The following is a 72,089-nucleotide window of genomic DNA, read 5'->3' on the forward strand; positions in this document are numbered from 1 at the left end:
CACTGACATGGGTAAATTAAAATCATATAATGACAGAGATGCACCATAGTGTTTTTGCTAAAAATATTCTTTATAGACCCCTGTAACATATTTATTCCTCTCTGTTCTTTATATGTGACATTCTCCAGCTTCTCATCTTGTCATTTGGATTCAGGAATTAGCTATGCATATAAAAATAAGTTCACGTCAGAGACCGAATGCTATATTTTGTCTAGACTTTTAAAGCGTACACTGTGTAATCATTGCTTGGGGCATAGCGATCGTTGCGTGGGACATAACTTTTTTCATTATTTTTTCATGGGGTCATACAATTCAACGTCTTACAACCAGAATTCTTAGCAATTTAAAAAAAATAATAGGAGACAGAGACCCAAAATCAGGGACAGTGTTTAGGTATTGCCCTTATAAACTTAGAAAGTTGAAATAATAACATTTTTTGTTGGCATGCGTTTCCTGAAGGATATGAAGACTGAAACTGAAACTTTGGTCATTGTTTTGAGACTTCTATACTCAGAAAGCCACACATTTTATAGCAACAAACCAGACTATAAGGCAAAAATCTCAAAATTTTGGAGAGTTTCTTTCCGTACAAGCAGATGCATAACCTAGAGCCATACTAGAGCATACTGCTTCTATATACCATCAAATATCTATAGCTCTATCTCTCTCTCTCTCTCTCTATATATATATATATATATATATATATATATATATATATATATATATTTATGTATATATATATATATATATATCTATATATATATATATATATATATATATATATATATATATATATATATATATATGTGTGTGTGTGTGTGTGTGTGTGTGTATATATATATATATATATATATATATATATATATATATATGGGTCCTATTCAAATTACCGAAACGCCAGTTTGCCAACACGCGGAAGAGGAACGCGAAAGGACCGACAATGCAGTTGACCGACATGCTGAAGTCCCGACAGCTGGAAGACCGACAAGGGGAACGTGTAAGCGTGACTTGGTAAGTATGCGATAGTGAGGAATTTAAGATTAGGGAGTGGACAGGTAAGTGTGCAATAGTGAGGGATTTAGGGTTAGGGTGTGTGAAAGGTGAGTGTGCGGTAGTGTCGGAGTTAGAGTTTGGGTAATGTAAGTGTGTGTTAGTGACGGGTTTATGTTTTAGGGTGAGTTAAGTAAGTTAGGAATAGGGTGCAGGTAGGGTAAGTGTCTGGTACTGTCGGACCTTAGGGTTAGAGGTGGGTTAAGTGAGTTAGGGTTAGGGTGCAGGTAGGGTAAGTGTGCGGTAGTTTCGGACCTTAGGATTAGGGATGGGTTAAGTGAGTTAGGGTTAGGGTGCAGGTAGGGTAAGTGTGCGGTAGTGTCGGACCTTAGGGTTAGGTGTGGGTTAAGTGAGTTAGGGTTAGGGTGCAGGTAGGGTAAGTGTGCGGTAGTGTCGGATCTTAGGGTTAGGGGTGGGTTAAGTGAGTTAGGGTTAGGGTGCAGGTAGGGTAAGTGTGCGGTAGTGTTGGACCTTAGGGTTAGGGTTTGGGTTAGGGCTAGTGGATATGTAATGTAGTGTAATGTGTTGTTTACGTGTAGTGTGTCGGTGTAATGGTGTTCTGTGTTTTGCGTTGTCGGTATTGTGTGTTGTCGGTTGTTTGGTGTCGGTGGTTTGTGTGTCGGCGAACTGGCGTGTCGGTGTTCTAAAGTCCATAAATATATATATATATATATATATATATATATATATATATATATATATATATATATATATATATATATATATATATATATATATATATATATATATATATATATATATATATGGGTCTAGTTCACTTGACCTAAATTTCATTTAACCGACACCCAATTGACCTAAATTTCATTTGGCAACTCATTTGACCGACTCCCATTTCACTGACAGCTTACAATGCTGAATTGCAACATACTAAATCTTAAACCATAGATATGCACACTTAGAACACCAATAACTAACCCTTTCCAGAACTTAAAAACTACTTACTAAACATCTTAACAGAAATGGGACAATGTACATCTAAACTAGGAGGGGGCCTACACCACCCCAATGTGGGGGGCTGTGCCCCGCACCCCCCTAATTATATATACTAACTCCAGGATTGCACTACACTGGAGAAAAGGACATATACCTTTAACTTGCCTTAAAGTAATCTGCATGCTGCCACTACTGCTGGGAACACACAAAACATTTGCCAAATTACTTTAGATACTTCCCATAAAAATGTAAACAGAAAAACCCATATTTAGAAACACTACAAGACTACTTTCTACATGACTATTGGAATTGTAACAGCCAACACTATAAGTTACAGTAATTCTTTTCATCACAAACAAGTCACAGGTGAAGGAAAACCCACAACAAGTCTATGTCTTACTTGTTGGTGAAATGGGTGCCAGTCAAATGAGTTTTAGGTCAAATGAAATTTAGGTTAATTGGCTGTCAGTCAAATGGTTGTCATTCAAATGAAATTTAAGTCAAGTGAAGGAGACCCATAGATATATATATATATATATATATATATATATATATATGTGTGTGTGTGTGTGTGTGTGTGTGTGTGTGTGTGTGTGTGTGTGTGTGTGTGTGTGTGTTTGTGTCAAAGTCCTCACTCAGCTTTAAATATATTACGGACTTGAGTTTAACCTAGTATAGACCAAAAAATTCCAAACCATAAAAATAACTATACCCTGCCTTTATATTCCTTGGAGCACCACAAGCATTTTTGTCTTTATTTTAGTAAGTTGTTATGCCAAATTCCACTTGAAATCTGCCCCTATCATTTTCTATCTAGACCATAGATACATCATTGTTTTTTCCTGAAAAAAAACAGCTTGTCACTGTCTATGAAAAAGATCATTCTTCTTCGGTAAATTTATTTCAGAATGATTTAGTTTTGCTCCCTGAGTTCCTTTTACACTAAAATCTGACTGCTAATAGGAAACATATGCACGGCAGATTCATGTTATTCTTAGTGTTCAGTGAATACCACTGCAAACTGACCAAAATAAGTAAATAAATAGATAAACAAATATTGTGTCCTCATACTCCTATAGCTTTAAAACATAAAACTTCTGAGATTGCACGATATATTACCAGGTCTCCAGTCATAACCAACTTGTGTTTAAGACATATCTTCCAAGAAATTCATCTCAAGAGTAGAGCAAAGCAAAGCTGAAGATGTGCATCTTGATTTCCATGTTGAGGACACTTGATCAGAGATATGATCAGAAGGATACACTCATGTATTTATTTATGTATTTTTGTAGTGCATGTAGTTACTTGAGATCAGACTATGGAGGCATGCTGTGATGAAGAAGCCTTAATCACTGAACAGCACCACTGCATGTTATATTTAAAAAAAAAGCCCCACTTATTACAGTTAAGTCATGGTTGTTTGCCCATAAAACTGGTAGGAACTGTATCATATCTACCTTAAAAGACATGATGTTTCCTACTGCTTTATGATAATTATTTTTCACTGGATGTGGTACCATGCCGTACACCTCAATGACACAAGACTAATATACAATGGTAACATGTATCATTCCTATAGTAAGTACACCCAAGCCTGCGGTTAACTTCATGTATATTAATTCCTTGAAACAACTGCTAGAAAATCCATCTAGAGGCAAAACATTCTGAATATTATTTTGATCAACATAACTTTGGTCTGTTCAGTCTCTATCCATAGTTTCATTCACTTGTCAGAGTAACAACATAAAGAAACTTGCAGGTAATAATCTTGTCTAATAAAATGAAGATAACAGTGGTACATTGCACTCTATATAAGAAGACATCTGTGGTGTCCTAAAGAAGAACTTGGCTCCAGTTTCAAAACCCAGCAAAATAAGACTATTGTGCTGATCTTAGAGATATGGGTATACCTGCCCCAACATTATAACTCCTGATAAAATTGAAATAGCCTTGCACAAATTAAAGAACTCTTGTTCTAAAGGTCCCAGTAACATACAGCAAAGTTCCATCAGTACATTAAAATATGCACAGGAAATAATCTTCATAGTAATTAAATAAAATACTCTATACAGGCATTATTCATAATCTATTATGGCATACCATAAAGGATTAGCTGACTGAGCAAGGCAAGACCTGACAGTCTCAGCACTGTTAATTATTGTATTTATTTGTCTTTGTTTAGTGGGGTAATGAGTGACATTTTGCAAAATTTCAGGAGAGGCTTTGACAGAAATTACAATTTTGGATTCTTCACATAAACAAATTGGCAAGCATAGATTACCAATATATGTAAGAATACCTCATAACAGACTTTCTACAGTAATAAATGCGAGAGATGTGTCACAATTACAATGATTTCAAACATTATTTATAAAACAATGCTGGAAAGGAAAATCCGTGCATCAATAGATATTAAATTTGAGATGTGAGGGTGAATTTTGATACAGTAGAATGCTTTGCAATGATATGGAGAAATCCATATGGAACCTGTTCAGAGATATCCATACAATCTCTTACTTTTAGATATAAGCCAGTACAGATTTGTTGTGAGACAATCATGCCAATTAAACCTTGTTATCTGTGAGGAGGTTGCAGATGTCTTGCTTGAAGATGAAGGTTTAAACTAACTGTTATAGAAAAAGGTTTTATAGAAGCTCATTTGAGCTTAGCATTGATGCATACTTAGTCCACTGGACCTAAAACTGGACAGTGGATAAGAATAGGAAGGCAAATTTCCAAACTGAATATAATAACCAGTAGGATACCATGGGGCTCAGTTATAACTTCATTTCACTTTTGCCATCTTTTTTTTCACATGCATGGGGTAATGAAAAAAGCTTCCTGCTTTATAAGCTTTCTTGCCATTACAAATTGGGTAGCATTATCCCTAACCCCTTGGAAATTATAGGCTAATTAGTTTATAAGTTATTACTAGAAACTGGGCCTAGAAGACCAATATTAAGCCTAGTTAGTGCAACCAGTACAATATACCTTAGCTGCCCCAATCAAGGAGAGCCATAGTATTATGCCCCAGGTGGAAAGTTGCATATACCTGTGCAGTCATAAGGTTAGGTTTTATATGTGGCAACCCTAGGCCGAAATTTACAAATACCTATCCAATCATCAGGTTAAATTTTAAAGGTGGTAATGCAGATGGCAATTTTCAAACACCTACATTTGTCAGATTAGGTTTTAAAAGATGCAAATGTATTGCATTGTTGGACATGGAAAGTAGTGGTACGTAGGGAAATGTTGGCTTAGATATGTATCAGGTTACTGAGTGTTGCTTATGTGACTAAGAGAGTGACATATTTGGGTTGGGTCTTCATAGTATTATAAATATTTTGAAGGTGAAAGAGGTTAGGACTTTTAATGAAATATTTTAACTTAAGAAACATAGTATTGTGACTTTTTTGGTTAGAAACTGTATTTTCAATTTGGGCAAGCAATTTGAAGTGGTACCTGCTAGGGATTCAGTAAACACTGAATTCTATAATGTGACCAATCACAGAAGAATAGAGAGGTATATCTGTAATGTGACCAATCACAGAAGAATAAACAGGTATATCTGTAATGTGGCCAATTACAGAATAATGAGGTATAACAATTTCCTTAAATCTAGAAAATGATTTTTTATTAATTAGCTGACTGAGGTGAAATTATTTATTTATTTATTTATTAATTGACATTTGTTGACCGGGAAAGTCCACTGGATCAAAGATTGATTTTCAGTGGAGGCCCAGGGAGAAAAGCTCCAATGAATACAGTGACACATTAAACAAAGTTAATAAAAACTTAAAACAGTTAATAAATGTTTATACATAGACAGCAGATTATGGCAATTAAGGAAAAATACAGTTTATAATAAGAGACAATAAAAGCAGGGCTTCTGTCAAAATTCTATCTACTATACATTTATAAATCATACAGCATAGAAAGGTATTTGCCTTACTTAAGTTTATGAATCAATTTGTGTGAACTTGCTGGATAAAGTATATTTTAATTAGCTGACTGAGGTGAATTTATTTATTTATTTATTTATTAATTGACATGTGTTGACCGGGAAAGTCCACTGGATCAAAGATTAATTTTCAATGGACTTTTTTAAGAGACAATAAAAGCAGGGCAGTTCAAGTGATTGCAGGTACATGTAAGGTTGTTAAGGTAATGTTGTTTTGATGCAGATTTAAATGTTTTTGTACTGTCTAGCTGAGTAATTGAGGGTGGCAGAGCATTCCAGACCTTGGCTACTGTATGGGAATAAAGGCAATGCCTCTCTTGTTGGGTTTGGTCATGGTTAGGAGTAGTTTATTAAAAGACCTCAGATTTCGGATTGGGGTATATGTATGTACCATATCTTGAAGAGAAGGGCAGTAGTTTGGGTTATATAGTAGTTTGTGAGTAGGAGTGAGTTGGGTATAATATAGGTAGTGGGTGAATTCAAGCCAATTTAAACTTTTAATGGCTGGGCAGTGATGTGTACAAGTTGGCATATTGGTGGTGAATTTTGCTATTTCGTAGTAGCACAATTGTAATTTAGACATGAGGGATGTGTGTAGGTTAGTGAAAATGGGACTGCCATAGAGGAGGAAGGGGGAAGTACACTATTTACAAGTTTTGTTTTGGTAGACATATTCAGGAAGATTCTATGCCTGTAGAGCTTCCCTAGCTTGAAGTGGGTTGTTTTGATTGTGCTGAGTATGTGATTCTCAAAAAAGAGGCTGTCATCAGTTGTAATGCCCAGTAGTTTTCATGTTTTAACAAGCTCAATTTCAGTATTGCTTTGTGAGAATATCTTAAAGTCCAGTTATGGGTTTAGAATAGAACAGTAACAGTTTACTTTTTTTGGAAGTGAGTAGCAGTTGAGCATCACTTAGCCATGATTCTATAAATGTAAATGATTTTTGAGTTGAGGTGTGCAGTTCTGAAAGGTTGTTAGAGGATGTGATTATGGTCGAATGGCCTGCTTATTGGATAGGGGTACTTTGTTGGGATGCTTTATGGAGATTCTTAAAGAATATATTAAAAAACAGAGGCACAAGAATAGACCCTTGGGGAACTCCTGTGTTGTTGGTTAGGTATTCCGATTGTTTATTTTGCCATTTGACAGATTGTTTTCTATTATGAAGGTAGTTTTGAAACCAGGTAATAGTATGTGGTGAGCAGTTTAGAGACTCAAGTAGTTTATGGTGTGACACCAGATCAAAAGCTTTGGATAGGTCAAGCAGAATAACAGTGGTTAAGGGATTTGTTTACAGTATTGGTAAATGATAGTAAGGCTGTGGTAGTGCTGTGTTGTGTGGGTGACCGTAAGTTGTTGTCAGTAAGATACTTAAGCAGTTGATAGTGTATACACTTTTCTAGGATTTTTGACAGAGGGGAAAGAATAGAGATAGGTTAGAGCGGTCACTGGTATTGCCGCCTTTATGGAGGGGAGTTATAATAGAGTTTTTCCAGAGTTGAGGGATGTTGATTCAGAGATAGAGTGATTTATAAGAATGCTGACAGGGTAGGCTATAGCATTGACAGCAAGTTTTAGGTATTCTGCTGGAAGTTCATCAGGAGGGGGAAGAAGGCTTTAGTTTTTTTAGCAGTTTGTGCACTAAACTGGTAGATACTGGTTGCATACTAAAAGAGGGAGGGGTTTGACTGCTGTTAGAGGGAGTATATGTAGTGTGGAAGTTGGAGGGAGGCTGAACATGAGAATAGTAATTATTGTTTTTATACAATTTTGATTTGTGAAGGCTTTTTGGGAGAAATCATTTACAAGTTTTTGAATGGTATCAATAAAGTGAGAATTAAAGGCTTGGGCAATCTCTTGTGGGTCTTTGTCAGAAGATGGCATGGGATTGTGCTGGGATCCTGGACTGAGAAGTGAGGAGACAGAGTTCTAAAATATTTTGGGGTTGTTCCCTTGGGTAAAAAGTTGACTGGAGAAGTATTTTTTTTGTCTTGGATAACCTGTTTTTTGGCACTGTTGCAAATTTGCCTAAATACAAGTTCCTTTCTTGGCATTCTGTTTTTCTGTCATTCTGTCCAAGCTTTATCCCTAGAAGTAAGTTCATAGGTTCATAGGTTCATAGGTTCATAGGTAGGTACTGGGCTATCTGCTCGAAGGCATATATTAGCCCAGCCATGTTGTGTGGTATTCACCACCCCTTTGCTTAGTTCACTAGGCCCTTGACCTAGCAGCTAGTACCCTTGGCCCCTATCTAGTAGAGCTGTTGGTATGATCCCTGGTGTGAACTTTCTGTTACCTATCTACTCGTCAAGGTTCCTCTTGAAGAGTGATAGTGAGGGGCTCTGTCTTATGTAGATCAAGACCTTGTTCCATAGCATGGGAAGTCTTTGTGAAGGGAATCTATCCCTCCAGCATGTTCTGTTCATTGTTGTGTTGAGGTTTATATCCCTAGAGCGTGTAGCTCGAGTAGATTTGGTTTTGCTAAGATGGAGCATGTTCAACAGTTCTGGGTTGGACATGGCTCTGTATGTTAGATAGAGATCGCCTCTGAGAAGGTGGTATGCAACAGAGAAAAGCCTTAGTTTTTTCAATCATGCTGCATAAGGCAACTGTTTGAGGGCAGTAATCCTCTTAGTGAGGTACCTCTGTGGTCTCTCCAGCTGCTGGAGATGCCTAGCCTGGTACATTCCAATTGGTGCATTGTACTCAATAATGGGTCTGATGAGGGAAGAGTAGAGGGGCACCACTACATCTTTAGATCTTGATGCGAACCCTTTCGTGATCAGATGGGTCACATAGAAGGATTTTCTAACCACCTTGGCAACATGGTTATCAAAGGAAAGCTGACTATCTACTTGGGTCCCTAGATTCCTCATTACTTCTTCAGATTTCAGGGGGTTACCTCCTATGTGGTAGTTCGTGGGTACTCTGTTTTTTCCAAAGGGGATTACGATGCATTTTTTAGCATTTAGCTTGAGACCATGGCTTTGACACCACACATCAGTCTCATTAAGGCCCTTCTGGAGGATACCCATGTCAGCCAGAGACTGTATTATAGAACCCAGTTTGCAGTCGTCCACAAACTTGGTCAGCCACAGCCCTTCAGTGCTTGCCTGTACTTCTGAGAAGTATATGCCAAACAGGAGGGGCCCCAAGACAGAGCCTTGAGGCACACTGTTTGTTACTAGTCTGAATTCAGACATAGATCCCACTACTCTTACTTTGTGGGATCTGTCTGAGAGCCAGTTTGCGATCCATCTTGTGACGTAAGGGTTTATGCCCAGGTTGGTGAGTTTATCAATAATACCCGAATGGGTAATGGTGTCAAATGCTTTAGCAAGATCAAGGTAAGCCATGTGTACCTCCTTTCCCTTATCTATACCCTGAGTAACTGTCTCAAAGAAGTCCACCAGGTTCAGGAGGCATGATCTGCCCTTGATGAAGATGAACTGTGTGGGGTCAAGTGTTTGGAGGTTCCCAATCTCTCCATTTATGAGTTCCATAATGATTTGCTCCATTGCCTTACAGATCAGACTAGTCAGGCTTATTGGTCGGTAGTTCCCAGGGTCGGTTGTGGTCCCACCCTTGTGCAGCAGAACCACCGTTGCTGTGCGCCATTCTGTGGGCACATATCCTGTCGAGAGGCTAAGACTGAACAGGGTATTCAGATGCGGGGTTAATTCATTTTGGAGCTCGTTGTTTAGTTTGTTTTATTACCCAAGGGCCTGGTTATTTTTGATTCTTTTAGTACATAAGGGGGCAAGACTGTTAAGAGTGTCAAGGAAGACCTTGTTAATGTAGTTAACTGCATTTTTAACTATTTCCTAACTATGATTGATACATGTTTATCAAAGCATAGCTCATTGGTTAACAAATATGCCCAGATGTGTAATGATGATATCCGTTTCAAGTGTGTGTATATATGTGTGTGTGTGTGTGTGTGTGTGTGTGTGTGTGTGTGTGTGTGTGTGTGTGTGTGTGTGTGTGTGTGTGTGTGTGTGTATTGCACCTTGTATGTAATAGGATGATAATGTTTATCAAAGGAAACTGTGTACATTTTTTGGACTGTGTCTGAGCCCATAGTCAAGTTCTTCTTGGAAAATATGAGTTTCCATAGGGGAAATAATTATATAGAGAGTTTGCTGTCTTCAGCAAACATATTAGCTATATGTCTTTGACATCTATATAGACACTGGAGAAGTAAATGTCAGAGAAGGGGGCTCCATGTCTAAGTCATGTTGACCATCACTGATGACATTTCATAATGTGGAAGAGGTGCCCTCCCCTCACTGTGTGTGTTCTATTGGCAGGTTAGTTTAATATTCAACAGATTACTTGTGAGTTAGTGTTTAACTGTGTGGTTTTTCAATAACACTTGCAGGTAGATTTGTGTCAGAGCCCTTCGCTAGTTTGAGATATGTAGTCTGGCCAAATTGGTTTGTGTCCATAGCCTCAGTATTTGTATCTTCAAAACATGAGCTAGCTTGAATAGACAGAAGTTAAACTGATCACAGCCATGGGATTGCTGGTTTCCTGTTTCAGTGCTTATAATTTAACTATGATGTACTTCTTGACCTTGCAAACTATGTTTTTGAGACAGATGGTCTGTGGTAAGGTGGTCCTTGCGCAGTGGCACAACATTGTGATTTTTCCTGAAATTCTGAGTGTAACCAGATATATAGGTATATTCATGTGTGTGTGCACGCTCTGTAAATTATTGTTTGAAATCATTTTTTAACTCTTATCTTTTTTGGACTCCAGCCTTATATGTAGCCCTTCATAGTTGCTATCAGTGGATCCTTTGCTTCCCCATCTTGTGTATTGAATTAGTAAACATTTATGCATGTCGGTATCACTAAGTCCTGGGTGAGGTAATTCTGTTCTAAAGTTACCTTCCCTCCACCTGTTGGGGCAGGGCACCTGCAGACATTTTGTGCATGCTTCTACACACCGATCCATGGATACAGTGCTATGTGGTGTCTGACAGCCCTCAGAGACAGTTTGGTACTGCTGCTTCTGCATTTGCCATCAAGCTTCCAGATAAAGATTATCTTACTTTGTTCTTTATATTCTCAAATGCTGTTTAAACCGAGTTGCTAGGGTTTGTTTTGATTTTAATAACATTAGTGTAGAATATTACTCAGATGGAGGTCCCTAAGCAGCAGGTACAAATGCATCTCTCCTCCCCAGGGCCAGTCAGCTGACAGCATGTCACATACATTTTATGAAAAAACTATATTGTTTCCTTTGATTTTATCAAAGCAAAAAAAATAAAATAAAATAAAGTCTTCATCAAAATGTCCTGTAGTATTGCACGCACGCACACACATACACACACACATACACACACTCACACACACACACACACACACACACACACACACACACACACACACACACACACACACACACACACACACACACACACACACACTCATCCATATGTACATACTCTTGAATGGGTGTGTATGTGTGTTTGTTTAGATTTAAGATGATAAATGCAAAAATATGATATATTTCCCTGTACTGTTTCAGCAAGGGTTAATATCTGTGACATTTTTTAGTAAGAGAGGTGAAATAAATAATAAAGTAAGACTATAGTGAACACATTAAATATCTATACTTAAGATCTTGACAGTCTTATAGGATTTGACAGTTCTTCCTCGACCTACATTTATACCACCTACTGCACGTGACAGCTTAAACACAGTAATTTTTTTCTGCTCCATCTGTATGCCTGAATTTTATGTTTAATAATGAAAAACTGTTTTTTGAATAACATTTATGTACCCTTGTTCATGTGACAACAGATGAAGGTTACTCAGAAAACATTATATAATGCTAACAAGAAATCGAAACTGTATTCTAGTAGTGATTTTTTTTTAATACAACACTCATAACTTTTATTCCTGCATGTACTCCCCAAAGAAAACAGCATGGCCTCACTAATGCAGCCTCTTATAAGTCTGACAGGTGTAATTTTCAAATATTGGCATTTTTATGAATTTTCTGAAGCTCACCTTTAAGAAACAAGAAAAAAATGCTGTGCTCTGCTTATGTGTTTCGGCATATGGGGACTGTTTAACTAATAAAATATGGCAGTACAAAACAAAAGAATCATGCATTATGAATTTTTCTAAGCCAGACTCATAAATAATATTACAGATTGTCTCTGTCTAACACAGACTACAGTTGTGTTTCAAAGCATTCATAAATTGGATTGCTGTCATTACAAAATTTGAATGTTGAAATTATAGTGTCTTCACTGCATTACTTCAGTTAAGTACATAGTCATCTTCTTGTTCTTTTTCACCGTGCATTTTTAAAGGTTACTTCCGTCATATCATCTGTATGTCTTCACTGTCTATATTAGTGAGATTCAAATAGCAACTGTTACTTTAATTTTTAATTTATTTATTTTAATATTTGGCTATTCCTTAACTTCATAACAAAATTTTACTGACTGCTTTTCTTACGGTGTACATCTTGTTTAACTGGAAGCAAATTTTACCTTGTTTTACATAAAAGACATCCAATTGTAAAACATAATGTTGTGACACCCAGGAATGCATTTTCTGTTTTACAAAGCTATCTGTAGCCTGCCTTAGCTAAGTAAAGCATGATTTAGCTATCTGTAGCTCAGTAAGACATGTCTTTGCTGTGCAGCCTTGTCAAAACCTATACTTCAAGTTAGGGTTGCATGAAATATCATATTACCTTCTCTAGACATTAATCTTGCTGCCATGTTAGCATTATTGACCATTCAGTTTTGAGCATTTAGCCTAGGAAATATCAGTAACATGATAAGAGCTTAAAACATCATTCCTTTCCTCCTACTAGAACCTTAAAAATCAGTTTTAAAACCTGGGAATGAAAAATATGCGGCTGTAATTAAATAAAACACATGCAGAAACCGATGCCTTATACTGAAATCACATTTATTGAAGTACTGACAGCTCAACTCTGTTAATCTGTTATGTTAGTTATAGTTGAGTGGCAGTTTTAGCTGAGTAGGCATTTCAGATGTGGATAACAGATAACTTGATAACTCTAACAGGATGAGTTAATTGATGCAGTCTTCATTCTTGTATGAATGTTTTACCATTTATAATGTCAAATAATGTAGCAACATTTTGTGGGCAAAGCAAAGAAGAGCCTGTTAAGTCTGTTTAGCGAAGAACATTACGTCAAAGCATGATGAATGAATACATTAATTCTATGTTTTCTTATTTTTTAGCATTATTAGAGGATTGATCCACATGCACCTTTTGTGGAGTCAGCTGTCTGCTTATGTTAGGCTGTGGGAATCAAACCCTGGGCCAGGAGAAGCATCTCATAGCCTTAATCTCCTGTTGTAAATGCCAAATATGTGTGTGTATGTGTGCGTCTGTGTGGGTGTATTATAAAACAAATGGGGTGCTTTTAGGTAATAAACAACATGTAGGTTAAGGAAACAAGTGAGAAAGTCATAACTACTGAAATGAATTCCCAAATCTTGTAGTGTAATATAAATGATGTTACTTGCAGAAAACAAAGTCTTGTTTTTTTTCCATTTATCTACTTTTTATCTCTGTTTTTCTTTTTTCTTTTTTTTTTCTGTTTTTTTTTTTTTTTTTTTAAAGTTGGAATTACCAAATCCTTTGAAATCAGTTGAAATGTAATTGTATTCATTGACCTTTACATATGGTTAATGATAGGTTTCAGAAAGGGCCATACCAGAACAACAGGACCTAAAAGCCTGTCATAATCCCAGTGGAGAGGTTGTTTGCTGTAAGATGAAATAGCACAATCTTAGTCTAGAATGGTGCATACATTCATTATCAATGTACATGAATTTGGTACAAAAAAGTACCTCATACAGTCATAGAAATACATGTCAGCTGTGGTCTGTACAATTAAATTCTCCTGTAATTTTATCATAGAATCAGTGATGAGTGTATAAAAGAACAAATGCCGCACTTGTGTCTGTATAGATATGCAGCCTACTTCATGTTATTCATGAAACCTTTATTACTTGAATACAGCAAGTGTCTTTGACTAGGATAGCCATGTTACTTACTGGGATGGCTCCTCTTCCAGTATGACTAATTTCTGTTACAGTTTATATGGATGACTGCAAATCTACCTTGACCAAACTTCTTATTGTCCCCTATGGATAGTTTCCTGTTTAAGAACCCTCACGCACATGCTGCGGTGTACCCTATGGATAGTTATCCTGTTTAAGAACCCTCACGCACATGCTGCGGTGTACCCTATGGATAGTTGTCCTGTTTAAGAACCCTCATGCACATGCTGTGATGTACCCTATGGATAGTTGTCCTGTTTAAGAACCCTCACACACATGCTGCGGTGTACCCTGTGGATAGTTGTCCTGTTTAACGACCCTCACGCACATGCTGCGGTGTACCCTATGGATAGTTGTCCTGTTTAAGAACCCTCATGCACATGCTGTGGTGTACCCTATGGATAGTTGTCCTGTTTAAGAACCCTCACGCACATGCTGCGGTGTATCATTCACAATAGCTTTGCACCGGTTATTTCAGAAATCTTAAGAAGACAATTAATGTTTTTTGAAATATAAACCACATTTTTTTATCCTTTGCTAGAAATATACAAACCTTGAGTAAAATCTACTCTTTGAGCTAAACTATCTGATAAGGACTCAGCCTCGTGGTCATAACCATTTCCTAGTTGTTTGCAATTATGTTGTAACCTAATGGGGGAGGTCATAGTTTGAAGGATACACCTGAATGTTTACAGAGCATGCTGGAGCCCAGTGTTTATTGTTTGTCTTTTCAGCTTTTCCCAGTTAGGGGTCGCCACAGCAGAACTCCGGTCCTCTAATGCTTGGCAGTAGATTTTCTTTATGGTGCCAAGTTGCCAGCCTGATGCCCAACCTTCAACGAAGGCACGCCCATTCATGCATGTCTATCAGAGGCCACTTGCCACGGGGAGGACATGCAGACTGCACAGAGAAGGCACTCCAGCCGAGAATCGAACAGGAGAACATCTTGCTGTGAGGCAACATTTAAGTCAGTAAGAACACTGCTCCAATTTCATTTTGTTGGCCTCTCATGGGGACATAGCAATCAGATATACCGGCTTTATCATTCTCAGTTTTACAGTGGAGAATTTTATGAGTTTTACACTGGAAATTATGCAGTTGGTTTTGGTTAAAAAAATATTTTCCTTAAAAGTGACTCTTGCTTATAACTTAATGAGGCAGTGTTGGGATAGCTTTTACCCCAGCATGTGTAGAATTACTCATAAACCATTTTTCAGCTGATTTAAATGTATACTCTTATGAATAATTTATATTTGTCTAAAATGAATATTTAGGAATGATTTTTGCTTCATTTCGGTTTGTATGTCATAGTGATCATTCTGACGTATTGTGATTTTAAGATTATCCTAATAGCATTGAACTTGGAATTTCATTTGTATGCAAGGCAGATTTTTCCAAATTTACTTTTCAGTTATGGTGGTAACTAAGATATTAGATGTCACTGCAGAAATGGCAGTGCAACATTTTCAAAGGTACTCAGGCAAAAGACACTTGTTATCTCAAGCATATCGCTCAAAATATTCTAAATTGGTATATTAAGCTGAGCACCTCCAATGACTCTATGACAAAGTTCCTTTGGACTTGATGTATGGATTTGTACACCACTGATATGAATGTTTTCAAACAAGAACATAAATTTAGGTTTCATAAAACAAAGTCTCTGAAGCATAATTTTAGACAATACAGATGTGAAGTTTTGGGTAACAGAAAAAATTCCAAACTGAAAGAAAATATGAGCTGTAGAAATTGTAAATATATAGTCATCTCTATAAATATGAAAAATATATCATATCACATACCTTTGAAGTAAGACTGTGAAGCACCCAGAGAATAATTTACAAGAATAAAATGTGCATGTAAAGGGTTTTTTTTTTTTTTGGACAGAAATCTCACAAGTTTAAACATGCAAGAATTAGTGAATTCTCCAGTAATATAAGAAATACATTTCAATCAAATGCACTGTGTGAGTTTATGAAACAGCACAGAAGAGGATAACAGTGCAAAGTCTGTGTTGGTGGGAGCTAAACGGGTAGAGTAATTGTGGTCTGGCGAAGAATGTGTAAATGTAAGACTAAATGCTAAAGAACAGTGTTAGATAATACTTACCAGTGCATTGTTTGCAACAGGTTTAAGTGATACTTCCTGGAGAAGTTTGAACTGTAATTTTGCAAAAAGGGTCTATTATTACTCAGTGTCTGAAAAAAATATAATGAATATAGAAATTGTTGCTGTAATTACAGCACAGCAAAAGGTATAGTGTATACCTATTTTTTAATATATGTATAGCATGAATATACCTGTGCTACAGTTTTTGGGGAAAGTGTACCTGGATATTGAGATAAGCTTTAATTAAAAGTTTAAAAGTTTTCAGTCACATGTGCTATTTTACAGATTTAAGTCTCTAGTCTGATTGCATAAATATTTAGCATACAATAAGCTTCTGTAGGTGTCAAACTACTATGCTACTTTATTGCTGGTGAGCTGAAATAAAAACATTTTTCATTTGCACGATGAAACTGATTTTTGTTATACTTATGCACCTGCGAATGGGAGACTTCAGTAGTTTCAAATCCCACTTTATCTTGCCTCTTCAAACTTTTGTGACAACCTCTTTACCTTTCTCTTAAAAGTGGGACTGTTTGCACTTTTCCCTATCTTTCCAGTCTGATTCTCTTACTATGGTTGAATGAAGACATTTACAGTATTAAGTCTTGTAATTAGAATAAACATTTTTTTCCTTTTATAATACACTGCATTACAATTGCAGTAATCAATAGGCAGTCTGAAAAAATAAGCAGGAGAGCTGCATGGTGAAAGTCACATTCCCAGGACTTCCCTTCTCCTATTTCCATAATCTAGGGAACAGTTCTTATCCAGCAGCAAAGCAAGCTCATTTGCTGTTGCTAAGTCACAGGAATTAATTTGGCAAATTTGAATATCCTCAAAATATCAATTTGAACCTTATTCCTGAAAGAAAGCATGCTCAGCAACAAGTGTACTTGACCAGAAACGCTGCTTATTAAATTGTCGACTGCTTTCTTTCATCTTATTTAAACATTGCTTAGAGACATTCAGACCATTCTTTAGAAATCTCAATTCCTTGCAAGGAATTTGACCATCTAGAGATCCAGTTCAAATGCATATTTAAGAAATAACCTCCATCTGTTGTTTATCTGACCTACCCTACACTAACTTACTTGGATGTTGTCATAAATAAACATTAGCACCCCATCTTTTTTTGTAAGTTTAATTGCTGATGTACAACCACACATGCCATTGTAAATTCAGCTATTGAGAGAACAGCTCCCAATTAAGGAGTACCCCTCCATGCCATTTAGTAAGGGCAGTAACCCAGTTAGTTACCCACCTAATATTTTTGTCTTTTCCTTCCCCTTCCATGTCAAATATTGGGGTTATTCCTTATTTTACCCCTCAGTAAACACTTACTGTATGTTCTTATAAAATCAATTTAAACTTTGAAATAAAAAAAATGAAGGAATATTCCCTTTTCCTCAAAATGTCTGGTCAATGAAGCTGATCCCCCTCCCCCACTAAGTAAGGAGACAGCATACTCATATACGGAATACAGTTTAAAATCCGGCATCTTCTAATCTTCTAATCTTCAAATGCCTTAGGGTTTGACTGTTTTCTGCACTTCTCCTACTCTCAGAACCATCCCCAAACAAATCTTTCACAACAATTCAGTACCTTGTTGACCCGTTTACTCCTATATAGCAAAACACATTGACAGAGTTCATAAAAAATACTTGCCTGGATCTTCATTGGTATGTTTATTCACTCACATAGTTTAGGAACTTTAGCAGCCCTTCTACAAATCTGATAGGAGGGTAGGTACTGCAGCTCTCTGTACTTATCCTGAACTGTTTATTTCCCATACATCTAATACACAGTACCTAGATATAAGACCATGTATCAGCTAATGAGGTCTTTACAAACAGGTGATAACAACCTCTCAGCACAAAGTTGATTAATCACTTTCCAATTATATTATGTTTCTGAGTTTTCTCCATAGGTCTCATAAAATCAATTTAGAATGAGATAATTAATGCAATTGATAGGCTATGGCCATCATAGTTGACTGTTACCATACCACACTTGAGATACTAAGCACTTCCCCTAGCACTTTAAACACTTCTCACCAACCATTAACAATGAGGTTCAATGGTAATTTCCATGTAATAATCACAAAAAATCAAACACCAAACACAGCAGAGTAAGGAAAGGACACACACTTTAGTATTAAGCACTTTCTCCCTAAACACAAGGAATACATTACTATGATACCACCGACATTATTACAAGGACTGGGGATGGGAAGAGACCCTATACACGAGGGAATGCTCCTTTAAGTGCCGTAAGGCAAATGATTACTATTGGGATCAGTGGTAAACTACAGACACCAGGGCTTACATTTATCTGCCATAAAGGCACAAATGTTGGTATAGGGAACCAACACAACACCAGGGCTGACTCTTTAAAATGCAGCAACAGCACCGACATCAATGTGGATGAGGGGAATGGGGATGCACTATACTACTACAACTGACTCTGGTAAAGTTCCATTATGTACTAGGGGGTGGGGGTACCACAAAGGGGGAGGGATGGGTACAGGGATGGTAAAGTTTGTGTGTGTGTGTGTGTGTGTGTGTGTGTGTGTGTGTGTGTGTGTGTGTGTGTTTCTATTCATGTGATGTGTGTGTGAGAGAGTGACTGGAGGGAGGATTCCACAGGCTTATCAACAGCAGGGAACTACCACAAAATGCAGATGAGCCATGATCAGGAAACATGCAAATTAGCCAATAATGAGGTCCAACCTCATAGCACCAGTAGGGGCTCTCTAGCTTGAGCCTTACTGGCATAAATTAGGATCTCTAATGAATTTCCTGAAGTGTTACTGTTTTTATTAGCACAGTTACTCATTGACTGAACAGTTCCTTTAATGTTGCAGAATTGCTTATACTCAAGCTGTTATTTGCAAGCTGTTGAGGCCAAGAAAGTGTTACAAGAGATTCTGTAAATCAAGGGCATGTAGTGTTTACTAGTTCAATGACTTTTTTTGGCTAACCTTCTAGACTAGCCTTATTTATAATTCAACAGGAATCAGAGATATATTCTGCATACTCTGGGAGCAGTATTTACAAAAATCCAGAGAACATCTTAATTTCCATTTCAAACAATACTAGACAGTATAGAAGCTTTTAGAAAGGAGATATTACGCTGCATAAATGTTACATATAATGCACAATACATAAATAAATTACATAGCATTATTAGTACTCAGCTTTAGAGACATCTGCAATGCTCAGCAAAGCAGTTTGCTGAAACACTGTTATATTTCAGTCATGGAAGTTAATTGGCTTAAAAGAAAAAAAAAACACTATGCTTAATTGGATGCACAGCTAAGGATTCCATAAATATTAAATTGCAGGCATTTATACATGAGTACAAATAAACTATAAAAAGCAAAAAAAAGTCTAGCATAACCCTCATTGCACTACTAAAATACATCATAAAAGAACTGTCATTAGCTTTTTGATAGAAGTAGGTTGTAAGTTTGATAACTAATCCCACTGACCTATAAATACATGTTTCTGTATATATATATATATATATATATGTATGTATATATATATATATATATATATATATATATATATATATATATATGTATATGTATATGTATATATATATATATATATATATATATATATATATATATATATATATATATATATATATATATATATATATATATATATATATATATATATATATACTTCACAATACCAAAATCCTGAAAGATCAAATTTTATATGGCAGAGACCGAACATTCGGAATCCCAACATTGTGAACGGAGATCTGCATACAGCGCGGAATGAGAGATTTCCATTTTCCTCACTGTAGTGCGATCTTGGAGTTGGAATATTTAAGTAGCAGGGGTGTAGGGGTGCAGGAGGCCTTGCCCCCTGCAGAAACATTTAAATTGTTGGGTTTTTTTTTTGATTTGTTTTGGAATTTCAATATTTCAAAACATTGATTATATGGTCTCGATCATATGAAATTGGATGTTTCAGAATTTCAAGATTCTGAAGTGAATCCATGTATACGTAGTTGGCATATGCTTAGACTTGCATTGCTCACTTCATTAATTGGCACGTTTTATATACTCATTAATGAGATCTAGATGACCTGATATGACTCCAGTTTGTAGAAAGAGCATGCCATGTCCTATAATGCCTACTAGTGAATGCTCTTTCTTAAAGTTGTGGTGACCTCCTCTTTCAAGGTGCACTAAGCTTGGAAAGAAATTAATAAAGTTTGGGTATGCATAGCTTGGTCTGTGTATGCGGAATCCAGAGAAATGTGTTGATTTCCCAGGAAAAAAAATATGTTTACTTGCCTGGTTTTTATGTTTATCTGATATGGTTATAAATTGAGCACATTAGCTAGAATGCAGGTAAATGAGTTGAGATTTGTAGGCTTTTAGCAGCTAGCAAGTGTGATGTGAGTTGTCAGCAGAATGTGCACCAGGCATCATTGTTGATACATACATACATGCATTCACACCTCTCTCCAAATTCTTAAGTCTGGTATAAGATATACTAATATCAAAAATATCTTGCACTCTAGTTTCAGGTAAAGAGTTTCATGATGCAGGTGAAGTTGTATGTTGACCTTCATATATTGTTATTAAAATATGTATCAGACACACTCTCATTTTCGCTTACCTTTTACACTCCAACTAAAATATATCCTGCCCCCCACCAGGACCCATAAATTAGTCATTCACTACATTGCATCTCTCTGCCTGAATAAGCAACAGCCATCATCTCTTTGAATGCTCTCAGTAATACAAGAACTTCTTATGTTTACATACTATGATCCAGTTTGTATATGGCATTTGCATTTTTATTTTGTTCTGCTTTTATGTCCTGTTCGGAATGTTTCATGAAGTCTGTACCAAAGCTAACATAGCCTCTTTTACTACAGATTTAGCCAATTGTCATGGAGATACTGACTCTTGTTATTGCTTACTTTGAGACTGAAACATTCAGTATATTTTCAGATCTACTATCTAAAAGTAAAACCTTACTGCAGGGTCATAGTTTACTTTCTCTTCCTCACAGAACACCTACTCCATCAAGGCAACATGTGCTCTTTCATCCTCAAAATGTTTTAGTATCTGCTGTTTTTAGAAATATGACCTTACTACATTTGCATAGATTATTATCTCCTTAGAATAACAAACCTATTCTCTTCCAGCCTGTCGGTACAACTGTGTCTGCTGCAGATTCTGCCTTCCCTGTTCTTAAACCTCCTCATTTTCCGTTAGCCTGAAGTAGTTCCACACAGTACTGATCTGAACCCATGCTTCTGCTCAGTGTTCCATGTCTTTTAACCGAGCTAAAGTTAGTGGATCACTCTCCATGTAATCCCGTCTGCTGTATCTCAATTTAAAGCCAAACCAACCTCTAGTGTAATTACCTCAACAGAGCAGCTATCCTACTGATATTTCTCCCACCTATCAGCTCAGAATGCCTTCTTCCTTTGCCGATATAACATCCAGCCTCTAAAAATATTTATAATTTAGTGCAGCCTGTCTGCAAGTCTGATTAGGTAGTAACATTCAGAAAACTAATTTTGAGATTAATTGTTGTATGAAGGTATGTGACATTATTTCCAGTGACTCCATGACCAAAATAGAAGTCTGTATCTTCCATCAAATTCAACCCTACTAAGCTTTAAATTACATTGGAATACCTGACGGCTTTATTTTGCTCCTGTAAAAAGCACCTTAACAATATGTTGTATTATAATCTCTATTACTTATCAATCTGCATATGGCACTGTTTTCCCCACCGATTTTGCAACCATTATTATGCAATAAAAGTTATTGTGTGCGCATCTAAAACTAATCTGTACTTTTTTAGTAAGTAAAATTAATGTATCAGGAAAGACAAATTTGAACTTACCTGATTAGGATGATATTCTTGTCAGTCTGCTAAACTGATATTTGGATGTACAGATTGATTGGCTCTGGTCAGTTCTGTGATTTGTCACCCACATCCTACCCCTTCAGCCCTTGCCTCTCCAAGGGTCAGTTTACTTATATAGTTAGCACTCCACACACTCATTTACAAATCATATATAAGACACATAATTACCGTTCAGTGTAAATTAAAACCAAAAATCACCACTTAGATTAATTAACTAGTGAGATCAATCCAGAAATACCAATCCATCTTTATCACAACAATCCAGTTTTATATTCACCATCAGATTTAATTCATAACCCTAGCTACTTGGACTTTTTAAACACAAACTAAGAGCAGCTCTTCTCTTTGAAACAACTAAACCTCACACCCCAAAAGCTACCATTAAGACCAAAAATAATAAACTGTATTTTATACATCTGTTAATTTTGCTGATATGTTGTCTGACAGTATTAGTAGCAGGCCTAAAAAAGTTCCCCTTTGTGAGTATCTTGGTTAGAAAATCTTTTCCTTTTGTACCAAACTGAAGTTTATCACTAGAAAACATAATGACGTCTGTGACTAATTCTTCCCATACAGTTATTTCCTCATCCACATAGTGATTATCTTAAAAACATTAGATAACCTGACCTCTGATTTTAACAGTCAAGTGTTGACTTTCTGAAGCATAGTCATCAAATCTCAGTCAGGGTGGTATCAAACAAAATGTATTTGAGTATCTTCCTCTTGACTGAATATACACATCTTTTTAATTCCATCCTTCATAGATGTGAATGGCAAATGATTTGTCCCTGCTATAATGCATATTTTTGAATGTGTGAATTCTTGATATCAGATGTGTACTATATAGTTTATGTCTACAAGTTTAACATTCTTTAGGGCAGAAATTGCGATAATTTCCTTTTAATGTTATAGGTTTTGAATGTGCCTTGCATGTGAGCCCACAACTATAAGGATAACTCAGTTTTATTAGTCTCATTGACGACATTATCGTTTATTTTCTTATTTACTTTCTTATTTAAGTAATCAGCTTCATATATTTCAATGGTTTCAAATCCAGTTTGTATCACATGTATTTCATCCAAAGAAGCCTTCCTTTTTTGGAATATCCCTTTGCAGGCTCAGATGAGTAGTGTATTTATTTTCTCGTCATTGTTGAACCTTGACATGCTTTGCTCTAACATTATCTCTTTCTTTGACATTTTCCTATATTTTATTATCATGATGTTCCATTATATCTTCTGTAATGTTTTCTTTTTTTTTTTTTACCTGTGCCACATCTCTATTTTTGTCATTATGTTACATTTCTTTTTTAAAATGACTATGGGTAAGATGTAACTGCTCATTACTCATAAAATAGGACACTATGATGAATTATTTGCTATTACCATATTATTCTCTGCCTTGCCTATAGTTAATGTTTTGCTTCTCCTCATCTTCTACTGCCACATTTTCCTTTTCTTTGGATAAGCTGTTAATACTCTGTTGCATTGTGAAATGGAAATATAGTTTAACTGCATGGGGTAAAATAGAATGTTTGCTTTTTCTAATTATTCATTGACAAATATCTGTTCATTTTACTTTGCAATCTTCTAAACTAGTGAGTTGTAATCATGTTCATTTCACTAGAAACGTTTACCTCAGACAAGTCCTGCGCAAGTTCTTGCTTAATATTTGTAGGACCTACACCCCCCCCCCTTTGTTGAATTAATTCCATCAACTTTATTAGGATCAAACTTTCATTTCCACCAATCAAATCAATTCATATTCATTTAGTTTTTATGTGCTATCCTATACTGACAATAACATACATCAGTAGTATTATAAAGCTTTCTTGTTATATTTAAAAGGAAAATTGGTCAATTTTAAGCAAAAAATGCATACTCCATCTCTGTTACCAGCTCTAGAATAGGATTTACATGACAACAGAGTATTGAAAAACTTTGTGTAAGCAGGTCTTTAAGTGAACACATATTTTCAGAGTCCATATTTACCTACTAATGACTAAAATAGGTTAATTTCCAGATGAATATAAATCATAAAATGTCTAAAACAAGGCAACATAATCCAAAGACTTGTACATTACTTTACTTCAAGCAAAATAGAAAATTTAAAACAAAACTACAAAATATCAGCATAAGCTGAAAATGTGTGCAACATACCAAACAAAAATCACAAGCAAAAGTAATATACACAGTACTAAAAAATAAAATACCTTGTAAAAAAACATCATCCTGTTTTGCCCAGTACCTTAAAAATGGAGCCAGTTTTGAAAAATAAAGCAATTAAAATCTATTAAATAGAAATTAAACTCCATTCAATTTAACCATATTCCAAGATAGATTTTTAACTACATTGTTTTAATATCTATTTATATACAAAATCTATATCTATGCATATATGTGCATATATATATATATATATATATATATATATATATATATATATATATATATATATATATATATGTGTGTGTGTATATATATATATATATATATATATATATATATATATATATATATATATATATATATGTGTGTGTGTGTGTGTGTGTGTGTGTGTATATATATATATATATATATATATATATATATATATATATATATGTGTGTGTATATATATATATATATATATATATATATATATATATATATATATATACACACATATATATATATGTGTGTGTGTGTAGATATATATGTGTATATATATATATATATATATGTGTGTGCATCAGCAAACCTTTGATTTACCACATATAAGAACTAATTAAATTTAAAATGGGAAGGAGATAGGTGAAAAAAATAGCGCTTTCAACAGAAGTTGCAACCCTGCTCTCATAAGTTAGAACACATAATCAAATATGTAAAAAAAAACATTTCCCTGCACTACTGGTTTAAAACAGTGGAAGACCTATATGTACTTAAAACATCATCCAAAAGTAAATAATTCACTAAATAGTTTGCTGATGCACACACACATACCCACACACACACACACACACACACACACACACACACACACACACACACATGTAACCACCAAAAATATATTGTTTTTTTTTTATATTTTCTGATTGCATATTGCCTGTAACATCCAAGAAAACCTTAATAATAAAGTACATAGAAAAATCATGTGATCTGAAAAACTTGAGTTGAAAACTTGAAATATTCAGAGTCATCAGGAGTTAAAAGAACTCCACTTTTTTGTTTAGACCTAAAATTTCTGACTGTTCTGATTGTTTTACTTATTTTTATAATATGTGATATTTTACTTGCATGCTTTGCTTTCTTCCTAGCCTATGGTAGAAAATGAATGTGGTTCTTTCCATTTGTATTAATTGAAGATAGGTTTCACACTGCTTGGTTAATCCCATTCAGCATATAACAAATAATGTTAAAAAATACAATAACATGTATGATAATTAACTGTTTTCCTTATCTGAGGCTTGTCTAATACAAACTGAAGAAAAGTTAATCATTATTCTGAGTAGTTCAGTTTGGGAGTTAGATATTCTGATATGCTTTTTATTGATACAAAAATCCAGTGTCGTATGTTTGCTGATATGGCTGTGCATCAGAAGAATCTTCTGGATCTGGAGATTTATCATGATGGATCTCATAACTGTTGTTTAGCAGAGGAATTAAAACATATCTGAGAATAGATTTTTTTTCATTTCAGATATGGATAGTCACAGATTGTTCATGGTCCAGTGTTCTGTACTTTTCAAGTTCACATTGGTTGATTGGCATTTCATTCTGTGACCTTTCCTGCCTTGCTTACCAGTGATCAGTCCTCCCCTTTATGAGATACTACCCTGTCTCAGGAGTGGCTGTCATCATGCCAGTCATTAAGGGTACTTTGTGCATTCAGTAGCTGGCAACCTGGGAGCAACAGTATTTTCTTATTTTTGGCCTAAACCCATATCTGGTGGGGACTTGGGCCATTGCATCACTACAGGGGCTGCAAATCATCACTAAAACAGGAATATATGCTCCTCCACACGGCAACATGGACTACAGTCACAAGCGTGGGTGTCCACTCTCGTGTATTCCTGATAGAAGCACTGGACATTATGATAGGTCTCCGCTCTCCAGCTGAACTCCTGTCAGCAGGACAGCAGCATGATTCAGGGGCAAATCACCATCCCACCAAGGATGATCATACCCTTTATTCCAGCCTTAGCTATGAGCCACCAAAGCTGCAAGTCATACACAGATTATCTTGGCTGTAGACAAAGTTTTATACTTGAACTCTACCCTTACAAGCTGTGAAGGGTAAAGAAAACCAGAGTGAAAAACTTCTCTAAAGCAAATTTCACACTCCTCAAAACCGAGGTGGAATCCTTCAAAGCCCCCGAGCCTGTGGAAAATACGGCCCAGACCGCAGAATCCTTTATAAATGCATTTTATGAACACCTTCAGGAATGCATGGATCATGCAATCCCAAATAAAACCAAGACCCAATCCTCCAAAGGCAGACGTCCTGTCTGGTGGAACCCAGCCATAAACAAACTATACAATAGAAGGAGGAAGCTACTACATGATAGAGCAAAATTCCAAAAAGGGAAGGCATCTCTGATCAGTATTAGCAAAAAACTACGGGCACTTATAAAATCGTCTAAGGCCAGCTTCGAGAGAAAAATTGCACAGGACACTAAGGATAATCACAAGGCTTTCTTTAGTTATGTTAGGAACCTGGGTGGGAATTCCCAGATATGCTCAGAATTAGTCCAAAATGACAAAAAATACATCAAACCCACAGACATTGCCAACATCCTAGCTGACAGGTTCAGTGCAAACTCCCCCCCTCCCCACCAAAAGGGCAAATATCTATCCCAGCAGAGTGCTGCCCCCTGACATCTCAGATGCTCAGGTAAGAGCCGCCCTCTCCAAAGCAAAAAACACAGCATCAATGGGACCAGACAGTGTCCCGGGCTGCGTCCTACATGAACTCCAAGAAGAGCTAAAACCAAACATATAACAACTGTTCAATCTCAGCCTTACTACAGGATATGTACCCAAAGAGTGGCGTACAGCAACAGTGGTCCCTCTCCACAAAGGTGGTGCCTCAACAGATCCTGGAAACTATTGCCCCATAAGCCTGACTAGCTTGGTCTGCAAAGTTATGGAAAGGATCATCATGGACCTCATAAATAAAGATATTGGCGACCTACAGACAGTGGATCCTACCCAGTTTGGCTTTGTTAAGGGCAGATCCTGCCTCTTAAACCTGGTTGATTTCTTTGAAACAGTCACCAAGGCCATTGACAAGGGGAAGGTGGTCCACACAGCCTACCTGGACCTCGCAAAAGCCTTCGATACAATACCCCACTCGAGCATTATAGATAAGCTCACCAGCTTAAATATAAACCCCTATGTCACTACATGGGTTGCAAACTGGCTCAAGGACAGAACCCACATGGTTAGAATTGCTGGAGCCATGTCAGACTCCAAACCAGTTACAAGTGGCATCCCACAAGGCTCAGTCTTGGGACCTCTCTTGTTCAGTATATATTTCTCGGAGGTACAGGCCAACACAGAAGGACTGTGGCTGACCAAGTTCGCAGATGACTGCAAACTGGGTGCCATAATCGACTCTCCAGCCGATACAAGCATCCTCCAAAAGGGCCTCATAGAAACAGACAACTGGTGCCAGAGCCATGGCCTCAAGCTAAACGCCAAAAAGTGTATAGTCATCCCCTTTGGCAAAAACAAAGTGCCCACAAATTACCACATAGGTGGTAATCCATTAAGTACAGAAGAAGTAATTAGGGACCTGGGGACCCAAGTTGATAGCAATCTCTCATTTGACAACCACGTGGCCAAAGTGGTTAGAAAAACATTTTATATAGCCCACCTAATCATGAAGGGATTCACATCTAGATCAGGGGAGGTCATCGTGCCTCTTTACTCATCCATCATCAGGCCCATAATTGAGTACAATGCCCCTTTTGGAATGTACCTTACCAGACACCTGCAGCAACTGGAAAGACCCCAAAAGTACCTCACCAAGAGGATCAAAGGGCTCAAACAGATGCCATATGCTGAAACTCCAGCTCTACTCAGTGGCATACTGCCTGCTCAGAGGCAATCTGTGCCTGACGTATAAAGCCATGTCCAACCCGGAATTAATGGACATGCTGCACCTCAGAAAATCCAAATCCCATCGAGCTACATGCTCGAGAGACTTGAACCTCAGCACTGAAATAAATAGGACATGCTGGAGGGACAGATTCATAACCCAGAGGCTCCCTTCACTCTGGAATAAAATCCCAGTCCAGGTTAGGCAGAGTCCCTCATTGACTCTCTTCAAGAGGAATCTTGATGAGTGGATGGGAGATTGTAGGTTTACCCCGGGTATCACTTCTCTGTCACTGTTAGATAGAGGCACAGTATACTAACCTTGAAAAAGGGCATAGCAAAATTAATTTAAAATGGGTGGCGAAAGCCAAACACACTCTGGCTAGGCTTATAAATGCCCTAGGGCAGATAGCCTAGTATGAACCTATGAACCTATGAACCAATGAACCTATGAACAGTGGTGATGAAATGTGGTGACCTGTGATCTACAGCAAAAAATATTTAATGCTTTCTTTATAGAGGAATAGAATTTAGTGTATCAGTAACCTCCTGGATGCTTCAAATGGTTCCACTAATACAGAGGAATTATGCTAAGAGCATATTTGCAGCCTTTTCTTCTTACTGTAACGATAACACTCATTTTTTTCCACACTACTCATTAGATACAATTTTTGACCACTGCCAGGTCAAAGATCCAACATGCTGCAAATGTAGTTGAAAAATATCAGTTTGCCATTGACAGACAGCAGTCTGCAACATGGATATCCCCTCACACCTAACATGACAACTACCTCATGAATGAAAAACAGAAAAAATAAGTATTATTTATAGCAGCAGCGTGTTCTTAGTCTATGCAGTTTAGGAAGGGTTAAGGGTTGGCAGATTCTACTCACAGAATTTTTTTAAGACTGACATCCAACATAGTGAAATTAGAAATGTTTTAAGTTGCAATAACAGACTGCTTATAGATTCCACTTTTAAACATTTCTTTATGGTTAGAATTTTAAGTCATTGAGGTGGACCTGAGCAAATATAAAAGAATATTTAAGTTATAATCACATCCTTACTTAGTGCCGGCATTATGTTTTTAGCATGATTAGATGTTGCACAGCAAACAATATTTAAAATTACATTAGTTCAATTAATTCACATATAGAAAACGACCTATATTCCACATAAGTAAAGCTGGTACGATATAATGATACTATTATTATATGTACAGCAGTCACTAATTTTGCTGGTTTGATTGCATGACTTTTTATGTGAAATATGCATTTTAGTAATTTAAAGGCTATTTTCAGCAAGTATTTCTGTTGTGATAACATAAATGTAATTGTGTTTTAGATGTTCCTTTTGCCATTCAGAGTTAAATATTTTCAGGTTTCAGGATCGTACCCAACATTAAAGGTTATGAAATGAGTTTCTTAGACTCCAGTCTTTGCAGCATCTTTAGTTGCAGGCCAGAAAATAACACTTCTTCAGGTTGTCACACTGATGAAATCACACATAGAAGCTTACAGTAACCACATGAACTCCATGAGCTGAAAACATCACAAAGAATTACCATATAAATGTCTCTGACTGGTTGGGTTTCTGAGGCATTTTGGCAGGGTGTCATTTTTACCATAGCGTGGCTGTCACTGGAGGAGCTTGAAGGGCTTATTATGTCTGTAGCTCTGCAGACTTCTAAAATCATTTTGCACCGCTGCTTTTCTAATGAGAACTAGTTCCACTATGTTTGATGGCATCCTTATTTCTATTTGTGGGTGTATGACAGACTTCCAATGATGACAGTAAAAATTAGATGACAGTCTGTAAACTGAAATCTGCTAATAGGTCAGTCCATCTTATTACTGAAACTCTTGCCACACAGCAAGTTTTGAAAGAACCCCTATCACTCTCATGCACTGTCAAAATATTTAAAGAAGTAGATTAAGATATAACTGTAAAAAATGCAAGGGATGGTTAATAAACTTCCATAAATTAGATTCCACATCTTAAAATAAATGTACATTCATTTAGTTGTACTGGTGTAAATCAGTTACACTTCATAAAAATGTGTTATTTTATATATATATCCTAGGTGAGTCACACTTGTAGCCATTGGTATGACTGCATGTTACTCTTAAGTAAAATATAGCCAGAAGAATACATTTGTATTACTACTGAGAGCTGTAATGTGGTGTACAGAGGTTTATGTTTTTAAAGACAGCTGAGGTGGGTAAACTGAATGTATATAATTTTAATCTGGACATGGCTTGGCAGAAACATACAGTATGGGTACAGCCATTAGAGATTTTGCCAGTCATTATTGCTGCTTTGCACACAAGCCTATATAGGTTACCATTGAAGGAATGCTATCATACTAAGAAAATTATTCCTTTGACTGCTTACCCAGGATGTACATATGCTTTTACTGAGCATTATAATTAGAGGTAAAGAAACAGAGCTCTTGGATGTACAAAGAGACAACAGTAATTGCCACAGTTTAAGCAATTTTATTCATTATGTTCACTCATTTAAATTGCTTGCCCTGTTTGAGATCTGTGGTTGTAGCAATCCCAGTGAGTCAGACCAGACTTCCCTAGTCTCAGAAAGGTCTCTAATTTTCATGTGTAGTCCCAGATGTTTGTAAGGGCAGTACCACAAACATATCCAGTGTCTGCTCTCTGAGATCCTTCTCCCACTGGATAATGTCTGCTACATTTCCCATGATAGGAGACTAACAGCCATCTTCACAATATGGTTCATTCTGAGAGGATCCTGAATTGCTAAACTTCTCACTCTGAGACAGACAGTGATTCCACCTCTCATGGCAATGTACCTTTTTTGTCACTTGTATCACTGGTGTCATCCTTTCTGTCACTACCCTCTGCGCCTAGTCACAGTTAAGGGAGGAATTGTAGACTAAACCAGAAAACTGACACTTTGCTCTATGATTCATTTCCGTTTTCTGTCCCAGTCCATTACAATGCCTACAGCAGTGTTGTCACTGTGTCCATATACTGCTTATTCTCCCATTCCTCTCAACCTTTACTCTTCAACAAGCTGTCAGTATTATTCAGATCTTCACCTGAGATATCCATTACCCGTCCTGCCCTTTTGTTTTGAAGTAGCACAATGAAATTTAACTTGGAGGTGCTGATATTTTCCCAGACACATTACAATCAGCAGCAATTCATCACAGTGTATTCTGGAGATCACTGTTGCATGAAGTTAACAGAACAACACCTAAAAGCAGCAAAGATATAGTCATCATGTCCCCAGCCTCTCAAGACCTTGGCATGCCTTGAATATGCTGGCCAACAAATTTAGCTCCAAATTTACCCCTCTCTCCCCTTCAACCTTCCTTCAGGAAACACCATCAAATATAACTCCACCTACTATCACTAGGGAACAGGTTCTTAATGCTATCTCTAAGGCCAAGAACACTACATCAATGGACCCAGAGAATATCCCAGGAGGCCTTCTACATAGCATGAAACATGCCCTTTCAGGCCCTCTGGAATTGTTATTTAACTGTAACCTCCAAACAGGCTTCATGCCTCATGAATGGAAAACAGCAAAAGTCATCCCTCTGCACAAAACTGGGCCATCTACAGACCCTGGAAACTATAGACCCATAAGGCTCTCTACTCGTATATGCAAAGCCATGGAAAGACACTGGACCCAAGCCAGTTTGGTTTCATCAAAGGCAGGTCATGACAACTCAACCTGGTGGACTTCTTTGAGAAGGTCACTAAAGCAATGGATGAGGGCAAAATGTTTCACACTGCCTACCTTCACCTGGCCAAGGCATTTGACACAACACCCCACTTGGGTATTGTTAAGAATCTCAAGAGGTTAGGGAAAAACCTGTATGTCACCCGGTGGATAGATATCTGGCTTGCAGACAGGACCTGGGAAGTTAAAATTTGGGAGTCCACCTCTACAAAGAGGCCAGTCACAAGTGGAGTCTCTCAGGGATCAGTCCTTAGACCACTCCTTTTTGGCATTTGCTTCTCTGAAGCCAAGGCCAATGTCAATGGCCTCTGGCTGACTAAATCTGCAGATGATTACAAATTAGGAGCTGCAATGCAATCCCGCACTGACATAAATGTTCTGCAGGAAGGGCTGAAACAGACAAATGACTGGTGTCAAAGCCAAATGCCAAAAAATGCATAATAGTATCCTTTGGGAGGTCATCCATCCCTGGTAACTATTATATTGACTCCTCCCTTAGAGATGACCCAGTAGAGAGGGACTTAGGGACACACATAGATAGTAACCTAGCCTTTGACCATCATGTGTATACAGTAGTGAATAAACCATTCTGTGTTGTGCAACTTATAAACAAAGGTATGGCATCTAGATCTAAAGAAGTCATTGTTCCACTGTATTTGGCATTCATCAGACCTATCATTGAATACACTGCCACCTTTGGTATGTACCTAAGCAGACAATTCCAATAAATGGCATGTCCACAGAGGTTCCTCACTAAAATAATACAGGGAGTGAGTAAAATGTCTTATGCAGACCACCTCAAGGCCCTATTCTTGTACTGTGTCTCCTACAGGCTGTTGAGGAAGATCTGTTCCTGCCATACAGAGGATTGATAGACCTCCTTCACATGAGGAAAAAAAAAATACAGCACAAGAATTTCCCATTCTAAAGACTTAAACCTAGCTTGTGATATAAATAGGACCTGATGGAGAGACAGGTATGTATCCCAGAGACTACCCAATCTCTGGAACAGGCTCCCCATCCATGTAAAGCAAAGTTCCTCCCTAACCCAATTCAAGTGTAACTTGAACAATTGGATGGGGAACATGAAATTCATCCCTGGACTGGCACCAATTTCCCTAGTGGACACATGCAACCTGTAAATGGTTCATCTCCCAGACCTCTGTTTGTACTTATCAAGAGTACCAGAACTTTGGGATGCATGGCTAGGCTTAAAAAGGCCATTGCAGTGATCAGCCTAGTAAACAGCTATGAACCTATGAAACTATACTACAGTGGTGGGGGGTTCATTCATCATCCTGCTGATCTGACTGTTTTGTCTCCACCTCTTCTTCATCACACGCTGTCCCAATAAGTGATAGAAACAGTTCTTCCTTTCCAGGTGAGGAAGGGGTTTTATTCAAGGATGTTCTTAGCCCCAAAGAAAAAATGTTTGGAGACTACTTCTAGATCTTTTTTTTCTAAACCTGTTAGTAATAGTGCCCAAGTTCAAAAATAAATCACTTCACAGCCTCTTGCCTCTGTTTCCTCTTTCAAGTTTCCTGGTAACACTAGACTGAAAAGGTGCTTAACATTACATTCCTTTTCATCCAGATATCTCAAATTTATTGTGGTTTTGTGTGTCTGGATCACATTACCAGTTTGTTGCCTTACTCTTTGGACTATCTACTACACCCAGAGTGTTCACAAAGTGTGTAGCTCCAATTATATCTCATTTCATGCCACAGGGTATCCAAATTTTCCTCTGTTTATGCAACCTACTTATCTTCGCAGAGTCTTTTTAAATGTCAGGAATCTCTAACATGGGTGAGAGATTTCTTGCACTAGCTGGGATTTGAAGACAATATTAAAAAGTATTTCTCGACTCCGTCATACAGTATTGTATTCAGAGGATGTCAACTAGACACCTTGGTTCAAAGACCTTTTCTTCCACAGAAAATAATTAGATCCCTATTTAGACTTATTTCTAAGGTTTTCCACTCAGACTTCAGTCACTGGGAGGGAATACCTCTGGATTTTGAGTCTCATGGCATCTATGATTCTCATGATAACCCTGGCAAGACTCTATATGAGAAAGATACAGTGATGTCGGACATCTCTTTGGTCAGTGCAACAACACTATCTTTTCAGATCCAAGGCCAGGAGTTTGTCAGAAAAGAAATCACATGGTGGAGACATGGATATTCTTAAATCAAGTTCCCCATTTCCTTCCCGATTCTAAAGCAGTCAGTCACCACAGATGCTTCAGACTTTGTTTGATGAGCAGGTTCAGGAGACATAAAAGTGCATAGGTATATGACATAGAGGACAGATGCAGGCACAAAAATATAAAGGAGATGCTTGCTCTGATCAAGGCACTAAATTTTCTGAACCACCTTTGGTCCCCAGGACCTCTACAAGTGGTTATAGACAATGCCTTAGTGATGTGATACATCAACAAGCAAGGGGAAACCAGGTTGTGCCTCTTTTGCAGACTATCCATGTTAGCTTGGGATATAGCTTTACACCCCAGTCTCAGTCTACATGCATCTCACATTTTGTCAGAGAAAAATTGTTTGGCAGACAAACTGGGAATACTATGGCAAACCCTCATGAATGGAAACTAGATTTGGGGTCTTGTAAGATTTTACCCATCTTAGTACAATCAACTGTCAAAGTTCTGTTCCAGGATTCCATGCAAGAACACCTGGAAGACAGATGCCTTTTCTTTTCTTTGGACAGGAATTTCCTTGTATGACTTTCCACAAATATCAAGCATACTTCTGAAGTTTCAGAAGGAATCCCCCAAGATATTTGTGGTGACTCCCTTCTGACCCAGGCAACTGTAGTTTTCCCTTCTTTGGAAATGGCCAGCGACAATTATCACAATCTTCCTCATAGAATGGATCTACTCACACAAGAACAGAGGTGTTTGATAAACTCCATCAATCATTTTCATTTGACTGCCTGTGTGATAGGGTTTTAATTCCTTTTAGGCACCTGTTTTCTGAGGATGTGCAGCAGGCACAAATGGAGGCAGGAAAGCATACTGCTACTAGAAAGTCATATATTAGTAATTGGAAAAGATTGTTTAGTTCATGCCAAGAACATAACCAGCATCCTATATTTATATTTATTCTTAGCAAAAGTAATAATTTCTATTGTGTCATGATGTTTGTAAAGTCTTGAAGGTTTAGGTTTGTTTTGGTCGTGTTAGCAAAACAATGCAACTGTGAAGTGTAATTTTAAATGAGTGCTATGATCCACTTGCAGACAATTAATCAATTAACTCTTCATGATATAGAGTGGATTTTTACTGGGCTGACTGTTTTTGCTCTTGCTCTACATCTGAAGAAGTTTGGATATTTCCCAAATGAAAAGCGCTTAATTTTATTTTGTTTTGGTATTAAAGTGAATAAGAACGGCTTTTTACATTTATTTCTTCATTGAGCTGAGTGAAATGTTGGTGCTTGTTCACAGTGTGTTCTTTTCTTCAGTTTTTCATTTGTCAGTTTGTTTTTTTATAACCAGCATCCAGTCAGGGCTAGCTGTTCTCTGGTTTACAATATTTGTGTGATTTACTATCCTATGGCCTTTTTTATTCCTCTGTCAAAGTTCATTTATCATCCATTTCATCTTGTCTGCCCATGGATCCTCCTCTTACATGGCAGTTGCATGTCAAAATGTTCTTAAGATGGGTTTTGCATAATAGATCTCAAAGTAAACTGATGGCCCCTCCTTGGAATTTTAATTTTGTTATTAGAAAAATTCCCACTTGCTCCATTTGAACCAGCGAATCTAGCCTCCTTGAGGTTCTTAACATGGAAAATAGGTTTCTTGATTGTTCTGACCTCTGCATGAATGGTATCTGAGTTGCCAGGTTTTATGTGATTCAACCCTACCTCATTGAGAACTATTTTTTTATTTTATGCCAAAGGAGGTATCCAAGTTTACTTTAAGTCAAAGTATCCGTCTCCCCATTTTCTTTCCTGAACTTAAAAATGCGAGGGAAAGGATACTCCATATGTTGGATGTCCACAGACAACTCGGACACTATCTTGCAAGAGCTAAATGTTTCAGATTATTGTACCAGTTGTTCATTTCTTGTGAAGGTATGAATGGACAACTGGTGTCACACAGACTATTTCCATGTGGTTGTCTAAGACTATTACCTTTTGTTATACTTACCATGACAAACCTATTCCAGGCAGGGTCAATCCCTACTTTATAAAGACCTTGGCTGTTTCTATGTCTTTTGGAAAGAGTTGGGTTCTAGAAGTATTCTAAAATCCTGCTATTTGTCTCTCTGTACATACTTTAGCAAAGCACTGTACTTGTATACCTTCTCTAGGGGAAGATTGTGCTTTTCAAGGACCATTCTCCAGGGGTTTCTGGACCCTTTTCCTTCCACCTCCCTAATATAGTTTGCTATGGTGGTAATCAACCCATATAGCTAAGGCTACTCCAGCAGTGATCACTATGAAGATCATAGTACAGTTATGTAAGTTGAACGTACCATAACAGTATATTTTTACATGATCACTGCTTCAGTAGCTGCTTCTTCCCCCATCATCCTTGATACTTAGTGTGTTTTTTATGTTATATTACAGACATTTAGTTTTTGTTATTACTAGCCATGTCCTTTCAGGGTTCATCCTCTCTCTTTATGTTGGCAGAAATCCTCTGAAGGGCTGCCCAACCAGACTTATTTTTTAGTCATGTCAGCTCCATCTGCTTTCCAGTTTGGATGTGTGTAAGGTGCCCTGAAGGTTGTGAATCTGGCTGGCTGTTATATCCTTGGCAAGATATAACCCATATAGTTAAGGCTTCTGCAGCAATGATAATTTGAGCATCTACTGTTGTCCCGGTCCCCTTCAATAACACACATCACATCAAATGACATTTGACAACCTTTATTAGATTTCCATAACATAGCTTTGATCGCCAACTTTATTAATAACAACTATTCATGATATAATTGATACTAAATACAGCATAACATCCTTGTAATGTTAATCAGGGCAGCGTACCTACTCACCCTGCCCCAGTAAGCAGTATCCATACCTCTACTCACTTTACTTATGAAGCAGCGTCCCATCTGACTTCATACACCATAATTGTAATGTTAATCAAAGGCAGTGTACCTACTCACCCTGCCCAACAAGCAGGGTCCATACCTCTGCTCGCTTACTTTACTTCTGAAGCAGCGTCCCAACTCACTTCATACACCATCCATTGAATTGCCTTCCACCAAATAAGCACCATCCTTACCTCAGCTTGCTTATCTATTCAGCAAGTTTCCTCCAACTACTCATTTCCTTTCCCCAGATCCTTGAAATGAAGGCAAGCCTATCCCTCTTCTCTGCCAACCAGCCTGACCAGGCTGTTCCCCCTCCCTTCTATACAAATTGTTCAATCTACTTCCCATAAAGGGAAGGGTCAAGCCATCATTTGGTGTACCCATCATCTGTAACGCACCTTAGAATCCCGTCACAAACCCCTTTTCCATGGCATCACTGAAACACACCTTAATAAAACTAAATAAAGCAGGATTACTATGCCCCATTATAACACTGGAACATCCACGCCAAGAGAACACATACCTTTTTAGCCCGTTCCTTTCAAAGCTGAAATCATGGTTCAACCTGACTGTATTGACAACCTATAACCACAACAAAACCACAAACTATAACCCCTTGAACTCAAGACTGCACCCAAACTAGTAGCAAGTCTCACACCCAAGACCCTGTTAACCGTAGCATATCACATTAGCCCTCCCACTACCCAGTTCTATATGTGCAACAACTCCATTACCATAGAGAATAGTCCATCTCCAAAACTTTAATGTCCTAACTTTAGATGGCAGAAATACAGCACCCCTTTCCTGAAAACTCACCTATGCTCAACAATGAAATACTCTACATACCAAGCCATAAACACCCCCAATTCACTCATTACCAAACCATTCTTAACCCTGTTTGTCCCTGGCCTTTCCCCTCAAATGCTCTCTTTCCTTATGTTACCTATACCACTAGTATCCTACAGCTGCCTTATCCTGCAACCGGGCTTCCTTAAACCTTATAACTCTCCTGTAACAACACACCTAGTTTCTAAACTAGCCCAACACAGCCACCTGCCTACCATGTTTACTAAAACCCTATCTACAAAATTCGCCCAAACCCCAAGTGAAATGATCCTTGTGCTATCCTGTAAAACCTTAACCTGGTATGTAACATCAACACTACCTACTCAAGAGAAACCCTGTCACCCCAAAATGCCACTGGTTATGAACAAACTCCAGTATCATGTCAAACCCTCTTTGGCCCTTCCTCCACCTATGGTTCAAGCAACTGGATGAGTAAATATGACCCCCCCAAGGTTCCAAGCCCCCTATACCAATGTAATAATCAGCTCCCACTAATTAAATACAGAGCTCAAACATGCCTTACTAAGATGATTACTCAGACCCTCCTTGTGCCCCATTCAAGTGGCAAGAATGTCCATCCTATCAAAACATCACATTTCAAATCCCCTTTCCAAGCCACTGCATGATGCCTTCTGCACTCGAGCAATCTGTAAAGAAAGAAACAATAATAAATTCTATGTGCATACATACCATGATTACTTAACATGGAGGCACAGACCAGGACCCCTGCCACCCCATCAAACCCTTACCTATGGCCAATGGCCATGCTCCCTTACTACTGAATGCAAATGCCCAAAAGCAGGGACAACTTTCAACATTAATCTAACATACTAACAGTTAATAGAACAAATTGTACAACCCATTAACCCTGATATCATAAGTTAAATGCCTGTCCTTCTCTAACTAGCAGAGTAAAATCATCTACCAAAACTCAACAACTTTGAAATCCACTTACTTCCATCAGTAACTGTTGCCCACTTGTGTTCCCCTTGTGTAACCTTCTCACTCGCCACTGCTTCCATCACCTGCGAATTCACTGTATCGCCACAACTGATACTCTGCACACCACCATCAACAAAGAAAAGTAAAAAATTAAACTCTAATAGTAACCCGCAGGCTCCACCTATACCCACCTATTCCAAATTACAGCCGCAGTGTTCCACAACCCCATCTGCAAGAAAGAAAAAGACACATAAAACATCCAAAATACATAACACACATTCCAAGGTGTCTTCAAGGACAACCTATCCTGCCAACCGAGGAAGAAATGCACCACCGCCCCTCCCATCCATGACAAAGCAGCCCTAACTAAAGCTATGTATCCCATGACCCTAACCAATACCCAAAATAAATTTAACTACCAGTTCAGTATGTTAAAAGTAAACCCCATGCATGAAGGGCCTAGGGGGTGAAGTTGTATATGTGTCTTGTATAAAATAGCCCACTTAAGACTCAACCTTGCTCATAATATATTGTGAATTCTGTGCTGTAGTCATTTGGTTGCTTATCTTTTGAAACTATTGGTGAATCTTGACATTTCTGACTTAATCTAATGCAGAATAGGGAGTAGATAACATAGGATCATAAGATCATAGGATCACAGGAGGTCACTAAACCAATGGTCCCAGTATGTCTATTTACTTCCTAACAAAACAGGAGACTGTGTTCAAAGTGAAGCAGAAAGTGTTTCAACCTGGTAATCTGATGACACTCATTTCTAGCCCCTTCAAATTCAAACTACTTCCTTAGCCGTGCAACCTGTCTCACATCCTGTCTGCACTCTCCATGGTAGTACTACTTGATACATGACCTCTCCAAACAATTACCAGTTCAACCCAAACCTCTAACCAGCCCCAACCTTACCCCAAACACTAAACTTATCAATCATGCCTCCCTGAAATGTATAGCATTGATAACATAATGTTCAGCACTAAACTGAATTCCTGTAGTGCAGGAAATTTAACTTTAATACAGCTGGGAAGTCATGCGACCAGTGTTAACATCCTTTTTGTGCCAACCCATCCTTTTTGTCCCAACAAAAATATCCTGATTCTATTAAAACATAATTTGCTGTTGAGGAGACAAACTCTGGCGAGTGCACATCGCCTTACTCATTTATATTGTGAAAGAACTTTAGGTGACTGTGGTAATCAGAGGGGCACTATCAGCCCTTCCTAAATCTCTCTGGGCTCAGCGACAGTCTGAAAGACTTGACAGCCCCAATCTACTATTTGTCACAGCCACCGATCATGCATGGCAACAACCATTACACTAACGTACTCATAGCCCGCAAAAAACATACGGGGCTTCCCAATGGACAATGGATGACTGTATGGTAGAATGTTTGCACACTGTGCAGCAGGTATGTGGTTAGCTTTATCAGCATTTACTTCAAAGGATACTTGCCTATGTGACAAACATTTGGAACTCTGACTCAAACTGGCTGTACCCCTTCATTATTTGAACACCAACCCTCTGAGCAAAGCGGCAAACCCAGGATGGCATTGATATTCAATATCACCTACAAAATAAACATAGAATGAAAAGGGGTGGGAAGGATAAGATTATTAATTTATGAATTTATTTTGTAGGATATAAATGCCTTATATGAAAAAGAGGCTTAAAATGTAAATTATCGGCAGAGATTTATCAATAATACCTGTAGGAGAGAGGTTGTTTTATTTTAATAATGGACTCTTTTCCATCTTCTTTATTAATTTCTTGTGTTCTTTTTAATGAGCACTCATGGTCCTGGTTTCTTTTATTCTGCCTGTGTATTTAGTGGGGCAGTTCCTGAAATTGTGTGTGGTGATCAGTATACCACCTCGGTAATCCAGTGTAAAGTAAATAGATATGTCCATTGTCTGTGCATAATTGTTATGACTTCTGCTTGCGACCGAAGAAACATTTTGTTCAGTAGTAATGACATAGCATTATCCTAGCCATATCTCATTCTAACAACCAACTCAACATTTTACTTCTATTGTGACTCCATATTACATAACCCCAATATTGCTGTGCATGATATGGGGGGGGGGGGGACACTGGCCGTTTGTACAAGAGACCTTATCCTTATCAGCATAACTGATGATGACCGGTGCTGCCACTTGCTCACAGTCTTGCAAAAAGCCTCTTGCAGCCCCAGCTGTGAGAAAAATGATGATGACTGGTGCTGTCACTTGCCCAAAGACCTGCAAAAAGCCTCTCGCTGCTGCAGCTGTGAGAAACCAGCCTCGGCCCTGCAAGGAGCAATACTTCAAAACCTGTGTGATACAAAGGAGAGCATGTCCTGGCCACTAAGCTGAACAGCAGGAACCCCGTCGCACAATCCCCAGCAAGCTTTTTTTTTTTTTTTGGGTTGTGGTCGTACTTGGGGTGTACTGCAGGGGTCTTGCTCTGTGCAAAAACACTTAGTTGATAAGTTTCTTTTTAATCTTTGAGATCAAGCAGTATTCTTAATCATATCTTTAATAAATCACTTCACGTTGTGTTTACTTTATTGCAATGTAATACCCACCTTAAGCAACTGACTGCACCATATAAAGCGGAACTGTATTATCTTTTATTTATATTCAGATGAGAGTGTAGACATTAATGTAATGGAAGTAATAAGGGAGCAGCATTACTGCGGGTACTATAAACCACCTAATATTCCATGACTGTGAAGAGAAAGGCGTCAAAGAAAGCAACCAAACTTATATATATATATATATATATATATATATATATATATATATATATATATATATATATATATATATATATATATATATATATTTCGAACCTCTTGCTGTCTCTTGCTGAAAGACCCACAAAAAGCCTCTTGCGGCCCCAAAACATGAGAGATACCAAGGAAAGCATGCCCTGGCCACAAAGCTGAACAGCAGGAATCCCGTCAAAGCCACCAAACTTTTTTTTTTTTTTTTTTTAATACCAAAACTCTTTGCACCACCGCAAACACCACCCACCCTTAGGGACAAAAGAAAAGCTGAAAACTGATCCAGAAGCCTATCCCCTTCCCTCATCCCAGCGGCAAGCACTCCACCTTGCTTGCAAAGTGATTAATTAAGCCTCACAACCAACAAAACTTTCTAACTACAGGAACCTAAAACCCTTCACTAAACAACATAGCAGCCTCCCAGCAACCCAATCAACTAGCCAACAAACCAGCCATACACCTTAACATACCATAAACCCCCCTTGTATACAATCTAACCCACCCATTAGCCTTGTCCTCTTACTACATCAAACAGGCTTCTATAGCACCTACCTTACCCCTTCATACATGCTAGCCTTACTCCAAGGCCTACCTTCCAAACCATATCAAAGGTTGTCCTGGACGTAAACTTGCCCTAGCAAGTTCACCCCAAAATGTGCCTGCTTAACCCAACTACACTAGACTAAACCTCTTAAACCCCTCCCCATCATTATCTCACTTCCTCCCAACAATCCTTGCCTCCACTTGACCCTTTCACCTCCCCAACCCACTTAACTCCCCTTAATATTAACATAACCCCCCCCCATGAAGATGTCCCAGGACAACCTAGTTTGTTGCCAAACTTCATTTATGGTAAGTTCAGCTTAGACAACAGAATTTTTACATCCTATTTTCATAGAATTTGCTGAAGTTCTTGTTCAGAGGCTGCATGTAATAAAACATCATCTGCATACAGCAGCTTTGTTGATCTGTCTCCTCCGAGTTGTTTGCTAATTTATTCAGTCACCAGTATGAACAGCAGTGGGGTCAGGGCTGAACTCTGATGCATACCCACCCCACTTGAAACCCCTCTGCAAGTCCAAACACTTGTGTCATTGGGTCCTTGTGCATAGACTGTGTCAGGGACATCAAGCCATTGCTAGATTGCCTTAATCAGCTTTTTTGGCACCTTGTCATATGCTTTCTCCATGTCTAGGAATGCCCGACTGGACACTTTCCTCATTTCTAGCTTCCTCTCAACAATCTTTGTCACTGCAAACACTGGGTCAGTTTTGTTGCATCCTGATCTGAATTAAAACTGCTCACCTCCCATCTTACTTTCTATTAGTTTGTGTATGCATGTATCAATCAATCTCTCCAACACTTTCATGCAATGTGACAGGAGTATGATACCTCTACACTGCCGGCATTTATGAATCTCCTCTTTGTTCATGTATGCTGATACTAGAGTGCTTACTACCCACTCATCTTGGATAAGTCTTTCTCTCCATACTGCTATGAGTACCCTCAGGAGCCATTTTTCCTTTAACTCACTCAACATCTTCAACATTCTTGCTGTGATCTCATCTGAGCCTCCTGCTTTCCCTGACTTTATTTTCTTTAGTGCTGTATTTATTTCTTCTAGGTTGGGATCAACTTCATCTTTGACGCGATAATGCATATGACATAGCAGTTAGCCTAAAGGACATGAAATGCTAAGTACAACGCAATAAAACTGAAATATCATTGTAGTGCAGCAGCGATTAGCTGTTTTTCACTGCAAGAGGAGTTGCTGTGGTTGTGAAAATTAAACTACTGGTTTTCAAATTAAACTGATTTAGTTAACCTATTATGAAGATAGTGTGGAAAGAACTGGGAAAAATTGGCAAGGATAAAGTATGGCTGCATACATTCTGCTGTAGAGGAATGAAAGAGTAGGCCATTTAGAGAACAGAAACTAGTAACCCTGTGTTTCAGGCTGTTTGACATTTTCAGTTGGTGAGGGGAATCTATTTATTGTATCTGTACTCATGGAGTGACACTTTGGCAATAAAAAGTGATTTGATTTAAATTAAAAAATGTTTTCACTAAGATGCTGCTTTTGATTTTCAAGCATGCCATTTTACAGACTGATGCCCATTTCAGCATTTTCTGCTTTTCTGTACCTTATTAGTGCAGTCAAGTAACAAATCTAGCTTATTTGTATGAGTTAGAGGCCTAGACCCTCTCTTATTACTCTATATCCCTCAAGCCAGCTTTATCATTTTGGTTATGATCTTACCTCCCCCCCAATATCTCCACATTTCCTTATTTTAAAATCCCAGAGGTGTCCATTCACCTGGCAAGGTACCCAGAACTTTCATGGATCTGGCAAAATTCTTAAATCTGAATAGTGAGGATACTATGGGAAGGAACATACTCATAGTCATGACCAATCATCTTATGACAGTGGTCTGTCACTGTACTTACCTCAGAGGAGCAGTGTGCATAAAACCAGTATGCCATCCTCTCCTACTCAAACTCCTGAGCTGCAATGCTTCTTATTTCCAGTAGATGTCACACACACACACACACACACACACACACATACACACACACACACACACACACACACACACACACACACACACACACACACACACACACACTTGCACACACATAGACACAGACACACTCACTCACACACACACACACACACACACACACACACACACACACACACACACACACACACACACCTCACTCACATGCACAGACACACACACACACACACACACACACACACACACACACACACACACACACACACACACACACACACACACACACACTCGCACACACAGGCATACACACAGATACGCACGCAATAGTGTTCTGAGGTGGGAGACTGTGGTAGCATCACAGAGTTAGCAATCTGTAGACAGATTAAGGAATTTAGCAGTGCATCACTGCCTACAAATAGACAATAAAACTGTGGACACAGCCTTGATTGCAAATAATGCAGTTTATATAAAGCCAGTTATCATCTTTATTTCTGAGTTCTTTTCTCACTCTGACTTGCTTATGATAATCACACCACTGGCAAACACTGGATGAAATCAATCATTATCCATAAAATATCATAAAATGGGTCCTAGTTAAATGATCCAAGTTTAGAACTTTGAATTTCATATGGCCGAAACCATATGACTGAATTTCTAAAACTTTGAACATTTAAATGGAGATCTCCATACAGCGGAGAATGGGAATATTCCTTTTTCCTCGCTGTAGTGCGATCTTGGAGTTGGTATATTTTAAAAGTGGGGGGTTGGGGGTGCAAAGGGGCTTGTCCTCCTGCATATGTGTTTTAATTTGTTTTTTTTTTTTCTTTTTTTAAATGTTCAAGATTACAAAACTTCGATCATATGGTCCCGACCATATGAGTTTGAAGTTTTGTAATTTTGATCATTCGGCATAGACCCCATAGAATATCTGATTTTATTTTTGCATTTAAGTCTGAAGCATTTCCAATGGGAGAAAATTAAATTGGTACAGTTTCTGGTTGGCCAAAAGTATGTATGCAGACCATGTTGTATCACAGTTCATGTTACTGTAGTGAGTTTGATTTATATTATGATTAAGCACAAACAGAGTCATGATTAATTTTTAGCATTAAATTTGAAATAGATTGTATCCTATAGGATGCAGTCTTTCAAATCCATCTACAAGAATATCAGACTGAGGCATGGATTTGAATTCATTAGGCTTTGCTGTTCACCTTGGTGGTAGATTGGTTAACATTGCTACCTCACAGTGCTTGTTTCTACAGTTCAGTGTGTGTGTGTGTGTGTGTGTGTGTGTGTGTGTGTGTGTGTGTGTGTGTGAGACTTGCAAAAAGCTAGTGTCCTATTATGCCTTGTACCCACTATGTAATGGGATAGGCTCAGCCTCCCCCATCTCCCTAATCTAAATTAAATATGTAGTCCAAGAATAAATGAATGAGTGAATACATAAATGGTGTATATCAACAATGTATGTTTTTTCTTACGTTCTTTAACTGTCAGATTTGCAAATAGATGTGGATATCTTTTTTTTTCTTTTGTTAGTAATTGTTAAGTTACATTGTTTTTTTATTTGCCTTTATGAAAATGCATAGGAGGAAGCAACTAACCATTTCATCAGGTTGCCCACTAGCTATTGCAATTTGAAAAGATTTCTCATGCCATACAGTGTGGGAAATGAAGTGCAACATTGGAAAAATGGTGAATCCAATGATCCAGTGATCCTTAATAATATTCCACATGCTAACTTACTGAAATTCAATACAAAATAAAGCTAAATATGATACAGTGACAATGAGATCAGGTAAAGCCCATTAAGGATATTATTCTAACTACGTGCAGCAAATTGTATTGCATCTAAAAATGCAAAAAGCATTAAATGCAACTGTGATGTATTGTAGAAATAAAAGGACCACCTGGCTGAAGATAGCTATATAGAACAGTATATACTTAGATAGTAAAACCTGTCATATACTAATTAAACAGCATGAACAATGCCGAATGTATGTTTATAAAAAATCAGAGCTACTGGGGCTCAATGAAGATGGAAGCAGGGAATTTATTTAAGAGTGTATGCAGCTACATCATTTGCACAATCACTGAAGCAGTGGATTGGCATTAACATTGGTAATGACATTTTCAGAAGCCATCTTCAACTGGAATCACTTCCACTTTGACTGTAAGTGAAGGCTGGTAATTTCAGTGTAACTTTGTAAGGTTTCATAAATAATGGGTGTACAATATATTTGTTATAAGTAGAACACATATTTACATCATTGTTTCTAGTATAGATTTTATGAATAAAAAATGGGCAATATCTAGAAATCCAGCTGTTGTTCTAACTGGCGGATATTATATGATAAAACAATTTTACTAGACTCTTTACAGAAATTAAATATATTTGTAGTACTAACTGTTGATTTTTTTTTAACTAAACAGTGTTGAATAATCCCTTTAATTTTCATGAGGACATGTTAGTGTTTTTCTTAGTGTAAAGAAGTCAGTAGAGAACACAGCTGTAATAAATGACAGGTGAAAAGTGCCAGGCTTTCCTTAGCTAATAAACAAATTATCTGAATGACTGTGTTTGAACCAACAAAGGCAATCAGCAAAAATTGTAGAAGAGAAAATATACTTCACATAACAGTGCTATATTGAATGGCCAAAGACTCATCCAGTAAAATGGAAACTGCATCAGGTCCTTGAGTAAGAAGTGTAGCGTTAGCTATTGACTACCATGTGGAAAGAGCTTAGGGAAGGGGTTTTATATGGGTTTTGACATACTATCAAGAGTAATCTGGATCTGAAGTCATGCAGACAAAGGTAATAATACAACCTTGGATAAAAATATAATTGTCTGTGGATTTAGGTATAAAGTTCACATGTAGCACGGGTTAGGATCCATGGATGGCCCCACTTCCCTGCAGTTTTTCCAATGTCTTTTTTGATGTATGTTACTGTTCAGGGATGGATTGCAAATGCTTGTTGTGTTATCTTTCCACCTATTTAACTCCATTATTCTCCAGCAGAAGTATTCTCTGAGTTCATCTCAAGTGGATTAATGGCATTATTTATTTTTCCCTATTTACATTGCATTTTATCAGAGGTAATGTCTGCAATCTATATAACGTTTTTTCCAGAACAGTAACTTGAAATGAGTAAACTTGGCTTAGTGCTCCCTACCAGTTAACCAGTTAAACAAATAAATAACTGCATGCATTAAATGCATGAATAAATGAATGTTACAGTGCATGCATTTTACCTTACCTTACCTTATTTAGGTACCAGCCTTCGTTGTATGTTCATTATCTTTCCTGTAAGGTCATGTGATACTAAAGCAGATGTTAACTAGGGGGAGCAAGCATCTCTAGTATTTTAATGACTTGACTAGTTGTATTAACTATTCTGAACTAGTCTGTGCCAGTGTGGAGGCTGCAGTATGTATTATTGTAAACTATAAATAATTGGGTATTGACATATCCAATACAACTATATAAATTGAAGAGATGGGTAATATTCATTAAGGAGTACTTACTGGAGAACAAAACACAACATGGAGACCTGCCAATGGGCCATGTGGTCTACAAGTCAATTTCCTGCAGCCAATGATGAAGGACAGAATAACATCTAAATAGGTAACATTACTCAGTATTTCAAATCATCCAACCTGCCACACATCATTTTCATAAGTTCATAGATGTGTAGTTAACTAGCAGTAGGTTAACTATTGCAACCCTAGCCAGAACCGTTATCAACATTTCCAACATATCCACTTAATGAATAAAAGTCAGCCTTGGTCTTGGTAATATCTGCTCTAGATACTTCTTAGACGGGGTGCCATCAGTTGAGTTATAAGGATTGTTTGTTATAATCTGATGAAGAGGTGCCTATACCATGTGTTTGCTTGCAGTATCTGCATCACAGTAGTTCTTCTAACACGAGCATTTGGCAATCAATTAAAGGGCATGACGCGAGATGTACAGCTCATACAGAAAAAGGCTCTTCCAGCTTGTTGCACTTAATTTGCAATTAAGGAACATGTTAAACACAATAAGGTAAGACATAATCAGCTAAGAAAGGAAAGATTACCCATATCCCACAGTTATGGGGAAGAGTATAGGGCACCCATGTGAGTCTATAGACTAATAAGAATTAAAATTGAAAAACAACACGTGTTTTTATAATATAATAATACACTATCCATTAAACAATGATCTAGTCAAAAAACACATTCCTATTCATATGAATTAAATATAGAAAATGTGGAAATTAACTTTATCATGATAATAACTGTGACTGAATCCTTTGCATTAGAAAGATTTGAAAACTAAAGGTAACTTATCTGACAGATAATGTGGACCTGTCTGTGTGTACTTGTAGGGTATTATGGATGTTTTTTTTTTAAACCTGCAGCTGTATGTCCAACCAGTCTATAAATCTATAAAGATATAGCACGTAGGTTTGCATGAGCCAGACAGAATCTGATGAATAAATGCAGAGATCTATGAATCCCCAAGAGACCAGAGATGAGGTTAAGACTGGAATTCTGGGGCCAGTAACCCTCAGATTTTTGAAAACTTGAAACTGAAAATGCTTCATAACTTTTATTACTACACCTTTTGTGCAGCTCAGGGAAGTGGGACGACTTAGTGTCTGACACATAGGTTACACCACTAATTAACCTCAAATTAGTACTTGTACTGAACTTGGACACTAAGCTCATGAACACTGAGAGGACCTATTTAGAATATTAGGTCATTGTTGCCACTAAGATCAAATAACTTGGTTTGTGACTTACTTTCCCATATTCTGCATGATCTAAGAAGAATTATTTTTTATTTTTTATTATTTTGCCTTGTGCTAGGATTTTGTTTTAAATGTAAGTAGCTGTCCTCAGACAGTTACGACTTCAGGTAACCAAGATCAAACAACAGAAGGAGTCACCACGTATAAATGAAAACCTCCGTTTGTAGCAAAAAATATATAATACTTTTAATGTGGTAAAAATGAGCGCTTTCGCATAGCCAAGCTATGCTTCTTCAGATCAACTTACATATACAAATGAGTCTTGTTTATATATAAAAAACATTTTTGGCGGGCTTGTTAATTGATGCAATTAATCAATCAAAACAATTACCGGAACTTCAACTTTTAAAACTTGCAACATTTTAAAACTTATAGCACTGAGGGTGCTCTTAGTACATAGAAATATTAAAACATGTAAAAAGATGTAAAACATCATATCTGGCAGTCACGGAGGTCCTGCATGGTAACTAATATAAAATTTATGTTACGCATTCCAACAACAATTGTAAACAGTGATAACATTTCATTCCCGTTCCAGCCTAAAACAACTGCAATATCTTCATGTGTAACGGATGTCAACCAGCAAGATTTCACTCTGGGTAACATGACAGTCTATACCACACTTGGTGAATAAAGTGCAAATGTCATGACGGATCATTATATAAAGTCGTCTAATGACAGTAGAAACAGTCAAAAACTGCTATCATAACTAACTTTGCAAACTGCGTTATGTTGTCTGTTTAACTAAGTTCGACACAAACATACACTTAAACATAAACATAAAAGCCAAACATTAATCATCTAAAAGGTGAATCCTGAAGTAAGTAATTGTTACATATCCATAACATACATATTATTTAAAGAAAAAGAAAAATAGGTCCGTAATAACGAGACCTTAAATATCTGAAAAATATATAAATTTAGGACATTATATAAGGAAGTGTCCCTATCATGAAGACTTCATGCCAGGTTTATAAATCTTAAAGAAAAAGACATATGTAATGTCAACATGAAAAACAGCCAAAAGTACATCCAAGACGTTACTTGTCAGAATTCAGTGGAATTCAGTAGAATGTTACTAGTATTAACAAGATGTATCTAAGGCATCTGAAGATAGACAGTATGACTAAATAAACAAAATGAACAAAATGAGGTAAACAATATAAATAATATCAATATAGATGTTATGTATACATAAAAAACACAGAGAGTCAGGTTACTATGTAACACTGCCTGGAGTGGCCTCAGTATAAAATATCTTATTACAAAGGTCTATTATTTAAAATAGGCTTTATGGACAGAAATTGGTTTATCCCAGGTTCAGCGTGTGCTTTCAACAAAAGTATCCATTTTAATTCCGTGCATGCTAAATGATTAATGTTATCTCCTCCTCTAACATTGTCTCTCAGTACTTGTAATACTTTAAATGTAAAATAGTGCGAGTGAAATTCATTGACGTGCTTTGCAAGTGCATTCTGCTCATTCTTCTTCCTAATATCGTAGATATGGTTATATACTCTATCTCTAAGTCTCCTTTTTGTGAGACCCACATAGAACGCTGGGCAGCATTCACATGTGGCTAGGTAGATAAGGTTTGTACTATCACAGTTATAAAAGTAGTTTGGGTGGAAGACGTATAGTCCATGAGGATGTTCAAAGGTTTGTTCCTTGGAAATATGTGGGCACATATGACATTTGCCACAAGGGAAAGTCCCCCTCTTAAGTGGAGTCATATCCTTAGTAATGAAATTGTGTTTATCTGTGCATAAGATCCGTTTAAGGTTGTAACAATTTTTATAAATGAAAGTAGGGTGTGTGCCAACTATCTGTGTGGTATGTGGATCCATGTTCAATATGTTCCAGTGCTTTTTGATTATTTTCTGGATGTTTAGTACATCACTTGTGTATTTCAACAAAAGTGATGTTTTTCCTGTATTGCCTTGCTCTCTGTTTTTATGATGGAAAAACCGATGAGGGCATTGTGTTGAAGTATACATGTTGGGCGATGTGCCTATAGCCTGCTTTTTGCAGTCCCTAATCAAGTTGGCATTGTAACCTCTGTCTTTAAGCAGCTGTTCTAAAAAAGCAACTTCTCGCAGATAATCAATTTAAAACCTGCAGCTGTATGTCCAACCAGTCTATAAATCTATAAAGATATAGCACGTAGGTTTGCATGAGCCAGACAGAATCTGATGAATAAATGCAGAGATCTATGAATCCCCAAGAGACCAGAGATGAGGTTAAGACTGGAATTCTGGGGCCAGTAACCCTCAGATTTTTGAAAACTTGAAACTGAAAATGCTTCATAACTTTTATTACTACACCTTTTGTGCAGCTCAGGGAAGTGGGACGACTTAGTGTCTGACACATAGGTTACACCACTAATTAACCTCAAATTAGTACTTGTACTGAACTTGGACACTAAGCTCATGAACACTGAGAGGACCTATTTAGAATATTAGGTCATTGTTGCCACTAAGATCAAATAACTTGGTTTGTGACTTACTTTCCCATATTCTGCATGATCTAAGAAGAATTATTTTTTATTTTTTATTATTTTGCCTTGCGCTAGGATTTTGTTTTAAATGTAAGTAGCTGTCCTCAGACAGTTACGACTTCAAATTAATATGAATATCATAATACCATTCTGCATATTTTTTTAATCTCTGCATATCTTTGTACCTTTTGATGATATAGAGACTTATAACTCATATTTCTAAGATATAATCTAAATTTAAGTTTGGTCATATTGATTTTGTATATAATGCCTTTATTTTGTATCTATTTTTTTAAAAATGATATACATTTTTACTTCTTCTCTTCATCAAAGTTGTTGCTAAATGTAGTTTTTAGATCAGAGTATATGCAAATGCAATGAAGCACACTGCTAGATAAATACCTATATACCTTGATGCGTGCATACATGAATGCATACATACCAAGGTTCCTTGTTCTTCTCTACCTCTGAATACATTATGATCCTTTTCATGTTTATAATTTGTTACCCTACTCTTTTATATTATCACTTGCACAGTAATGTTTTCACGCTGAAAGAACTAGATGACTTTTATATAACCTTAGTTTTTCTTGCTCACAATTCCAGTTACTCATGCAGTTCTGATGTAAAAAATGAGGTACTTTTATTTTTCTGAATTATTTCTTTAATCAGGCAGTCAGCTTTAATAGCTCTTTGAGTATATAAAGAGTGCATGTGTTTCTTGTCTCTGTCTTTTGTTTTTTTCCATATTAAGTAATGACTATATATGCTCCATTGTTCATAAAATGTCAGTATCTGTCTGTCAGTTATTTTAGAAAGACCCCAACAGTTCTAGGCATTTTAAGATTTTTGCACTGGCATGTGGATTAGCTTCCGAGGGGCTCACAGCTCACTTTCATTCAAATGCATTTCTTTCCTCACTATCTTTTTTCCTGAGACACAGTCATTTAGCTATATAAAACTTACCAGAAATCAAATCAACATTTTTATGTTTATTATTTGAACAATATAAAATAAAAACTGACTTGAAGTAATGCAGAGTATACAGGTTGCTGCAGGTCTTCCAGCCATGTAGCTATATTGATCTATTTATTTTACAATATTTTCAGTGGCATCAGTGTACAATGCAACCCGGGAAGCTTATATATGCTGAAATGAAACTAAAGTAAATACAGATTGGTTAAAAAAAAACAAAAAAAAAACAATCCTTTGGTATATTCAAGCTAATAATTGTAAAGCAAAGTATCCTCACATTCAGAAATGTTTGTAATCATAATATGACTTTAAGTTACATACTTTGTTGTCAGTGTTTCACTAAATCTTGAAAATCATTTTAAACACATTATCAGTAAATATATCATGAACATATTCTGTTGCAATATATATGTATATAAGATATTCTGGTTGTAAGATATTTGTATAACTCTCTCCCGAATTATTAGGGCGAACCTGTATGTAAATTGCTCAGCCTCTGAGACTTCACTGTTATTCAGGCATAAACACTTATAAAAGCCTTTGGCTCTCACAATGAACTCTAGAGGTCAAGGCATGCTTCCTGTTACCACTCAATATGCTTCAAAAAATAACTGAATGTGTTTTGCATACTTCAATGATTGTGTGTCCTACTTTTTCAGTTTGCTGCAGAGTTTCCATTCTGTACTTTTTATAGCAATTGTAACAAGGCTGTTCTTATAAAATATTAATGAAGGTCTTGCCATTTACAACATTATAGAAAATACTTTCTCTGAATTTCTCATTATATACTTACATAATTATTTAGACATAAAATACCATTATATGTAAATGTGTTTCTGTATGTGTTTAGTTTGTACTTATAGGATAAGATACCCAGATGTAAAAACACAAATATAGAAATAAAGACATGCAGGAAGTAAGAGACAGAAAATCACTGATGTATATTTAATGAAAGCAGTATAAGTCGACTATATAGATTTTTGATGCATTACAAAGATAGAATATTCTATTGTTTACTTTAATATCTCACATCATTTTACTGAACTATACATGCAACCATCAGTGTTGTTTATATGTTCGACTTGTATCTTTATAAAACTGTTGTCTAACACAGTTAAAATTAGTTAATGTTGCTTTGCAATAATTCAGTCATCAGAACTATTTTCATTCCTTACCTTTTCACATTGCAAAAATATCACTCTTAATTATGAGTCACAGCTATGGACAACATTATATCCTTCTGTCAACTTTGTTTAAGCACCTGTGTTTCCAAAATACTCTGCAGGCTTTCAGTTTTTCATTATGTAAGCATTATCACAAGAGAATGCAGTTTTGTCTAACACAGTTGCAGTATCACCTGTGCTCATACCTCTCAACCTCTTACAGCAAGAAATCTGGACAAGGCCATGAATAAAAGTAGGAGAAAGGCCAAAAATAGGGACAATTTTTTTAAATATTGCACTTAGAAACTTAAGAGAGTTGATAAAATAACAGGTTTTGCATTAGCATGAATTTTCTGAAGGCTATGACGTGTAAAACTCAAATATCTGTAATTTTCTAATTACAGTCTTTAATGACTTGTCACTAATTTGTGAGAAAAGCACAATTTTATGAAAAATGGACCAAAGATATGAGGCAAAAATCTGGACATTCTGCAAAAGTCTGTTCAGTTAAGAGGTATACTTGGAATCATGGCAGTGGGACATAAATCCCTGAATACAGCACATGCGATCTGACTTTGATTAGTAATTTGGATGCTTAGTGGAGCACACAGGAAGGATAAGTATACTCATGCTGCTGCGAAAAGGGATGGTGGTCCCAGCCAGTATGTACCATCACACTGCTGACACAGCCTTCACTTGAGGGTGGACCCCTAGTACAGGGGGAATGTACAGTGGCTATAAAATGGGTACACACCCCTGTTAAAATGTTAGACTTTTGTGATATAAAAAATGAGACCACAATAAATCATTTCAAAACTTTTCCCACCTTTAATGTGATTGTAACATGTACAATTCAACTGAAAAACAAACAAATCTGTCAGTGGAAAAATATAAAAAATAAAAAATGCACAATAAGCTGGTTACATAAGTGTGCACACCCTTAAACTAATACATTCTTGAAGCACCTTTTGATTTAATTACAGCATTCAGTCTTCTTGGGTACACACCTGCCATCAATTAAAGAGACTCTGATTAACCCCAAATAAAATTCCGCTGTCCTAGTAGGATTTTCCTGACATTTACTCAGTTGCCTGCTACAGCAAAAGCCATGGTTCGCAGAGAGCTTACAAAGCGCCAAAGGGATCATATTGTTGAAAGGTATCAAGTCAGGAGAAGGGTACAAAAACATTTCCACAGCATTGGATATACCATGGAACACAGTGAAGGCAGTCGTCAGAAAGTGGAGAAAATATGGGACAACAGTGATGTTGCAAAGAACTGGACGTCCCTCCAAAACTGATGAAAAGACAAAATGAAAACTGAACAGGGAAGCTGCCAAGAGACCTACAGCAACATTGAAGGAGCTGCAGGAATTTCTGGCAAGTACTGGTTGTGTACTACATGTGACAAAAATCTCCTGTATTCTCCATATGTCTGGACTATGAGGTAGGGTTGCAAGACGGAAGCCTTTTCTTACACAGAAAAACATCCAAGCCCAGTGAAAATTTGCAAAACAATACATCAAGTCTCACAAAAGCATGTGGGAAAATGTGTTATGCTCTGATATGACCAAGGTTGAACTTTTTGGCTCCAGTTCCAAAAGGTACATTTGGTGCAAAAACAACACTTTGCATCGCCAAAAGAACACCATCCCCACGGTGAAGCATGGTGGTCGCAGTATACTGCTTTTGGGTTTCTTTTCTTCAGCTGGAACTGGGGTTTTAGTCAAAGTGAAGGGAATTATGAACTGTTCCAAATACCAATCACTTTTGGCCCAAAACCTCCAGGCATCTGCTAGAAAGTTGAAGATGAAGAGGAATTTCACCTTTCAACATGACAATGACCGCAAGCATACATCCAGATCAACAAAAGAATGGCTTCACCAGAAGAAAATTAAAGTTTTGGAATGGCTCAGCCAAAGCCCAGTCCTAAATCCAATAGAAAATCTGTGGGGTGACCTGAAGAAGACTGTGCACAAGAGATGCCCATGCAATCTGACAGAGTTGCAATGCTTTTTCAAGGAAGAGTGGGCAAACATTGCCAAGACAAGATGTGGCATGCTGATAGACTCCTACCCAAGAAGACTGAATGTTGTAATTAAATCAAAGGTGCTTCAACAAAGTATTAGTTTAAGGGTGTGCACACTTATGAAACCAGCTTATTGTATGTTTTTTATTTTTTATATTTTTTCCCCTAACAGATTTGTTTGTTTTCATTTGAATTGTACAGGTTATAGGTAACATTAAAGGTGGGAAAAGTTTTGAAATGATTTATTGTGGTCTCATTTCTTTATTTCACAAAAACCTGGAATTTTAACAGGGTTGTGTAAACTTTTTATATCCACTGTAGGTGTGACCATCCAAGCTACTGAATGTAGCCATCGTTGACATATGTACAGGACCATGCAAGCATGGCCAAAAGAAAAGAGGGGTTAACGAAGGGAGAGACACATGCAGTATATCGACAATAGATGGGTAAAGCTATTCACTCTAAAAAATACATTCATAGCCAAGATGCTAGTAATTGCACTATCAACTCCTCTGTTTGCCTGCTTGATGTCTTCTAAGGAATAAAGCAGAATGAATGATCATTCTTCAGGGGACTTGGTGGATGGAAGATAAAGGGTGAAAATATTCAATAAAAGTGCACTAAAATCAGGACCTTGCAAAAATAAGTAAATGACAATCTAAAAGCTTAATGACTGGAAATAGGGATTACTAATCCTTAGCAGTAGTGCGTTTGTCAATATGCAAAAAGACTTTGGAAATAAGATTATTATATACAATTAGACAGTCTTAGCCATGTCAAGTAATATTTGTGACAGCCTGATGTTTTCGTGCATAGGTTGTCATAATATGCCAGGATACTGATAAACTAATCAGAAATGTTTCAGTACAAGTTTACACTCCACAATGTTAATAAAATGTATATTCAATCATTTAATTAATTGTTTGTTTGTCAGGGTGTGCATGTATATATGTATGCATGCATATCAGTGCATGTAAAATATTTACACACCCCTGTTAAAATGCCATATTTTCAGACAGGAGTCCCCGTGGACTATGATGTTTGCAAATGACATTGTGATCTGTAGTGAGAGTAGGGAACAGGTGGAGGAGACGCTGGAGAGGTGGAGATATGCTTTAGAGAGAAGAGGAATGAAGGTCAGCAGGACTAAGACAGAATATATGTGTGTGAATGAGAGGGAGGATAGAGGAATGGTGAGGATGCAAGGAGTAGAGGTGGCGAAGGTGGATGAGTTTAAATACTTGGGATCAACAGTTCAGAGTAATGATGAGTATGGAAGAGAGGTGAAGAGGAGAGTACAGGCAGGATGGAGTGGGTGGAGAAGAGTATCAGGAGTGATTTGTGACAGACGAGTATCAGTAAGAATGAAAGGGAAGGTCTACAAGAGGGTAGTGAGACCAGCTATTTTATATGGGGTGGAGACAGTATCACTGACAAAAAGGCAGGAGTCAGAGTTGGACGTGGCAGAGTTAAAGATGTTAAGATTTGCATTGGGTGTGATGAGGGTGTGACAAGATTAGGAATAAGTATATTAGAGGGTCAGCCCAGGTTGGAAGGTTTGGAGACAAAGCCAGAGAGGCAAGATTACGTTGGTTTGGACATGTGCTGAGGAGGGATGCACAGTATATTGGAAAAAAGATGTTAAGGATGAAGCTGCCAGGTAACAGGAAAAGAAGAAGGCCTAAGATAAGGTTTATGGATGTGGTGAGAGAGGACATGCTGGTGGTTGGTGTGACAGAGCAAGAAGCAGAGGACAGGAAGAAATGGAAAAAGATGATCCTCTGTTGCGACCCCTAATGGGAGCAGCCAAAAGAAAAAGTTAATATGCTAGGTTTTTGTGATATAAAAAAATTAGACCACAAAAAATCATTTCAAAACATTTCCCACCTTTAAAGTGACCTAAAACATGTACAATTCAATTGAAAAACAAATCTGTAAGGGGAAAATATAAAAAATAAAAAACGTACAATAAGCTGGTTGCATAAGTGTGCACACCCATAAACTAATACTTTATTGAAACACCTTTTGATTTAATTACAGCATTCAGTCTTCTTGGGTAGGAGTCTATCAGCATGCCACATCTTGACTTGGCAATATTTGCCCACTTCTCCTTGCAAAAGCACTCCAAATCTGTCAGATTGTGAGGGCATCTCTTGTGCACAGCCCTCTTCAGGTGACCCCACAGCTTTTTTATTGGATTTAGGTCTGGGCTCTGGCTGGACCATTCCAAAACTCCAATTTTCTTCTAATGAAACCATTATTTTGCTGATTTGGAAGTATGCCTGTGGTCATTGTCACCTTGTAAGGTGAAATTTCTCTTCATCTTCATCTTTCTAGCAGATGCATGAAGGTTTTGGGCCAAAAGTGACTGGTATTTGCAACTGTTCATAATTCCCTCCACCTTGACTAAAGCCCCTGTTCCAACTGAAGAAAAGCAACCCCAAAATGTGACACTGCCACCACCATGCTTCACCATAGGGATGGTGTTCTTTTGGTGATGTGAAGTCTTGTTTTTGCGCCAAACGTGCCTTTTGGAATTATGGGCAAAAAGTTCAACCTTGGTCTCACCAGACCATAAAACATTTTCCCACATGCTTTTGTGAGCTATATTGTTTTGCAAATTTTAGCTGGGACTGGATGTTGCAACCCTACCCCATAGCCCAGACATATGGAGAATATGGGAGATTGTTGTCATATGTAGTACACAACCGGTACTTGCCAGAAATTCCAGCAGCTCCTTCAGTGTTTCTGTAAGTCTCTTGGCAACCTCCCTGACCAGTTTTCATCTTGTCTTTTCATCAGTTTTGGAGGGACATCCCAGTTCTTTGCAATGTCACTGTTGTTCCATATTTTCACCAGTTGTGGATGACTGTCTTCACTGTGTTCCATGGCATAGCCAATAATGTGGAAACTTTTTTGTACCCTTCTCCTGACTGATACGTTTCAACAATGAGATCTCTTTGATGCTTTGTAAACTGTCTGAAAACCATGGCTTTTGATGTAGCAGGTAACTGAGTAAATGTCAGGAAAATCCTACTAGGACAGCTGAACTTTATTTGGGGTTAATCAGAGTCTCTTTAATTGATGGCAGGTGTGTACCCAAAAAGACTGAATGCTGTAATTAAATCAAAAGGTGCTTCAACAAGGTATTAGTTTAAGGGTGTGCACACTTATACAACCAGCTTATTGTATGTTTTTTCTTTTTTTATATTTTGTTTGTTTTTCAATTGAATTGTACAGGTTATAGGTCACATTAAAGGTGGGAAAAGTTTTGAAATGATTTACTGTGGTCTCATTCTTTATATCACAAAAGTCTAACATTTTAACAGGGGTGTGTAAACTGTTTATATCCACTGTATAGATATGGGGAGAGAATTAGATGGAATATAGCTATTTGTATTTCCCCTGACAGATTATAGTCCTATTAATTAGTGTTTTATGCTTATAATATATAATTGCACTATGGAAATTTTGCCAGCTTTCCTGTTTCTCCTTTTGTTCATTGTGAGACCCGAGTCTGACTAATAAGTGCCTTTAGTTTCTTAGGTTCATTGCTTAATACTAAGTGGTTGAGCCAGTGTAGCATTTGCAGCCCGGCCACATGATCCCACACAGATATTACCAAGGCTTGGAACATTGCCACATTGAAATTACCAAGGTAAGGAAAATTAGCATATTATCCCACACTAAAATTACCCAGGTATGGGATATTACCACATGATTTCGCACTGAAATTACCAAAGCATGGAATATTACCACATGATCCAACACTGAAATTACCAAGGCATGGAATATTAGCGCATGATCCAACACTGAAATTATCAAGGCATGGAATATTACCGCATGATCCAACAGTGAAATTACCAAGGCTTGGAATATTTCCATAATCCATGAAATGATCCGCCACTGAAATTACCGAGGCATGGAATATTTCCATAATCCATGAAACTAAGTGCTTGTACTGAGTTTTGACCCCTTTCCATAAAGGTCAGCCCAGTGAGAGTACTTATGATTGCTCATCCAGTCATATAGACTATGCTTGAAATGGGTCAGGGCAATACTATGCCTTATATCTAAGGGGAATCTATTCTATAATGACAATATTCTCTGTGATAGATATTTATTATACCAGCAGGCTCTAGTTATGTTATAGTGGAAGTTTAGATCTCTTAAGTGGATGTTGAGGATGATTTTTGTCATATTTATCACTGCTGCAGTAGCCTTAACTATATTGGTTATCTCCTGCCAAGGAAAATCAGCATGCCAGTTTCCAAAGCTTCAAGGTACCTTCTGTGCACCCAAACTGTCAAGCAGCATGAACTGAGCTGACTAAAAGACAAATGTAGGTGTAAAAACCTTCAGAACTTTGCTGCTGTCAAAGACTGCGCTCCTTTTAGGTTTGCATGGATTCATAGTCAGCTTGGATTTTTGGTGGATAAGTTCACTTTGGGGGAAAACTTCCATTTTCTTAATTGTTTTGACGTCTTTTGACTTTCTCTTCATTAAAGTTATTTTAAAGCTAGGAGTGCTATGTTTTCTGGACTGTCTCAAGACTGTTAGCATACTTTTAAATGGAGTACTTATTTTACTGTCATTTTAAAAGTAGTGTTGATTAAGAGAAATCATATTTCCCATGGAGAAATTATGTTTATTTTTCATTTCTGTGGCTGTCAAAGTGTTTTAAAGTGTTTCTGATGTGTTTTTTTTTTTGCTAGCAAAAACATTTACTTTTGTGGACTGGTAGTTTTACAGACATTTGCTGCTTTTCTTCCCCAGAAAAGAGGCACCATTTTTAGTTTGACCATGGAACATACTACCAGTCCCAATGTTTATTCTTCCAGCCACCAAAATAAAAAGTTAAGCAAACAGCCTTTGCCACCAGACCAGGCTAGCAATTTCCTCAGCCAGAGATGAGGGATTCTGCTGTTGCCATTTGTTGCACCTTAGACAACTCATCTTTTACCCTCATCTTTTATGCCCAGACCCCTGGGGGACCTACTACCACTATGGATCATTGGTTAGTCATATCCTCTGCAACTGTTGAAGTCTCCTCATTGGGCAAGGGAGGGATGCCATTTTTGCTCCTGGGAGAGGGAACAGGGAAGGTTTCCCTATTGTGTAAGAATACTGTGCCTATCCCTGGGGCAGGAGTAGTTGCCATTAGTGACATGGAGAGGGTGGGGCATTTTTCCTGTCAAAAATAAAAAAAGAAGTCCAATCAGCTATCTACTTTTGTCATACGTCTTTGGATAAGAGTGGTTTACTAGGTGTAGTTCAGGTTTAATTCAGGCTTTTTGATCCTTCTTGTGTATAATTTGTGGTAAAAAATGAGGGGTTCCTTTTTTCCTGAAGAAATTCAGGATTCTGAATGTGAGCAGGAAGATGCAGGGATGGATTCAGGGTTCTTTTCTCAGATTTCTGATTCAAACTCAGAGGAGCGCTAAGTTCCTTATTCTTCCAGTGGGATAAATCTTACTGTGAGACTATTGCTAGAATGTGCCAATGTTTTCATTTGAAAAACACTGGGGATACACAGTCCCTCAGAAAATACTATGAGTTGTTACAGAAGAATTTTCCAGAACCTTCACCCCTTCCTGCTGTTCTGTCTGCTTTAGAGGATATATTTCTGCCTGCAGTTTTGCTGGTAATGAGCCAGCTGTGCCTACAAAGGCAGATAGGATGTATAAATTTCCTCAGTCTTTTAAATGTGTATACACTTTTCCAAAGCCTGACCCAACAGCTATAGCTTTAGTTAATTCCATTGCTGCTAAACACTTAGTTAATTCCAATCTTACCCTGTCTGATAAAGATTGAAAAATTATTGCTAGGTACAAGAAAATAGTTTATACTTCTGCAACTTTAATTTTCATTTTTTTTTTAGGCTCATATGTTAAAGTTTGCTCTGACAAATTGTGAAAGTATGAGAATGCTTTATCTGCAGTTTCTTTTTGTAAGGAAAAATTTGCTTTATATAACTTAGTTTCTTCTTTTGGACATGTTACTACCCTACCCATTGTTTGCAATGTGTGCATTGCTCTGGTTATACTTCTTCCAGGGCTATGGCTACTGGCACTGTTTAAAGGAGGTTTGTATGGCTGCAGTGTCAGAACCTTCCAGATTATGTTACAAATTAGATTTAAAATTTTCCCTTGAATACATACATGTTTAGTGTTTGCCCCCTCTGTTGCAGAGGTGATCAAAAGGTATGATGAAAGGGGCAATCTGATCTAGGGACTTTCTAAGATTTTTTCAACCTTCCTTTTCCAAATTGTCCAAGGGATTTTCACTTTCCTCATCCATTTTTGGGGAACAAAAACATTCTCATCAGAATTCAGATAAACAGATATTTACGAGAAAATGGCAAGGAGGTTCCAAAAAGAAGTTTCAAACCTCCCCAAACCTAGAGTCCAACAAGTCTGAAAGACTATTCAAGAGATCTTGTTGCCCACTACTACTCTGCCCCCTGTGTTCTTCCAGAAAGTCTGAATCTTTATTTTATCTTTGGCGATAGATTGCTTCAGCAAAACTCCTGTCCTTCCTCCTCAATCACAAACTATTATCCAGTATACAACATGGCTTCACAAAGCGCCACCACTGCTCTGCTGTTCTTTACAAACACAGTGAACTACCATAGAAACAATGGAAAGTATGTTTCAGCAATAGTCCTAGACTTTTCTAAAGCTTTCCATATGGTGTCACATAATAAACTAATTTCAGTCCTTGCTGCATTAAATCTCAATCAGTCCACTCTCATATGGCTTCAAAGTTACCTAAAAGAACATAAACAAGTTGTTCTCTGGCAGCAAGAGCTCTCTCCCCTTCTGCCTGTCAACATAGGGTTCCTCAAGGATCCATCCTTGGACCCCTCCTGTTCTCTATTTTCACCAGTGATCTCCATACTGCACCCAACAGGCCTCTATCGTGCAATAAGCTGATGATTCCACACTAATTTGTGCAAACTCCACCTTAGAAGTATTACAGTCTCAGACCCAAGATACCTTTTCAGCAGTAGAAGCCTGGATCACAAACATGCAGCTTATGCTTAATCCAAACAAAATTTACTTATGTTATTCCACCCCCACAAAACCCACTGTTCCCTCTCTCTCATTCACAATAACATCACTAAACAAAACTGGTATTTCAACAGCAGTTCAAACAAAGCTCCTGGATGTTGAAATTGACAGTAACCTTAAGTTTGACTATTAAAAAGGTACATGAAAAACTAGGCATTCTCTACCACAACAACCACTTTCTTGCAAATGATACTATGTCCACTAAAGCTTGAACTCACCTCCTGTCCACACTTCTTTATGGCTCTGTTATTTTCATTAACTTCAAAAAAAAACTGACTTAGCAATACTGGAATCATGTTATAAGAATATGCCTTCAGTTTGCAACTAATTCCCCTAACAGGACACACCATTGTAAGGTTCTGAAACAGCTAGATTGGTTAGACCTCCCTTAATATTTACTCTACAACCAACTTACAATGGCCCATGAACTACTATACCAATCCAATAACACTCCTGCACTTCAAAACTTGTTACAACCACACTCTAGTACTAGAACCCTTCGCTCTAGTCAAATTTCTTGCTTGACAGAGCTGAAGCCAACAACAAGGCAGGTGAAACTCTTCTTTCAAATTTTATCCCTAAAATCTGGAATACATTACCCTCTGACATATCCTCCACTGCCTCCTTGACCCTCTTTATAAAAGTATTGAAAAATCACCTTAATAAATCACGGCTCTATAACTGTACCTCACCTGGATAATACAAAATACACTCACTAGTTTCCCCTCCCTGTGGTTGAGTGATGTTTAAAGACATTCAGGTAGGTGCGTGCATGAATGGGTGTGCCTTCTCTGAAGGTTGGGCGTGGGGCTGGCACCTCGGCACCATAAAAATCTACTGCCAATCATAAGCGGACCAGTGTTCTGCTGTGTCGACTCCTAAAAGCTGAAAGACAATTCTTACACTCACTAGTTTTCCTGCTTTATCGATCTCTTTGTAATGTTACCTCCTTACTGAAAACTCCTTATATTCTCAAATCTGCAGAATATAGCACTAATCTTAACTTTTCAAGTGAGATGTTTTATACATAGTCGAATGCTAATATCATCTGTAGTTACTAATCAAAGTTATTGTGCATATGTTTCATTTGTGACTGACTGCAGTTAACTTGTCATACTTGTTACATCCTTTGCTTTACTAGTACTGTAATATGTTGTAAATTACCTCTACTGTACTACCAATCCCTTATGATTATGTATTTTGTATTATGAATGTTTTTATTATTGTCACTTGTGGAGCTTTTCTTCATGGGCCTCCCCTGAAAAAGGGTATGCATGCAGATGGACTTTCCTGGTAAACAAATGCAAAATAAATAAATACAATCGGTTGTGAAAAATCATTCATGAAGATTACAAATGGCAGTGGGAAGAAATTCCATTTCTTTCATCCTCCAAATCAGACTGTTTTGTTTCCACCTGTTTTTCATCACATGTCCCATGTGGGTAAAGGCTTTTTATTCAAGGATGTTCCTAGTGCCAAAGAAAGAAAATGCTTGGAGACCAGTTCTGGATAATTCTTTCCTAAACCTGTTTGTGATAGTACCTAATTCAGGTGATGTCACTTCACACGACGTGTTACCTTTTATTCCTCTTTAAAGTTTCCTAGTGACATTAGACTTACAAGGTGCTTATAATGGCATCCCTATCCACCCATAATTCTAACATTTCTTAAGGGTATCTGCATCTGGATGACATTATCAGTTCTCTGCCTTACCCTTCTGCACTAAGACTGTTCACAAAGTATTTAGCTCCAGTTACAGCTCATTGCAAGCTACAGGAAGGCCACATTTTTCTATATTAAGATGACTTGCTTATCTCTCCAGAGTCTTTTTTAAAGTGTAGGGAATCTCTTTCTTGGGTGAGAGATTGTTTAACAAAGCAGGGATTCCAAAAGAATACTCAAAAGGTTTCTTGACTCCCTCACACAGGATTGTTTTCCTGAGATATGAACTAGATACCTCAGTTACGACAGCTTCTCTTCTAAAGGAAAAAGTAGATCTTTATTTAGACATATGCCACTGCAAGGGACTACCCCATAATTTTGGGTATCATCGCATCTATGATTCTCAATGGTACCTGAAATCTCTTTGGTCCCTGCATCAGCATAAATAGATAGGTAAATACTAGGCCAGCTACTCTTTGTGGACCATTTTAAGCATAGACATTTTCCCTTTTTGTGCTTGAAATAACCTATCCCATGTTTGATAATTATATATTACCCTTAATTAGAATAACTGGGATCATAATATAGATAATTTGAGGGGGGCCATGCATGGGATAAAGTATGTAAGAGCTGCCTCCATCCATTATCGGGGGCAGTCCTAGGTTACACTTTCTGTTTCCCATCTATATATCTAAGTTGTACATGACATTATCAGAAGAAAAATCTTTTGGTGGCGACAACTGATATCCTTAAATCCAGATCTCCCTTTCTGCATACCTCCTCCAAAGCAGTCAGTCACCACAGACACTTTGTTTTTTGCATGGGGGGGATCATGATGGTTACAATTACAGTGGGTGTGATGCATCAAAGACAGACTCAAGCATATAAATATTAAAGAGATACTTGCTCTAATCAAGGCACTGAACTCTTTGAACCATCTTTGGCCCCAAGGACCTCTTCAAGTGATCACAGACAATATGACAGTAATGTGATACATCAGCAAGCAAGGAGGAACCAGGTCATGCCACCTTTGCAGACTAGCCATGTTAGCATGGGATCTAACCATAATCCCATCCTACCGGCGTCCTACATTCCATCTGAATAAAATTGTTTGACAGACAAGTCGAACAGGACCAGGGCAGACTCTCATAAATGGAAATTAAATTGGGGGAGGGGTCTTCCAAGGTTTGATACAGCTATGGGGAGTTACTCAACTAACAATCGAATGCCAACATTTTGTTCCAGGACTTCATGGGGCAAGGCTTTGAAGAGAGATGCCTTTTCTTTGCTTTAGTTCCTGAATGGCTTCTCACTCTTTCCAGTAATATCCAGGGTACTACTTTAGATTCAGAAAAAATTCCCCAGTATCTTTGTACTGACTCCCTTCTGGCCTATGCAACCATAGCTCTCTCTTCTTTTGTAAATGGCCAGGGGCAGTTACTGTAAGCTTCCTCAGAGACTGGATCTATGCCCACAAGATAGGGTGTCTTTCATGCACCCCAACACCAGTCATCTTCAGTTGACTTCCTGGAAGATATGGTCTTACTTCCTAGATGATATGGTCTTGATTCCTTTTAGGCACCTGTTTTTTGAGAATGTGCAGCAGTTACTAATGGTGGCAAGAAATTTTGCATAACAGGCTTCCAAGAAAACTGGTGGCTTCTCATTGGGATCTTAATTTTGTGTTAAAGCTAATACTTGCGCCATTTGAACCTGCTAAACTGGCTGACATTTTTTTTTCTGATTGCTCTGATCTTTGCAGGAAGCATGTCTGAATGGCAAGCTGTTAGAATGAGCCAACCCTACCTTATTTTCCGTAGGGACAGGATTTCCTTGAAAACTGATTCTTCTTTTATGCCTAAAGTGTATCTGACTTTAAGCCAAACTATCCATCTCCCAGTTTTCTTTTGTGAACTTAAAAATGAGGGAAGATGAATATTCCCTACCTTGGAAGTCCACCGACAACTGTGGTACTATCTTGAAAGAACTAAATCTTTCACATCTTTGAACCAATTTTTCATTTTTTTGTGAAGATAAGGAACAGACTTTTTCAAATGGTTGTCTGAAGCTATTACCTTTTGTTATACTCACCATAACCAATCTATCCCAGGCAGGGTCAAGTCCGAATGCACCAGGACCTTAGCTTCATCTATGGCTATTTTGGAAGGGTTGGATTCTAGAAGTATTCTAGAAGCTGCTGCTTGGTCCTCTGTGCATAATTTTACAAAGCGCTACAAGCTTGATTCCTTCTCTCTCTAGGTCTAGAACAAGCTTTGTTGGGACCATTCTCCAAGGGGTCCCAGGGTCTTATTTTTCCACCTCCCAAATATAGTTAGCTATGATAATCTACCCATATAGCTAAGGCTGCTACAGCAGTGATCAATATGATGAGTGTAGCCTAGTTATGTAAGTCGAATTTCCCATACCAGTAGATGTTCATATAATCATTTGTAAAGAAACTATTCTATCCTACCATCCTCCCTTCTTTTTTGATTTGTTTTTTATGTCAGGATGTAGACATTAGTTGTTGTATTTTTTGTTTGTTCCTAGCATTGTCCTCTCAGAGTTGAACCTCCTTGTCTATGGAAAGTTCTGAAAGGTTTCTTGGCCAAACTTGTATTTTAGTTAACTTTGCTTGAGCTGCTTGACAGTTTGGGTGTGTGAAAGGTGCCCTGAAGCTTTGGAAGCTGCCCAGCTTTTATGTTCTTGGCAGTATATAAACCATATAGTAGAGGCTACTGTGGAAGTGATCATTTGAACATCTACTGTTTGGTAAGTTTAACTTGCAAAACTGCACTTTCTTAGCTGTGTGGGGATGTAAGAGGTTGCGTAGTACCAGATCTTTAAAGCTCTGTCCTCAAGGCAGAGGTCCCCTTTCAAGAGTTAATGTAAATGGCAAAGAGGGAGAGTGGTTTAAGGTGATCTGTATCAGCTCAAGGAAGGCACACCTTTGTTTTCTATTAAGGAGATGCTGTGGTCTCTCGATCCGTGGTATGTGCCTAAATAAGAAGGAGTAAAGAGGAAGGAGAACTACTATTTATCTTGAAGTTATACCCTTGATGTGCAATCGTGCTGTATGAAAGAAAAGACCACTTTTTCACATGGTAGTTTCATCTGGAAAGATATTGATGGCCCCAGGTTTGCAACTGTCTGCAAGCTCGTTCAGCTAAAGGCCATTAATATCCATCTTCATATTAGAGAAGAACACTGCAAATTACAACAGACACAGTACTGAACTTTGGGGAATGCAGCTAGCAATATGCCTTTTAGACAAAAGCATGACTCCAGTTCTGAATTCATGTGCTCCATCTGTGAGCCAGTTTGTTACTTGGCAGGTTATATAATGCTTTCATTTAGACGGATAAATTTATCTTTAATGACTAAGTGTCGTATGTTATTAAAATGCTTGGCCAAGTCATAGTTCATTGTGTATACAGATTTTCACCTCTTCTAAAGCCTTAGTCATTTTTTTTCAGAGACATCACTAGTTTTATCAGGCAGAATTTTCTCTTCACAAACTCACATTGTTTTGGGTTACAAGACTGTAAGATGCCAACGCCATTGTTTGAGTTTTATAATAATGTATTCTAGTATCTTATAAACTAGACTTGTAAGACATATCTAACTCTGGTTGCCAGGAACAGTACTGGGACCTCCATTTTTAAGGAAAACAGATACCGTTATTCTCCATGCCTCCCATACAAAGTCACTTAAGAGGTTGATGTTGAAAAGATTCGTGAGTCGAGCAGAGTGACTGTGCATCACACTACAAGAAAGCTCGTAGGAACATTCTCAGGACCCATGGAGCTAGTAATTCTTATCTCATATACAACTAAACTTACTGCAGGCATGCTGATTGTGTTTGTGTTGAGTGGATGATGCTATTATACATTAGCTTAGTGCAATGGTGGGTATTGTTTCTTAGATGCCTGACATAGTTGTAGAAGGGCTTTATTTTGTATTTAACCTAGGTGACAATTTTCATTTCATACATGTGCTTGGCAGACTTGGTTTAAATATCTTATGTATATACTTCCTTGTTCAGTTTTGGAGCAGCGAGTTTTCACTTTGTTTCTACAGATGAGTTTCTTTCTTTGTTATATATTTTGTTCGCATCAGAACGTCACTACAGGTTTTTTTCATAAATTTGGTTTTGTAATTTTCTCAGACTGCAAGGGAAGTCTCAATATGGGTTATGGGGAACAGAAAACAAGGTTTCTGCAAATACAGCATTATTTGGTAATGGGTCAAAGACAAGAAAGTGCTCTTAGACCTCTTCAGGAATCCAGTAGTTGCCAACATCAGTAATGTACTTGTGGGTATTTGCCTGTGAGAAATCCCTCTATATAAAAGAGTGTATGGGCAGTTTGGTTGTGTACAAATAGTTAAAACTGAAACATTTATTAGATTTCACCACTGGTAAGGCAGCTATAGACTTGGAAGGTTGCAGTTTTATATTCATGACAATCTGTTCCAGTAAATTTTAACTTTTTGTAGGGTACTGCACTATCTTCTTAAAGAGTTCAATATGATGAAATCTAGAAAATATTGTGAGTATTTATTTGCAGTAATGTAGGACTTCCAATTCATGTATTAACAGTTGAATCCATGAATGATAAGAATATTTAGTTCAGTAGTGTGGGATTCAAGATTGTCCAGGTTATACCTCAAGAAATTTAAATCCAAAGATTGATAGAACATCATAGAAAGGGTTTCTGTAGTTGTCTAGGATGCAGTAAGAGGTTTTATTGATGATTACAAGAAACAGCAGATCTTTAAATTTATCATCCTGTTGTAAGAGTCTTTGTATGATGGAAATGATAAGGAAAATGTGCATACATTTAACATAGATGCTTCCAATAAAGTGTCTCAACAAGTGACAGACATTCACATCTGTCAATGTGGGTTTTCACAGCACTGGACCTAGTCTTATTGATATTTCCACTGCCAAGAGTACTACAAGGCAAGCATTTTTTATTTAGGCTAATACTACTGAATACCACTGCTTTAATATCAATGTGATTTGGAAAGGTTGTGTAGAATAAGAAGATAAGAAGTCACAATAGGGGTACACTAAGTTGCAGACAGCACATAGAAGCGGAACAGTGAGAGATAAGGACCATTTCTGTTAAAACATGTACGACTGTCATCTGTTTCCAGGCTTACACACAAAGGACCTAAATGTACATGGTGTGTCATCTAGTTCCTATGTTAGTGTACTACAGAGCACAGGGCTGGAATTATGACATCAAATTATTGTTATTTATAGATGTGTCTATAAATTGCAATGTAAACTGTATACATTCCAGTGCTTTTTGCCAAATACATTCTAGCAGCTGTAACAGAAGTTAAGTTTCTCACTGGGATAATGGATTTGTTTTTGTAATATCAGGTAGTAAGTACAAGAGTCAGGAAGTTTGCCTAGCTTTCTTTTGAAGATGGATGGAGCCCTGCCTGTGACATAGGTATCCAGGATTCAATTAGTGTCACAACACTAGAAGAACTAAGTAAGGATGGGAGAGTAAAGATGTAAGGCATGCTCACCACCCCTTGGTGGAATGGAGGGGATAACAGCACATGGGAGCTCACAAGATGATACAATTTCCCTGGTGGAGACTGAAAAACCATAAGGATTTTGGGAAGACATTCATAGATGCATTTGGGAATGGTGATGGCAGAAATGAGGGAACAGCCGCCGTATTCATCCCATTGCACATCTCCTCCCTGGTGCTCCACTGGGTTCTTGTGAGAAATAGGGACTAGAGTTATCATTGCAGGCACAATATTTGCAGCTCTGGCATCATTGTAGAAATGAATGTTTCATTTTTAAAAATTGTCTTTTCCAAAAAATATGTACCTTTTGCTTTATTTCACTAAGGCTAAGTGTACTATTTGGGAAAATAATTTGTCTTTGTCACATTGCATCAGTTAACATGCCCATTTTCCTTCAATGTGTTTTGCTGTCATTATCATCTCCATGTCTGAGCTGTATATGTTTTCTGAACCTTAAGAATTTACTTGATATGAGAATGTCACCACGAATCATATGATATAATGGCACATATGTCAAAAGGCATTGCTGTTAGAAAACACTAAGATGATGGGATTTAATAATGGCTGCTAGGCACTGATTGTGTTATTGGAAAATACACCCTCAAGTAAAAAAAACAGTCTCTGTTTGCTAGCCTTTCAATCAGCTATCAGTTTTACAAGACTCTTTCAGTCAAGAGTTACTTAGGCAAAAGACTTAGCGTTTTTGTAATATCTGTAGGAATAAGGATAGAGTTAGTGAATAAAATCTGTACAGAGCAGACATTACCGTCCACTCACTCATCAAAGTGTTAACTGTAGTAGTGAATATATGTATTATCTACAAACTTTTTAATAATACATTACTCTTTCCACAATGAAAATATCTGTTAATATCAGTTATTTGCTGTATCATGATTCCTGTTTAGGAACATGGGAAGATTTATTTCTTAAGTACTGGATTTATCTGTATTTTTAATGAAATTATTATGCCATGATTTCATTTGCAATAAACAGCCTTGTTACTTTGCCTAGAACTTTCATTCAATCAGTATAAAAGTGTTTAAACTATGCTTAGAACAAGAATAAAATAAGAAACATCTTACCTTTAAGTGTGTAAGAATAGAAAGATCTAGTAAAGCAGATCTTCAAGACCAAAAGTTTATATAAAGCTGTTGTCTAAGGTGACTAGCGTAGTTCTTCGGGATCTCTGCTGGGTCCACATCTGTTTAGCATCTACTTCTACAACCTCAAAACCGAAAACAAGGACCTTTGGTTTAACAGATTTGCTGATGATTGCAAACTTGGGGTAATTGTCAAAAACACAGATGTAAATCCCATTGAGAAAGTGCATACATGAGTTAACATCTGGTGTTCTGAAAATGTGCTGAAGCTGAATGAATAATAATGTAGCACTGTACCCTACAGGTGACAAAAATTCATTACTGCTTCGAGTACTGACAGCACTCCATTGTCTGAGAAAAAGTATCAGAGACACGGGCACCAGGTTGGATGGTTCCATATCCTTTATTATCAAAAAATGAATTGCTTCCCTTTTTTCAACTGTAGTATAGAATACATGTACATCACTAGACCAACCCCCACACACACACAGACACACCTGTATACAAAAAAAGACGAAAATCTCAAAAGGCCTTAATGGGTCCTACAATAAAAAAGAATCTCTGGACTCAAACATTTTAGTTGCCTGGAGAAGTTACAAGACTTCTTTTTCTCAGTAAATCTAGCAGTGCAGTTAACATTAAAACCAAAGACATAAACCTACATCATCAAATCAACAAGATCTGCTGGAGGGATAGGTACAAACCCAGTGACTTCACCTTCACTAGAATACATTTCTCCTACCCATTAAGCAATGCATCTCCTTGTCCTGATTCAAACAACTCCCACTGTGTGACTCAACTATCGTCCTTTAAAAATAACCCAGATGACTGCATTGGTATTTACAGATTTACTCTGGTATTGATGCAGCCTGAATGAGAGCATTAACAAGGCATAGTCACAAGACTAAGTGCCCTTGGCATATCTATGAAGCTTCATGAAAGCTGGATAACTAGATGGGTACCCTCAAGTTTACAGTAGGAATGATTGGCTTCACCCTCATTCGAAGAGCAGTTAAACAATGACAACTGGCATTTGACAAGGAATATGTGTTATTTAGACTGACTGGCCTTTTACTTCCTTTTATCTACTGAATGAAGTAGTTTTGTAAAACTGTGATGAAGAGAGTAACATAACTCTTTGATATTCCGTTATAGTTGTTTGCAGAAACGATGATAATCTCAATCCTTTTTCCTCATTTGGAGTCCTCTTCTTCAATAATTTAAAACAAGTCTTACTCC

The sequence above is a fragment of the Protopterus annectens genome, chromosome 10.part0 (genome assembly GCF_019279795.1).
Source record: "Protopterus annectens isolate FY-2018-M chromosome 10.part0, PAN1.0, whole genome shotgun sequence".
NCBI lineage: Eukaryota > Metazoa > Chordata > Ceratodontiformes > Protopteridae > Protopterus > Protopterus annectens.